General features: G+C 39.4%; 1 protein-coding gene across 1 annotated transcript; it reads right to left on the bottom strand.

Moving 5' to 3' along the window:
* Positions 1-22018: 22018 nt before the first annotated feature.
* COX15 (cytochrome c oxidase 15) lies at positions 22019-57338 on the bottom strand. The gene is made up of 8 exons (XM_088966006.1): positions 56744-57338; positions 53004-53299; positions 51067-51292; positions 50736-50981; positions 49170-49280; positions 22765-22896; positions 22363-22555; positions 22019-22284 (listed from the first exon to the last, which is right to left on the bottom strand). Exons 1-7 carry the CDS (start codon positions 56930-56932, stop codon positions 22385-22387), a joined length of 1371 nt encoding a protein of 456 aa, XP_088822132.1. The 5' UTR covers positions 56933-57338; the 3' UTR covers positions 22019-22284; positions 22363-22384.
* Between the last annotated feature and the right edge of the window lie 14751 nt (positions 57339-72089).

Below are 72089 nucleotides of genomic sequence, written 5' to 3'. Positions count from 1 at the left end.
TCTGTGATTTCAGCTCTAAAGACAAGACTATCTATTGCTTGCTTGTGATGGATTGATGTCTAAAGGCTGCCGCCCCCTCTTCCTTTTATAGACTTAAAGGGATCAGCTCCTAATCCTATTAGGAGTTGCTAACCCAAATCATATCTGAATTAGAAGTCCCTTTAAAGTAAGGGATAACCCTTATCTTATCTGTAGATCAAATCAGCCGTCTCCTAATCTAATTAGGAAGTTTCCAGATCTAAATCTTATTTAGATCTTGGACTCTCTAAGTGGATAGGGTGTGGGCCCAATCCTATCAGTTGATCCATCTCAAATTTGCCCCTTAAGTGGCTAATCAAATTAGCCCATTCAAAATGGGCTTAAGGCCCATTTAAGGTTATGTATTCATTTAGCCTTCCAAACTGTTGCCCAGTTGGGCTTCCTTGTATGGCGTGGGACCCAAACATTGATCTACACATCAGCCACATGGGTTCATCCCAGCCTTTGTTACAAGGCCTGGCCGAATACACTGTTATGGATAGTGCACCCCCTGAAACCCATCAGATGGGCTCTATGGGCCCAACACTTACCCTAAGTGATCCCTGGGCCAAGCCACCTTGTAACACCCAGGGATTGTGGGCAGATGCAAGATTAGCCCATCAGGTATTATCCTCAATGGTCTTACACTTAACCTCTCAACTCATAATGATCATACACTGCCCGACAAGAGAGGACCTCTCCCTCGGCTACAAGGAACAGTGTTGCACTCTCTTTTATATGGATCCCGGGAATTAAAACCTTTTGCAAACCATTTCGAAACCATAATTTATATACTTTTATATCTCATATAAAATATATTTTGCAAAACAAATCTCAACAATTGAAATCGGCTGCCGACAGTCTTGGTTTCCATCAGTGAGAGTGCATCCCCGATCATTACCTTTGTCCGACAAAGGGGCTGATCCTGTCACTGTGATCACCCACTCAGATGAATTCTCAAACTGTCCCAACATACCCAGGTTTTGACCCCCACTAAGAATCTCACTGATTGGTACATCAAAGACAGCCCAATTCGACACCTAGTGTAGTATCATAATCGAGTCTAGGGGTCGGGTGTAACTTTTCAGTTTTGCCCATCAATCTCCAAGGTCCAGGGCAATACTGGAAATCTGGTCCAGTTCAAAGATTCAATTAATCCTACACTGTATGTGCATAGGGTCTCACCCCCGTAGCTGAGACAAGCAACCCCAACCGAATTGGTAGCACCATAGTGTCAGCCTTGTCAGGATAGGTCTCCCCAAACCGACCCACTGGCTGTGAACATTCTAAACTAACACAAGTCTCATTAAGTGTCCAGTTTAAGGGTATTACACAGAAACATACCAAGGGAACATGAATCAAATATGCACTTTTATTCATTTACAATAAACTCATAAAGTACATCATTTTGATTGAAGCTAAGGGCAGACAAAACTGTCTAACAATTTGCCCATCAATAGACCCAATTATCTAATAATATTTATCTTGGTACATGATCCCAACTACAAAAGGTAGTTTGGCCCATATAAAGTTGTCCATGCTAACATGGGCTATTCTTGTTTTAATCTAACTCAAATTAGGTTTTATAAGCATGGGCCAAATTGGTCCATGTAATGGCCCATCAAATCCCTAGCCTAGATTCAAAATTGATCAATTAAATAGTGATCCAAGTGATTGTTAATAGTCCCGAAATAACCATAGGTTCGGCCCATGTAAGTTAGATCAAAACTAGGTCAAATCGGCATGAGGCTTGGTGCCCAACACATGCACCAATCCACATAGATTATGATCTGACAATTCTGAGTTATGATTCACAATCATATTAGAAAATATATAGCAATTAATCAAATCAAATAAGTAGGGTTAATAGTGTGATGGTCTGAATTCAATCTAGGCAAAAGAAGGACCCCAACGAACTACTCTCTCCAGATCGATATGCTTCTCCATCATTCTTTGCGATTTCCGGTGAGTCCTTCAATGTAAATAAAATAGAAAAACCCTAATTTCTAATGCTTACATAAAGAAAACTAATACATTCTTTCTAGAAAAAAATGAATTAATTACAAACTAAATAATCAAATAATCAAATGATGCGCATAAATCTTACCACCGTCAAAGATTTTGACCTCCATCACACTTTTAGCCCAAGAATTCAAGAATTCATAATAAAATAATTCTATAACATATCATAAAATATAAAGATTAATTTTTAGATCATTGGCCCCAAATCTAATAACCAAATTCTTAGTTTTTTATACTGACTAGGTCAAATCGGCTTAACTAGTTCTTGTTGATTTGATCTTTCTCTCAAATCTAATTCGGTTTTGTTCAAGAATGGAACCTTTGGATCTAATACCACTATTTGAAGGGTTAAAATCCATCTTATGGATTGTTGAACCATGCTAGATGGTTGGGCGAAATTTCAAATTTTTTTAACCCTTCTAGGAACTGATTTCCTAGTGTTTTGAAAAACTACATTTCTGGGTCGATCTTGCAATGAACCAGGCCAAATTCGAAACCAAATCAAAAAGGAAAATTGTACCAGATATGGATACCACAAGCATAGATCACAATGTGAAAGTTCATGCCCAAATCAATCATAAAACCATCCTCCATTGAAGATGGTGCAATGTCTAGGTGAAGTCGGTTCAACAACACTGTTTTCAACAAAACTGCTATCCAACTTGCTTGGATCGAATGGGGTGAATGAGCCTGATGTTCTTCAACGTTTTTCTTGCAAAAAGTAGAAGAAAAACTGATTAAAAATCAATTCTTGAAAGCCTATGTCGAATTAGAGTTTCTTGGGAGATAAAAGAGAACAAGAGAGAGAGAGAGAGGTGTACTAGTCTTGTTCTCCCTCTTCTTCTTTTATCTCTTAATGGTGCACTCTCCTATTCAAATTTGGAGATTATCCAAATTTGATTTGGATCAAGACTCTATTAATAGTTAATCCTTATCCTCTTAAGAGAATAAGTGTTTCATACCCATTTCCAAACCCGTATTCAACCTTAAGTTGTCATGTGACTACTTAATTAATCTTATTAATTATAGGCCTTTGGCCCATTTTCTTGAAAGGCTGACAACCATAAGTGCTGAATGGCCAATTTAGGCCTGATATTGTATAGCATGGAACTCCATAATGATCTCACAAAAGTCCATATGGGTTCGGCCCTACCCTTGAAAGAAACAAAATCGAATTCACTACTCAAGGCAGTGAACCCCTAACCCAATTAGCATTGGTTCAATTCGGAACCAACATTTACACCTAAATGATCTCTGGATTCAGCCACCCTTTGAATACCCAAGGATAATGAATTTATGTAAGACAAATCCCATTAGGTAATAGCCCTGTAATGGTCTCTTACACTTAACCTCCTGACCCATAATTATCAAAACACTGCCCAACAGGGAATGATCTCTCCCCTGCCTGCAAGGTGCAATGTTACACTCTCTGCTTAGATGAATACCGGGATCAAAACCTTTTGTAAACCTTTTTCATAAATAGTAGTATATAACATATAAATATATTTTGCAAAATCAGATTTTAAACACATGTGAAATCCACTGTCAGCAATTTAGGTTTCCATCAAAGAGAGTGTAAACCTCGATATTCACTTTGTCCAACAAAGGAGCCAATCCTATCATTGTGATCACCCACTCAAATGAATTCTTAGATTACCCCAACATATCTAAGTATTTGACCCTTGATGGATCTCACTGGATGGCATCAAAGACAGCCCAGTCCAACATGTAGTACAGTACCATAATCATGTTTGTGGTTATGTGTAACTTTTCAATTTTGCTCATCTATCTCCAAGGTCCAATGAATAAATGGAAATTTCTCTAGGTTTAGTACTTCTAATAAGCACCCACTAGCTATGCTTGGGGTCTAACCCTAGCAACTGAGACAAACTGCTCCAACTCCTTAGCATCACACTAGTGTTAGCCTTATCAAGATAAACTCCCTAAGTCTATCCAATGGCTGAGAACATTTTAAACTAACATGCGTCTCTTAAGTATTTAGTTTAAAGGGTAATACACAAAAAATACCAATATTAACATGAAACAACAATGTACTTTATTCATTTACCAATAAATGCTTATTTACATCAATATGATTGGATGCTAAGGGCATATATACATTGTCTAACATAATCAAGTCTGGGGTATAACTAGAAATTGGTTCCAGTTCAATGCTTCTAATAAACACCCACTAGTTGTGCTTGGGAGCTAACCCTAGCATCTCATACAAGCTGCTCCAACTCCTTGGCAATACACCAGTGGCAACCTTGTCAGGATAAACTCCTTAAGTCTATCGAATGGTTGAGAACATTCTAAACTAACATGAGTCTGTTAAGTATTCAGTTTAATGGATAATACACAGGAATATACCAATATTAACATGAAACAACAATGCAATTTATTCATCTATAAATAAGTGTTCATGTACATCAATATGATTGGAGCTAAGGGCATACACTGTTTATCATGGTGTAGTCGTTAATGTTATAAAGAATTAAAGAGTCCTATGATGATTGTAATTATGTTGAGTAGATTTCTTAATGCATGCCATTTGAAGGAAGTTGATCCTTCACCTGTTCTTTTTATCTCTCTTTTTCTTTTTTTCTTTTGAGAAAAAGTGACTTTTCATTGAAACAAAGAAATAAGGAAGCCAATCCTTCACCTATTCTTCACTCTTGTTGCTTCTTATAAGTCCTCTTCCAATTTGTTACCATGGGTCCAAAGAGGAATAACACCAAAGATTGAGGTCAAGTGGTTGTGATACTCCAACCAATATCCTTACTCCATAGTAGAACTTAGTTTGGTGGCATTCGTAACAGAGACTCCTTGGTGCACCTTGTTCAATCTTCACTTCTTCAGTCATGCTGCCCATAATAATGGAGGAGAGTTGGTGGATGGTCCCTTGCATTAAAGGTAAACCCACTCCTCTTCTTTAAGGTTTTGCCGAAAAGTTGTTCTTTTGAATGTTTTGTTCCTATAAATCATATGCTTGGAGTATTGTATAGAAGATGCTTTTTAACATTTCAAATTGTGTACCATAATACCTTAATGGTTTAAGGGTGTTTTAGTAACTCTAATGCACCTGTTACTGAAAACCAAGTAGAAGGGAGGTATTTGCACCTTTTCCAAAACATCAGGGAGATTTTTATTAGGGTCAAAATACAGGGGAGGCTTATAGGATTGTTAGAAAACCTACGGGTTTATATTTTACCCTTTCTTAAACTATTTACCCATTCCCACTCATTACATGACTAGCCATGTAATCATTGAAAACCATGATTAGTCCATACTCCTATATCCAACACAATTTGAAGCAAGGTTTTAAAAACCAACTCAGAAATAAAGCTACTTTGGCCTTTGATTTCTGCCTCAGCGGTTCAACTGTTTAGGTTAAACAATTATACATGTAATGACATAAATATAATAAAATATAAAATATTTAAAATATATCAATATTAAGATTAAGTATTAACAAAGTATTTGCACAATTCACCTATTTGGTTCCAGACTCCCAATTGCCGCTGAAGAGGACTGATTGGGTACAAAATCATACTTTAAAGGTGTAAGTACCATGGACTCTTGGTGGTTGGTCAAGTCTCTGAAGGTTTGGAAAGGATGACCGGGAAGAGAGAAGAAGGAAGAGAATGATGGTGGGAGAAGAGCAAAGAAGGGAGAGAGAAATCCCCTAAGAAACCCTAGAGTTAGGGTTATATGGTTGTCTGACATGAGGGATAGTTGTTCCTCTTTTTATAGAGAGGACCCCAAGGCTGTAAGGAGAATGATTTAAAAGGAGATCTTTCTCATTAGGAATGGGGATCTTTATCTTTATGTTGGCTATTAAGGAGGCACCAATGGGATTTTGCCATGTGTCCAGCGAGATCCTTCAAAGACAAAATTTCCTTTCTCTTTAGAATTTTCACGTGGCATGTGTAGGCTACGTCCCTTGGATGTTTGTTCGATCACCTTCAAGATGCTTCGTCATAGCTTGCTATGACCAGAAGGAACGTCGATCTCCCGTAGGGGGGTGTCACTGGCCTCGAGGTGTATCCACCATTCATTACAACATGGGCAGTCATTTCGTGTCCATCGCAAGGTGCTAGTAGTGTATTATTGGGTTTGTCTTAGATTGGCAATGTCATTTTATGTCCATCGCAAGTATCAAACAACACTCATTGCTCATCACAAGTTCCAAGATGTGTTTTATTTTTATCGCAGGTCTTAGATGGCCCTCTATGCTCATTGCAAATCCCATAAGGCATTTCATGCCCATCGTACGTCCCGGGTGCCTTTGTGTGCTCATTGCAAATGTGTGAGTTTTCCATTGTTTTGATAGTGTTTTTGTACCATTACGAGGGTATCCCATTCAGGATTCCTCCAATATGGCTTTTCCTTTGATGTCCTCATCATCTTCCCTGTGATGGTAAACTAAATGTACTTATAGAAGGCTAATTTCAAGATCAGATCTTCATGTGGATTTTGCATGCATGATTATATTGTTGTTTTTAAATAGGTATTTTTTTCTCATTTTGAGAGAAAAAAAAAAAAAAAAACGATGAAGAAAAGATGTGGAGTATTGAAAGTTTGAACTTACTTATTCTGGTCACCGTTACAAGAGGTAGTGTTGTGGTGGTTGCCGGTATCATTTGCCGTTGCTAGACGTGGATGCCGGCGCAAGAGATAGACCATGAGTTGTAGAGACAGAGATCAGACTCCACCTTTATAGAATACAAACTTTGGATCACGATTTGAGGAAGGAAAAAAAAAAAAAAAAAGTGGTTGACCTGGTAATCACAACAACTGCAAATCGTTGTCATCGTTGTACATGGTAGTGAATCATAGGTGGAGGAATTAATAAATAAAACTAAAAACCCAATAAAAATTCATAAAAATTCCTGAGGTGTATCAAATCATAAATTTCCCTAGATTTTTAATTTCTAATTCTAGGAAATGTCGAACGTTACAAATTGATGATGCAATTGTTAGCTATGACACCCGAATATTTATCTGCAGCCCTACACAGTTGTGCTATATTTTTTAAGTGCAATTTCTATATATGAAACCTTGTCCAGCCCTATACAGTTGTGCTATGTCGCATATTAAATCAATTTCATTTGTTTGAGGACGCCCGTCCTGTGTAGAACCTTCTAATTTCTGTATACGAAACCTTGTCCATCTGCTTCCTTGTTATGTCTAGGTAAAGATGCACTGTTAGTGCACTTTTTCTTTTATTTCCCCAGTTTTATTTGTCCAGAAAAAGCTAGAAATCCTAACCCTTATGAACTTTTTATACAAACTGGTCCCATGCTAAATATAAAAAGCCACCGTTGTGCAAATTGCAAAATAATAGCTTGTGATTGGTTTGCTTTTGGCCGGTACAGGAGTGGATATTAGCACGAATACACTTTTGAAGGCTGAATCTGACACTGAATTCACTCTTGACCAGTGATGGAGGGTGATTTGGCCCGACCTCGTAGCTTAGGTACACGTAGGTGTGACCTAGCTCAAACAGTGACTCAACATGATAGCACAACTTACGAGAGCACAATTCAGTGGGGAAATCCCACCGAGTTCAGCACGGCAACTCGGTAGGTAAACTACTCGTCGTAAGCCGCCTCGCCCGCACCTCCTCCTCGGGGTTAAGGCACTTCAGGGGGTCCCGAGTTCGGGACACCTTGACCCCTTTTGAGACCCGAGCTCCTCCCAATCGACCTCGGGCCACTCCCAGGCAAGAACGCACTGATTCTTCTTCGGACTCCCCGAGGCACAAAGACCTCGGGTCGGCTAGCTCGGCATAACTGGCTGTAGGCAGCCCGTCACTCAAGAGATGGCCCAACTTAGGGCAATTTGCAGGAGAACAGCTCGGTATATCATAGGAGGGTTTCCTGCTCGACCGCCGTATCCGACAAACCTGTGAATTGCAGGCATGTCCCCTCACCGCGCCTGCCACCTTTAGAAAGGCGTCCCACACCTGACAGACACGTACCCTGCATGAAGGCCCCACATGTGCCACCTCAGCCCTGCCTGTAACGGCTATGGCAGACTGACAGTGGCGGTTATACCTGCCCTGTCAGAAGTCAGAGGGCCGGGGGCAACGGAATTCAGCTATAAGGAACTTATCCTCGAGGAACAAGGTATCTTGAATGACTAGCATAACTTGCACTCTTAGTGTTCATTCTCTTTCAGCTTCTTGCACACAGTACTAACTTAAGCATCGGAGTGTTCCTGCCGGGAAACCCCATGGGAGTTCTTCCTCCTTCCTCTCGTTTCAGGTACACCTCAGGAGCCATGCGAGCGCCAGTTAGGAGTGACCGGATTGTGCTACAGTCGGAACGACGTTCACCGAACCTTCGGTCGTGCCCCTAACGGCCAGCCCGAACCAGCTGGAGGACCTAGTGCAGTGCATGAGGGCCATGCAGACTCAAATGCAACAATTCCAACAACTTCAACTCTATCAACAGCACGTACTGCACCAGGTCTCCCAGTATCAGTATCAGCAGCAGTTCCCCCAACTGCCCCAACCTCAGCTTTAGCAGCCTCAGCTCTCGCCTTAGCGCTTAGCTTCGCAGCAAGCCAAATCTTGCTGCCAGAGCGAGCACTCCAACCGAGGAGAGGCCCCCCAAAATCTCCCAAAAAACCAGGCCTCCCCCCATGGCAGACGGTAGAGACTAGCTACCCCGATCTCGCCATGAGCGGACAGGTCGGGAGGACCCCGGCTTGGCAGGTCTACGTCGCCTCGACAGTCAAAATTTGGGACCCCGATCCTTGAAAACCGGTTCAAGATCCTGGAAACAGACTCCAAGCAAGATCCTTTTGTCCGTAGTCATCACCAGCAGACTGGGCTACTCCCGACGCAAACCATTCTGGATAGCGCGGAGGTGAGCAGCACGAACGCCGAGCCCATCAAGAAGTAGAGATGTCGCTGCTGAGCTTGTCGATCTGTCGCCCGCGATTTGCCCGAGCTCATGGGCAAAGAAGAGGTAGGCTCGGCCGAAGCCAAAGCTCCCCTCCTCTCGGTTTCGTCCCCCCTGTCTTCTGAACTCTTGGCAGTCCCGATGCCCAAGGATTTCAAGCTCCCCTCTCTTGATAAGTATGACGGGTCGTTCGACCCGAATGATCATGTAAATGCCTTTCAGTCACAGATGCACCTGGCACGAGCCAGTGAGTCATGCATGTACGTGGCCTTCTCCACTACTTTCAGGGGAGCGGCCTGCATGTGATACCAGAACTTGGCACCCGGGTCAATAAGAAGTTGGGCGCAGTTCACACAAGCCTTCACGTCCCACTTTGTCACCAGCAAAAGGTGCCCGCGAACCGAAGAAAGTATCTTCAAAGTAGCACAAAGAGAGGGAGAGTACATCCGGAGCTATATCAAGCAGTTCAACAATGCTTGTATGCAGTTACTGCGCCTGGACCCCACCATACGCCTTGCTGCAGCCAAGAAGAGCGTGATGCACAAAGAGTTCAAGTGGCACATGGTCGTCAACCAACCCGCAACCATAACCGAGTTTTTAAAGCTTGCAAATAAGTTCATAGCCATTGAAGAGGAGATCAACTAGAAGGGCGAGGGCACACCCGAAAAAAGAAAGAGAGAAGGAGAGCCTTCCAGTCAATGGGACACCCGAAGAAAAAAGAAAACAGTTCGGGGTGCAAAGCTGGGTCAATTGTTCCGAGCTCCTGCACCAAACCGAGCTAATTACACCCCACTAAACGCGAAGCGGGCCTAAATCCTGATGGCAATCAAGGATACCCCATACGTGAAGTGGCCACCCCATCTGAGGGGGAATCCCAATGAAAGAAATAAGAGTCTGTATTGCAGTTTTCACAAAGACCATGGTCACAGTACCGAGAGTTGTAAAAACCTCCGCAACGAGATAGAGGAACTCATCCGTCATGGATATTTGAGAAACTTTGTACAAAATAATAATAATAACAATAGTAATAGAACAGGTTGGCAAGGGGAGCACGGTAAAGATGCTCCCGAGTCCAGCAGCAGGCCGGCCGAACAACCGCAGAGGCAGCCTCTAGAGGAGAGGCCAGTTCGGGGGACCATCCACATGATAGTGGGAGGTTCATTCGTTGCGGGTTGCACCTCAGCAGCATCTCGGATGTCGGTTCGTGAGGCTACCCGGGAAGAGCAGAACACCCCAAAGTGGCTGAAGACGGGAGATCCAATTTTCTTCACAGAAGACGATGCGCGAGGAGTCCACTACCCCCACGACGACGCGCTCGTAGTAAAGCTAAAAATCAACGACTTTGAGGTCAGGCATGTACTCATCGATTCAGGCAGCTCAGCCGACATTCTGTTCAAAGCTGTGTTTGACCAGCTCCAGTTGTAGAGAAGTGACCTAAAGCCCACAGACACTCCTTTGGTAGGCTTCAATGGAGAAGAAGTCCGTCCCCTTGGGAAAATAACAGTACCTATGGAAGTCGGCACTTGGCCTTGTGTGGTCAGGTTCAAGCACGACTTCTTGGTGGTCGCAACCCCCTCCCCCTACAAGGCCATAGTATGTCGACCGATCACCCATATCCTATGGGCGATGGTCTCAACTTACCACTTGGCTATGAAGTTCCCAATAGACTTCGATGTGGGAGTAGCACGGGGCGACCAGCTCGAGTCCTGCAAGTGCTACGTTCTGCCCTAAAGGGGAAAACCAAGGTGACCGATGACCTCGAACTGGAATGACCCACGGAGCAAGGTGAAGAGCGAGCCACACCCACAGAAGAAACAGTCGCGGTCCCAACCTCAACAGCAGACCCAGCTCAGACGCTTCAGATCGACGCTTCCATCCAGGAGCCCCTACGATTCAAACTAGTAAGCTTTTTACTTCAAAATTTAGATATTTTTGCATGGTCCGCGGTAGAAATGCCCGGTATAGACCCCAAACTCATAACTCACAAGCTGAACATTGATCCTATAGTTAAGCCTGTTAGACAGAAGAAACACAACCTAGCCCCAGAACGGTGGAAAGCGGTCGACGAGGAAGTCGAAAAGCTCCTCGCAGCGGACTTCATAAGAGAAGTCCACTACCCGAGCTGGGTAGCCAACCCTATCCTGGTAAAGACGGCCAATGGCAAGTGGCGCATGTGCGTCGACTACACCGACTTGAATCGGGCTTGCCTGAAAGATTGCTTCCCGCTCCCCAGAATTGACCGTTTGGTGGACACGACCTCAGGGCATGAGTTGCTAAGTTTCTTGGACGCCTATTCAGGCTATAACCAGATCAAGATGGACCTGACAGATGAAGAAAAGATTTTCTTCATCACGGAGATCGGCCTATACTATTACAAGGTTATGCCCTTCGGGTTGAAAAACGTAGGGGCAACCTTTCAAAGGCTTGTAAATAAATTGTTTGCGCTGTTAATCGGCAGAAAAGTAGAATGCTATGTAGATGACATGGTCGTCAAAACTCAATTCTCACATGAACTAATACAAGACTTGCATTCTGTTTTTGAAATTTTGCATAAGTTTAACATGAGATTGAATCCAAACAAGTGTGTGTTCGGTGTGACCTCAGGTAAATTCCTAGGATACATCGTTAACCGGCACGGAATTGAAGTCAACCCAGATAAGGTTAAGGCAATCTTAGACATGAGACCACCCCGTAAGTTGAAGCAGGTTCAGAGGTTGAATGGCCACATAGCCGCCCTAAGCCGCTTCATGTCCAAATCGGCAGACCGTTGTCTACTGTTCTTTAAGGCAATCAAGAGCAAAGGGTTCGAGTGGACCCAAGACTGTCATCTCGCATTTTACGAGCTCAAGAAATACCTCGCTAGTGTGTCGATCTTAACCCGGCCCGAGGAGGGCGACATTTTAGAACTGTACCTCTCGGCAAGCGACGAAGTGGTCAGTTCGGTACTAATAAAGGAAGTAGATCGGGTTCAACGACCCATCTATTATGTTAGTAAAGTATTGTAGGGAGTAGAGACGAGATACCCGGAGATAGAAAAGCTAGTGTACGCAGTGGTAATTGCAGCTCGGAAGCTCCGCCCGTACTTCCAGGCTCACACTGTTATCATTCTCACTGACAAACCTCTGAGGCAAGTCTTACTTAAGCCTGAGGTCTCTGGTCGGTTGACGAAGTGGGTCGTTGAGCTCAGCAAGTATGATCTCTAGTACAAGCCGCGAACTGCCATTAAGGCCCAAGCCTTGGCAAATTTCACCGCCGATTACACATTCAGCTTTGAAGACCCCAGGCCGGTTGAGCACAAGGCTCCCAATTCAGGTGAGCTTGAAGCTCCCAGGCCGGTCGAGTCCAAGCCCTGTGAGGTAGTAACCAGTGTGGCATCTCTCCTAGTTCGGCCAAGCTCGAGCTGGGATGAGGAGTCTTGGATCCTTCATGTAGATGGCTCCACAAACCAGCAAGGCAGCGGAGCCAGAATAGTTCCGCACGGCCCAAGTGGCAAGAAACTGGAGTACGCGCTACGCTTCGAGTTCGTGGCATCTAACAATGAAGCGAAGTATGAGGCATTGATAGCTGGACTAGCTCTAGCCAGAGAAGTAAAAGCCAAGCACATCGTTATCTGCAGCGACTCCCAGCTTGTGGTCAACTAGGTTACCAACGAGTATGAAGCTCACGAGCCAACCATGATCGCCTACTTAGCCAAAGTCAGAGAGGCCCTGCTCAACTTCCAGTCACACTTTATCAAACAAATCCCTAGGTCAGAGAATGTCGAAGCTGTCGCCCTATCCAGGTTAGCTAGCACCAGCGACATCACTATGAGAACCATGTACATAAAGGACCTACCTCGGCCTAGCATTCTCAGGGGCGCAGAGGAGGTCGCTCCCATCATTCAAGGAGAGCCGAGCTGGATTGACACACTCGCAAGCTTCTTGCTACACAGGACCCTCCCTGCAGACCGCAATGCAGCTAGAAGGGTGCAGTGCCAGGCAACCAAATATGTCATGATAGACGAACAACTATATCGGAGATCTTACACACTCCCCTACTTACATTGCTTGCGACCCACCGAAGCCAAGCTCATACTCCGCGACACCCATGAGGGTCTATGCGGTGGGCACTTGGGGGGCAGGGCCCTCGCCCAAAAGGCACTCCGACAAGGGTATTATTGGCCAATAATGAAGGCAGACGCTATTGAGCTCGTTAGAAAATGTGACAAATGCCAAAGACATGCCAATATTCACCACCAACCCGCTGCCGACCTCAAGTACCTCACCAGCCCGTGGCCCTTTGCGCAGTGGGGCATCGATCTACTCGGGCCATTCCCGCCAACAACGGGTGGAAGAAAGTTCTTAGTAGTGGCAGTGGACTATTTTACCAAGTGGGTAGAAGTCAAGCCCCTCATGACGATCACAGCCCGAAATGTCCAAAACTTCTTTTGAAAGAACATCGTGTGCCGCTTCGGATTACCTCAAGTGTTGATCTCCGACAACGGCAAGCAATTTGAGGACATCAAATTTCAAGACTGGTGCCGAAACATGGAGATCCAACAGAATTTTACTTCAGTCGCGCACCCTCAAGCAAACGGTCAGGCAGAAGTCACGAACAGAGCCATCCTCCGCGAACTAAAGGCACGGCTGGACCGAGCTAAAGGATTGTGGGCAGATGAACTACCCAGTGTCCTATGGGCCTACCGGACCACAAAGAAGACCACCACAGGAGAAACACCCTTCAATCTCACCTACGGCACCGAAGCAGTGATCCCCGTAGAGATCGAAGTACCTACGTTGCGCCTAGAAACATACAATGATCAAACAAACGAAGATGAGCTACGTACCAACCTCGACCTACTCGACGAAGTAAGAGACCGTAGCCTACCAGCAGAGAGTAGATCGATACTATAACGCCAGGGTCAAGAGGCAAAACCTCCGTGTTGGCGACCTGGCCCTTCGTAAAGTTATGGTGCATGAGCCTGATGCTGGCAAGCTTGGGTCCAACTGGGAAGGTCCTTACCGAGTGAAACGAGTGCTCGGGGAAGGAACATACGAGCTCGAGACCCTCGAAGGTAAACGAATACCTCGGGCATGGAATATTGTCAACCTAAGACAATATTATCTGTAAAGAATCGAGTAGGCCACGAGCCACTCCCTAAGCCTAAGGGCCAGAATACCGAGCTAACATGACCTTGGTACATAAGACCCAGTCGTCTCTTCGACACGAGCGAAAGTAAGGGTAAGAAGAGTGGACTACGAGTCGCTCCCAGAGCCTAAGGGCCATAAGAAGACCCCAATTGCCACCTCGGCCTGGGTAAAATCCAAGAGTGGACTACGGATCCCTCCCTAAGCCTAAGGGCCGGAAGAAGACCCCAGTCACCACTTTGGCCTGGGTGAAATCCAAGAACAGACTACGGGTCCCTTCTTAAGCCTAAGGGTCACAAGAAAGCCCCAGCTGCCACTTCGGCATGGCAAACTGACAAAAACCTGGTTATCTCTAACCCTTAAGGGAAAGATAGCTCGGGTATGAACCCTACGGTGCCTATACCCTTGTTGTTCTCACTTAGCTCGGTAACCCGATAGTCCAGGGTAACCCGCACGACCCGAAGTAACACAACTTCACTTAGTTACCCTTACCGCCAGCTCGGTGGCTTGACAGCTCAGGTAACATATACATTAAATTGACCAGCTTGAAGCCCACTCACACTTAGAAGTATTTTTGCACTCAGAGATACTCGAAAGAAATTATATTTCATTAAAAAGAGAGTTCAGGTACAAGAGTTTTTACCCAAGCTCAAAGGCTCAAGATAGTACATTCACAGTTCAAAAAGGGAAAAGATTAAGTTACAAATATAAAGAGCAAACTACTTCGGGGGCTCGTCGCCTCTATCAAGGACCCCCTCGGAAACAATGTCTGGACCGGCATCCTCTGCTCCATCTTCGGGACCTTCATCCTTGGAATCGGGGTCATCTTTTGACTGACGCACGATGTCGTCAATAATCCGTGAAGTAGTAATGGCACTTGTGTCCAGCTCGGGGTAGAGGTGCCTGATCAGCCATCGACTGAGCTTGAAGCACTTACGATAGGCCTCCATCATCACATCGTCGAATCTCGAAGAGTTGACATAGTCAATGACGGCCTAGGTCTTGGCCTCCTCAAGAGCACCTTCAAATATTGCAATCTTCTCCTTTATATCCTCCTGGAGGTACCCCACTTCGTGCTCTAGTTTCCCCTTCACTTCCTTCAGGCCTTGTACCTCGAGCCTCAAAGCATCCCGCTCAGCCTTGAGGCTGCTCACCTCGAGCCCTAAGGCCTCCTGACCGAACTTGAGACCGTTCACTTCGGCCCTCAACTTATCTTTATCTCGAGCCAGCTCTCCCTTCTCTGACAGTAACACCTCGATGAAACTCTTTTGAGCCAAGGCGTCGCTCTCCAAGCGGTGAACCTGACAACGAGCTGCCTTCAACTCAGTATGGGCTGCACGAGATGATTCCTCAGCCTTCAGAGCCTTCCTCAAATGTCGCTCTGATTGGAGGGTCAAGGCGCGAATGGTGGAGTTCACCTGCAAAAAGGAGAACCGGGTAAGAGGGAGACCACAGAAAAAAAAGAGAGAGAAGGGGGACTCACCACCATAGTATGAGTGGCAGCTCAGGTGTCGAGCTGACCAAGAGTGAGTTCGGCCCACTCGCAGACCTCCCCCGAGTATGAAGCCAGCTCACTCTTCTTCAGGCTGCATTGGGGGTTCAGGACAGTTTGGCTCCCCTGACCCTCTGAGCTGGAAGTTGTCATCTCCACATCATGAGTGGAACTCTCTGAAGTCTCGGCGGCAGTGTCGACAGGATGAGCCCCGGCAACAGCAGCGTTAGCCTCGGCAACGCTTTCTCTAGCAAGTCGGGTGGGCTCGGCAACGGGCTTGGCGGGCTTAACGGCAGGTTCCGCCATCACCTCAGGCCCCTTAGGCACAGCCCCCTCTTCCAAGTCGATGATAGGCACGGCTGCCACCTCGGGCCTCGAAGCAAAAGTCTGTGGAAGTCAAGGTTTGGCTGAAGCTTGCAGGGACCCAACGCACACCTTCTTTGCCACGCGCTTCTTCCTCTTCATCTGATGGAAGAGCTTCTGGTTGTCTATCTTTTCCACCTCCATGGGACCTGCGGTGAAATACAATATCAGTAACCTGAAGCAAATATATGAGCGGAAAAGCCGAAGTGGGAAAAACCTACCCGGACTCAAGCTCGCTCAGACGAGCTTCTCCTAAGAAGTGAAGTCTTTATAATGCAACCCGAGCTTAGCCAGTGACTGGAGCTCTCCTTCTTGGTCCTCCCGTCCAGGATGACACTAAGGTCTTGAACGGCTATCCTCCAATCGGTGGGGAAGGGCCACCCCATGCAGCTCCAGACTACGAAGTAGTCCCACTTCCAAGCTAGGACTTTGCTCGGGAGCTTGTGCATGAGTTTAAAACCCGAGTGGGGGGGACAGGTAGTAAGACCGCCTATACCCAGGGAGAGCGCCCAAAGCGCTCTTCTTTATAGCCAAGATCGTATTAAGAACATCTAAATCTATTGAAAGGGAACGGTCAAAACAAAGAGAAATGGACCCCACCACATTCCATATGGAGTTCGGGTGGAGTTGGTCTAGGGTAATGTTAAAGTGTACCAACACCTCAACAATTAAAGGGTGAAGTGGAAGTCTGAGCCCGGCTATCAGTTGCTCCCTGAAGATCACAATCTCGTTGGGACCGTGCTCCCATGGGAAGTTGTCGGTGGGAAGACTATATGAGTACTCGCTAGGGAGGTGAAACCTCTGTATGAGGTCTTGAAGCCTCTCCGAGGTCATTATTGAAGGCCCGAACTGATATGGTTCCCAACCTCGGTGGGAGGTAGATGCCAGATGACCCAAAGCCACCCGTACTTCAGATGGCTGAGTAGCAGAGGGGACATCCCGAGCTGAGGTACCTACCTCGGGCTCGTCGATGAGACTGTCTACACTAGACGATATACCGGACTAACAGAAAGAAGCGAACTAGAAGGAAAAAGGAAGCTCGGGAGGACTCACCAAAGAAATGCAACCGGACTGGAAGAACAAAACGAACTGAAGGACCCGAGATAAGAAACCTCTGGCACGAGCTCAAACGCTAACAATGAAAGCTTTGTGGCGAAGAAAATGGTCAAGGGACCCCCTATTTATAGTCGCAACCGTGGGTTCTTCGAGGCAAAAATGATTTAGTGTGTTTTTTACGTCCGCGAAGTCCAAGTCGCGTGAAGTCCGTGCATAACCCAGACGTGACTCGAATCTCTTTTCGGTCGAGCCAGGCGCTAGACCGGTACAGCTAGATGGAATGCGCGACAATGCAGCACAAACACCAATGCCAAATCCACCCAGCGCATCATGACCTCCCCGCACTGGGTCACCGTCGCCAACGTAGGGAGTGGGGGGAAATTGATGGAGGGTGAGTTGGCCCGACCTCGTTGATGAACTTACAATTTATCTATAATTTTTGAGGACTTTAGCATGGATTTTTATGCCAGTTTTATTAATTTTTGCCTTAATTTAGCTTAATGCTAAGAATAAGTTTCAAGGATAATTAATCCAAGAAAAGTAAGGAAAAGGACAAGAAAATAAGGTTCAAAAAGACCAATTTCAGCCCAGCCCGGTTGTGGAAGCAAGAGAGAGTACTTCGGCCCAAGAAGAGCAAGTGGGTTCCTTGAAAAAACCCAAGGAAAGAAAGTCTAGCTAAGAGTAGAATTCGGCCCAGCAAAGAAGGCCCATTCTCAGCCCCAAAAAAAAAGCTGCTCAAAACATAGCTTTCATGTGCTAAGAAAGAGCCTAAGTGCAGCCCAAATAGCAACCCTTAGGAGGCTTCCAAGAGAACTCTAGAAAGTTCAAGAAAGGGGTGTAATACACCCCATTCTAGAGGCTTCAAGAAGGGGCAAGAGCCCCTTGAAAAACTATATAAGGAGGCCTCTAGGAGGGGGGAGAGGTGTTCAATTGCTTGAGAGGAAGGCTCTCCCACTCTTAGAAGTTCGGCCACCTTGAGAGAAGAGAAGAGAAGAAGGCTAGGCGCAAGGAAGAAGAAGAAGAAGGGCTGAAGGAAGTTCAAGTCAAGCAAGCAAGAAGAAGAAGGTGAGTTCGAAATTGGTGGTTTGTGATTCAACTATCTTTTGTAATAACTCAATTGTAGTTTCATTCTCCTTTAATTTGAATTCAGTTTCTTTGTTATATTTTCTTTCCTCTTTCTCCTTCCATTCTTTCTTGATGTATTTCAGCTTGTAAAATTTCAGTTCAGCAATCAAATTCTTTTTTATTCATTCAAATTGTTATGAATTGTACTTGAAGTTTCTTGAATAGGGGTTAAATTGTGGATTAATTCGGCCAATTAACCTTCAAAACTCTTGCTTGAAAGAGAATTCAGATCTACAAATTTCAGATTGGCCGAATGGATTTAAAGCTTGGAATTGAATTGAGTACAAGGTTAGAGATAACTTGCACAATTCAGTTAGTGATCAATTCAGATTTGAATTGTTGCCTTAGAAGTGTTTGAAGAAATGCATGCATGGGGATTAGATTCTTGCTAGAGATAAAAGAACCGTCACTCATGCATAGGATGAACATGCGCTTGAGATAGGTTGTTCATGACCATGGGGTTTCACCAAACCAAGGCTCAATCATGATTTATTCAAATGATCCAAATTGATAGATTGTTGAATTATGTGATTGTCATTTACTGCTTACCCTTCTAACCTGATTTGAAGGCAATTGGGCCAATGATTTAGATAGATTTTAGTTTAGGATTTTTAACTTTCATTAAAGTTTTGATTTATTTGTTAATCAGATAAGAAGTACCCAATTTAGTATTGGTAATTGTTTCCTAAATCCTCGTGGGAACGATACTTCACTCACTACTTTATTACTTGAACGGATAGTGCACTTGCTAGTGTCACAATGAGCCACAGATCACTCGTAGCTCAGGTACACGTAGGCGTGACATAGCTCAAACAGTGACTCAACATGAAAGCACAACAGACGAGAGGACAACTCAGTGGGGAAGTCCCACCGAGTTCAGCACGGCAAATCGGTAGGTAAACTACTCGCCGAAAGCCGCCTCGCCCTCACCTCCTCCCCGGGGTTAAGGCACTTCGGGGGATACCGAGTTCGGGGCACCCTGACCCCTTTTGAGACCCGAGCTCCGCCCAATGGACCTCGGGCCACTCCCAGGCAAGAATGCATCGATTCTTCTTCGGACGCCCCGAGGCACAAAGACCTCGGGTCGGCTAGCTCGGCATAACCGGCCGCAAGCAGCCCGTCGCTCAAGGGACGGCCCAGCTCAGGGCAATTCGCAGGAGAACAGCTTGGTATACCATAGGAGAGCTTCCTGCCCGACCACCGTACCCAACAAACCTGTGATTTGCAGGCATGTCCGCTCACCGTGCCTGCCACTTTTAGAAAGGCGTCCCACACCTGACAGACATGCACCCTGCATGACGGCCCCGTGCATGCCACTTCAGCCTTGCCTGTAACGATTGTGGCAGACTGACAGTGGCAGTTATACCTGCCCTGTCAGATTTCAAAGGGTCGGGGGCAACGGAATTCAGCTATAAGGAACTTATCCTTGAGGAACAAGGTATCTTGAATGACTAGCGCAACATGCACTCTTAGTGTTCATTCTCTTTCAGCTTCTTGCACATAGTACTAACTTAAGCATCGGAGTGTTCCCGCCGGGAAACCCCGTGGGAGTTCTTCCTCCTTCCTCTCGTTTCAGGTACACCTCAGGAGCCATGCGAGCGCCAAGTAGGAGTGACCGGATTGTGCTACATCAACCACCTTAGAGTTAGGGGTAACAACATCCGCTATTATATCCTTCCTAATAGCTTGAACCTTGAGACTTTACTGGTGGAAGAGACGCCCAGGTGAGCCCAAGAAGCCAACTGCTGGTATTTTGCCTTATGCTCTGAGCCTTTGATCTTTATTCTTTTTACTGTTTTCTATTACCTTGTTCTCTTTCTTTGTCCAATCTATTGATATTCTCCCACCATAAAAAAAATAAAATAAAATAAAAAATAAATTGTCTATGAAGGCATTTGGGTAGTGGCCGGGGCTGTTAGTTCTGTTTCACTTGACAATTTTTGCAACATCTGCTTGTGTACAAATAGTGTTGCGTGCATAGTGAACTTGGTCAAGATGTTCATCAGGAACATATAAAAAACGCGGTTGTTGGTAACCAGTAACCATTGTTCTGCCTGTTTCTTTGTACCTTAGGCTTAGTTTGGAAGGAGTACAAATACAAATATGTAGAGTGCAAAATCTTGTCTTTTGTATTATTTTGTATGTATTTGCACAATACATATTTGCATTTGTACTTCTCCCAAACTGAGCCTTAGTGTTCTTACAGCAAATTAAACAGATTCTTACTTTGCTCACCACTTTGTAAGGTCTTCATGGAAAAGGCTTCAAAATTCAGTACATGGAATGTATCATATTTGTATCCAAATGGTTGGGGATAGGGGTGGCCACAAGTCGAGTTCTTCACGAGCTACTCGAGCTCGGCTCCTGGAAAGCTCAGCTCGGCTCGGTTTCATCCAAACTTCGAGCTGAATTCGAGCCCAATTTATAGGCTCGATTAATAAACATGCCAAGCTCAAGCCTAATAAAGCTCAACTCGTGAGGCTCGCGAGCCGAGCTCGAATATATATATATATATATATATATATATATATATATAGAGAGAGAGAGAGAGAGAGAGAGAAAATAATACATATAATAAAAATATTATAATTCTAAATTATTATAATTTTTTACTTTTTTAAATATCAAATAAAAAATATTTTTATATATAATTATTATTTTTATAAAATATTTTTTCTTAAATAGAACTCGAACTTACGAGTTCTTAACTCGAGTCGAGCCTTATACTATTTGGCTCGGCTCGGCTCAAATCCACCCCTAGATGGGGACATGACACACATGGAAAGTATAAAGGCTCCTATGTTGGAGACCAGATGGGCTCCCCAGAGTGCGCCCCAAAGTCCATTTCCCCTATGCATTGGCAGTGGAATAACTATAAGATTGTTAAAAAAAAAAAATTTTTTTTAAATAATGTATTTTATGATTTTAAATGATTTTCATGGCATGGAATAACTATAAGATAAATCAAATTTATTCATCCAACAACATTTTAAATTTTTAATGTGTCATAGTGAACTTTTAGTAGATTAGAAAATTCAATTGTTTGAATTATGATTATCAAAATTATTGTATGATATCCACATGTTTGAGATTCTTGGTTTTTTTTATCATAATACATCGCTTCCTATAAACTATTAAAATGCACATTTATTGCGTTTATACTTTGTCAGAGTTTATTCAAATTTAGGTTTAGGCAAAATCTATACTGCATTCTACAAAAATTGTTGAACATAATTTAAATGTGAATGAAGAAGTGATAAAGTGACACATCATCGTTATTCAAGCTGACCAATGAAACATGATAACCGATATTTCGAGACTAGTTCGGTTCTTGGCAAATATCATTTTGTACACCTCAAAGAAAAAGTTGGATAACAGCAATCAGAATCCTGTAGAAATATAAAATTAAACTCAAAGTTGGATAACTAAGTATTAGATATTTTGCTCGGCTTCAAGATAAGATGTTGGCAACAATAGATGTAATTATGCAAACGGACCATGTATAACAGCAAAATAAACCAATTAAAATATCATCGAGAAACTCAAATTGTGGATAAGTTCAATATAAACACTTCAAACCAGGTTAAAAGCATCGCCCCTGTATTGCGGAGGCGTATCAGTATAAAAAAGCATGTATTTTTATATAAATATTTTTAGTTAGCTTTCAAAAATTGGTTTCTGAGAGGTTTTTATGCCTACTTTTTATTAAAAAAAAAAAAGGGCTTCTGAAACACCTGTAAACAGGTGTATCTAAACAACACGCCTCAAATTTTGATGCTTGCTTCCAACCAAGAATACCACTCAACTTCAAACATAAGGTCACAAAGAAATACTGACTTTAAGTTTAATATACAATTACTTGGTGCAAAGCAAAAATGAATAAGCTTCTTTTGACAAATGATCTCTTGATATGAAAGTTCTAAATAATTATTGAAACCTTTTGGTTTTGGAGTAAACTCAATGCATTATTGCAAAATGAAATTCAGCTGGGTAAAATTAAACCTTTCAGTTCCATTGCATTCAGTCTAATCAATTGAAGAATTACAAAATCAAAAATATTCTTTTGTGCCGGTGGATGGGCTCATGGGCAGTAGTCTGTATTCTCCTTAGCAAGAGAACTTTATTCTGATCTTTCATGATACAGTTTGAAGTTCCCAGGCTATCCTCTTTCCTGTAAATGGCAATAAGGAATTCCCGATTGAGTAATTAGGTTAGCTAATCGACAATAGTAATAAAGATGCTCAACTACCATTAAAACAGAGCCGATGGTATCAGGGTGCCCTTGGGATTGAACCCAGGGATTTTAGGAGCATTGGTGAAGGCCTCCTCACTGTATGGGTTAAGAGAATAATAAACGTCAACAGAGTTAATGCTCCAGCTTGATGTGCAGTGCCAAGCGAAACTGGAACATATGAGAGAAGTGTTGTTATCCCCAAGGTGACCTGCAATATGTTAAAGAATTAATCTGAGGACTTCAACATTTTTTTTTCTTTTATCAGCAAGGATAACAACTTCAATATGTTAAAGAACAATTCTGAGGACTTCCAACATTTTTTTTTCTTTTATCGGCAAGGATAACAACTTCACAGTTACAAAACAATTTGAATTAAGGATGTGTATTCCATCTAAGCAGGATAAAAATAACATGTACCTGAAGAACTGTCATGCCCATAGTACTCCCAATTAAAGATCGTACTGCAGGATGCATGTCCAATTTTCTTGTGGTCCACCACAAGCCGCTGATTGAAAGCAAAGTTGCAGTTGCAAGAATTCGGTGATCAAGCTGTGAAGAATAGGAAAAATGGTTGGGATCAAAAGATTAGACTTCTCCACCGGCATAACATTAGGCAGACAAAAAGGTATTTGTTAAGCTACTCAACAGAGTTCACAGCCTAGGAAAATAAAATCTTTCCCCTATTTTTAGCATCTCCCTTGGATTATTACTATAGAAAATTTGAATATTAAAATGGATTTTCCAAGTTGTCTTATCAAATTTCTGGAAAAGAAACTCGGTAGTTCTAGGAAGAGAAAGTTGGGTTATTCTGGTAAATGTGCCCATATCTAATCTTTATATATAAAGATTCAGTATCCAAATTATTAACATATGCTAGTTGCTTAAGTGACCTATACTAATTTACAGTTTTTACTTGTTTTGTAGTTACTAAAGGACAGGAAGATAGTGATTCTGATCTCAATGCTTTGAACCATTGAAATAGAGGTGCACTTCACGTAATAATGTTATAGTTAGAGCTTCTTGGATTGTCTTGTTCCGGGTGCATTCTTCCAGATACAAGTTTTCTTTCTTATCCCTCCTTTTTTTTCTGGCAAGGTGTCTAAGTCTTTTAGTCTCCCCGGTGTAGGGAGTCTCTTCTCTGATCGGGTATCAGTTTATTTCACTAGCAGAAATGGAAGGCACTGATGCAGAAGAAATAGAAGTTCTAAATAGCAATGAAGAGCTGGAGTTAGCTCAGAGGACGATTGTCTGCCATGTCCATGCAGACAAGAGGCCAAACCATAGTGGTGTCAAGCAAGCCCTAGCCCAACTCTGGAGGGGAAAGAAAGAGGCTCACATAGGTGACTTGATTGGAGAAAACTTTCTAGTGACCTTCCCAAACAAGGGAGAAAGGAAAGTGATGGAGATGAAAAATCTCCTGCTAATTAAACCATGGGAACCAGGTATCAACATAGGGGAAGTAAAGATGAACTCATGCCAGTTTTGGCTCCAAATCCATCGAGTTCCAATGGAGACTATCAGTGAGAAGACTGCTCGGAGCATAGTAAACCACACATCAGTGTTGATATGAGAAACCTGGAAGAGAACTTCATCAACAGCTATATGAGAATCTTGGTCGCCATTGACGTTGGAAAACCTCTGAAGACAGGGAAGTGGAGTTGGCATAAAAGGCAGCCAAACCAGAAGATGGGTGGAGTTCAGATATGAACGGCTCCCAAATTTTTGCTACCAGTGCAGGAGACTGGGACATTTGTTGAGTGCCTGCGGGAAAGCAGTGGAGGATGAAGACACAGATGAGGAAAGCCCCAATAAAATGGAGTCTAGTCAAATGTCCAAGAGGTAAGGACCTTGGCTTGGGCATCCTCGGCGAGAGGATAACTGGAGAAGATACAAGAACCCAATGGACTAGGAAGGTGAAGCAGGGTAACCACCATGGACCCAGGAACGAAGCTCCAACTCTCTCAGGGCAATCAAAGGTGGCCATGTGGAAAGGGAATCAATCACCACACCGTACAGAGAATCAAGGAAAAGGTGAGGCTGCTGGGAAAGCTTCCTATAATGGACAAAAAGGTACCATCATCAATGAGTGTGCTACAGAGGATAGTAATAATGGTAGAGAAAAAGAAGCAGGCGTGCTGGGGAAAAAGACAAAAGCGGTTACAATGGGTCATATTCTTTACTTGACAGCTGAGAAGTCCTCGGTACAGAAGATAGAGGGAAGGACAAACAACAAGCACCAACAGAAGGGCAGGGAACATCCGAAGGTAACAGAGCTTCATTAAAGAGGAAGGGGAATGGACGCTGAACTGGAGAAGCTCAATATTGAAGAAGCCAAACCACCTAAACAACAGAAGATCACTTCAGATGGAGACAGAGTAGGGTCCTTGCTGGGCCTGACACACCAAAATGCAAAGCTGTTCAATTCAACAGAGAGATCAGCGGAGGCTGCTCAACAGCCCCACTGGACACCATGTGTTGCTATCTTGGAATTGCAGGGGAATGGGGCAACTCCCAGCAGTTCAATACCTTTCAGAGATTGCCGCTCCTATCATCCTAGCCTAATCTTCCTGATGGAGACAAAAAGCCCAACCAGTACCACACAGAGGATCAGCAGACGTTTAGGGTACCATTCCAGTTCTTTAGTAGCACCCAGAGGATTTTCAGGAGGCCTAACGGTAATGAGGAAGGAAGACGTATCCATCAATATTACATCATCTTCCCACAATCTGATTACAGCGGAGGTGGAATTACACTCAGGGCAAAAGTTCACAGCATCATTAATCTACAGGCCCCGGAGCAAAGCAACAGGCACATCACCTGGCAAGAACTAGCAAATGTTGGGTCACACATTAGTAGAGCTTAGCTAGTCATTGGAGATTTCAATGAAATCTTAAGTTGGAAAGAAAAGAAAGGAGGAAGGACTTGCAACCAAATTCAGATAAGAAACTTAAAGGTAGCTCTGAAGGCGTGTGGCTTGGCAGATATGGGCTAGGGCTGTTCATAAGAAGGCCCAACCCGACCAAACCGACAGACCCGGACCGACCCAACCCGAGTCGGCCGGGTTTTCATCAGCACCGGTCAGTTTCGGGTTGGGCAAATTCATAAACCGAAACCGACCCGAATCGAACCAAACCAATTAGTCTTCTAGCTAGTTCCTACTTAACTAGTCTTCTAGAGTTCTAGTTCCAACCTAACTAAATTGTATCTATCCTAGTTTCTATAGTCTTTTACACCAAATAGGCAACTAATTAGGCAATTACAATTAGAATTAGGTGTCATTTTTTACTTAGATTAGAATTTAGAAAGTTCTTGAAATATAAATATTTCAGCCTTCTTTCTATAAAACAGTTTGACTTTCTATTTTATTGATAACTTTTGTCTTACTTGACACTTGTTTTTACATGAAGAATTTATTGATTTTATTCTTTACCTGAATTGAATTCAGATTTATCTTGGACTCTTGAACAACAAATAATTCAGATTTACATGAAGATTTATCTTGGACTCTGAATTGAATTCAGATGGCTGAAATGATGGTCAAATAAATTTTCTTCTAGTTCTAGGCTTCTCTGTCCTTTTTGTACAAGAGCAAAACCGAAACCAACCCGACTCAAACCGACCAGGTTGGTTTTGCCTATCAGTGGATCGGTTTCGGTTTCCACCTCAAGTAACCCGACTAGGTCGGGTCGGTTGGGAAAACCCCAGTAAACCGACCCAACCCGACCCGTGAACAGCCCTAATATGGGCTACTGGGGTTCAGACTTTACATGGAGTAATAACAGGCAGGGGGACCAAAATGTGGTGAAACGGATAGACAAAGCAGTCTGCAATTTGAGATAGAGAGCCTTGTTCCCAGAGGCCGAAGCTACAAGCCAAGAGATGGAGTTCAGACAATATCGAGCTAATCCAGAAAAGAAAGGAGCTTCAGGAGGTTATGAAAAATGAGGGAACCTTATGGTTCAAGAAATCCAGAATAAACTGGTTGCAATTGCGAGATCAAAACACAAAATATTTTCATCAAACTAAAGGGATCGAACACAAAATATTTTCAAAAATTTCTCTCTCCCATGTGGGAATCGCATTCCCTATTTTAGAAAACTGCATTTTCAATGATCAATCTTGAAACCAAACTGAACCAGATCTAAAACCAAAAGGTAGGAGAGGGATATACCTGATACGGAGTAACAGTAACTCCCAACGAAGGTGTTCACGCCCAAGGAGAAAACCAAAGACTGCTCCCACTGAAGATGACACAGTGTAAGGTGGAGAAGAATCAACAGGGTGGCTCTTCAGCAAGAACCAAATTCTTCAGCAAGAATGTGATAGAGGGCTAGTGAGCACGACTTCAAATTACCTTTTCTACCAAATGGTAATATCAAGAACCTTTCTTAATCACTCCTACAGGTGGAGATCGAACTGATAGGGGCGGCAAGAGCAGGAAAGAGCAGAAAACAGGAGCAGTCAAACTATAGATTCTTCTCTCTTTGTAATCTGCAAACTGAGTATTATGTTTTTGGAGGTTCGCCCTGCTCCTCTATTTATAGCCTTTAAAGAGAGCATCTCCTAATCCCATTAGGAGTTTCCTAATCCAAATCTTATATTTGGATCTAGACTCTCTTTAAGAGATAAGGATAATCCCTTATCTTATCTACAAATAAAGATCAGCCTTCCTAATCAAATTAGGAGTTTTCTCATCCAATTCTTTATTTGGATCTGGACTCTGAGTGGATAGGAATAATCCCTTATCCTATCTACTGATCTAAATCCCAGAACCACCCCTATTTAATTAATCTTATTAAGCCAGTTTGAATTGGGTTTTAGGCCCATTAAGTCTATGTGCTCACTTAACCTCCAAACTATTGTCCAATTGGCTATCCTTGTATGGCATGGGACCCAAACATTGATCTATACATTAGCCACATGGGTTTAACTCATCCACTGTTACAAGGCCTGGCCGAATTCACTGTAGGAGATAGTGAACCCCCGAGTCCATCACCATGGGCTCTTAATGGGCCCAACATTTACACTAAATGGTCATTGGGTCAAACCACCTTATAAAAACCCAAGGACTGTGGGCAGATGCAAGATTAGCCCATCAGGTATTACCCTGAATGGAAGAACACTTAACCTCTTAGTCCATAATGATCAAACACTACCCGACAACATTTTGAAACCATAATATATATATATATATGTATAAATATATTTCGCAAAATAAATTTCAATGGCTGAAATCAACTGTCGGCAGTTTAGGTTTCCATCAAAGAGAGTGCATCCCCGATCATTCACTTTATCCGACAAAGGGGCTAATCCTGTCACTATGATCACCCACTCAGATGAATTCTCGGATTGTCCCAACATACCCAGGTTTTGACTCCCTCTAAGGATCTCACTAATTGGCATATCAAAGACAGCCCAATCCGACACCTAGTGCAGTATCATAATCGAGTCTGGGAGTCAGGTGTAACATTCCAATTTTGCCCATCTATCTCCAAGGTTCAGGGCAATACTAGAATTCTGGTCCGATTCAGGGTTTCAAGAAAACCCACACTGCATGTACCTCAGGTCTCACCCTAGCAACTGAGACAACCCACCCTAACCAACTTGGCGGCACATAAGTGTCAGCCTTGGCAAGATAAATCTCCCCAGATCTATCCAACGGCTGTGAAGATTCAAAACTAACACGAGTCTCATATTTGTCCAATTTAAGGGTATTACACAAAAACACACCTTAATAACATGAATCAAATATGTACTTTATTCATTTACATTAAATGTCATAATGTACATCATTCTGATTAGAGCTAAGGGCATACACTATCTAACACAAACAACTCTGCAACGGAGGTGGGTGAATAGTATTGCGAGATTGATGGATGCAGAAGGTGGATTGAAGAAAAAGAGGTGTTAGACCAACTAATCGTGCAAAATTTTCAAAATCTTTTCAGCAAGCCAAACTCATGGGATCAGCTAATAGACCTAGTTGAAAAACAGTTCTAGAAGTAGGGACTGTGCTAGAAAACCAGAAAAAAACTAACAAGAGAGGATTAGAGAAGATTAGAGAAGATTAGAGAAGAAGAGAGAGAGAACTTCGGCAAGGAGAGTTAGAGGATGAGGAGTTCGAACTTAAACCTCCCTCTAACACTCTAATACCTTTTATTTAAGTTAATCTTTGATAAATTACAGAGAAGCCCTTGAGTGGGTAGAAAAAATACAAAAAAATAACACTATAGAGTATGGGCCTAGAATAAGGCCCATAACAAAGAGAAATATAACATAACATGAAGTGACAGTCTATGGGCCATTCGGCCCATCTCCTCTACACTCCCCCTCAAGCTGAGCATAGATGTTAATCATGCCTAGCTTGCCAGTGTCATGATGAAGCCTTGCCTTGGAAATGCCCTTGGTGAGAAAGTCTATCAATTGTCCTTCAAAAGTAATGAATGGAAGATACACTTCTCCAGAGGAGACTCTTTCTCGAATAAAGTGTCGATCAACTTCAATATGTTTGGTTCGATCATGTTGCATCAGGTTGTGAGCAATGTTGATGGCAACCTGATTATCATAGTACAACATCATGGGTTTGTCATGATCAATCCCAAGTTCTTCCATTAAGGACCTTAGCCACAACAATTCCAAGACTCCATGTGCCATGGCTCTATACTCTGCTTCTGCGGAGAATCGGGCCACAACAGATTGTTTCTTACTCCTCCAAGAGACAACATTACCAGCCACCAGACTGCAATACCCTGAAGTAGATCTTCTATCGTCAATATTTCCAGCCCAATCAGCATCAGTATAGGCTTCAAGTTTCAAATGACCATGCTTGGTAAATAGAATTCCTTTCCCTGGAGAGCCTTTCAGATAGCACAAAATCCGTTCTGTTGCTATCATATGAGTATCTCTAAGAGCATGCATGAACTGGCTAATGCAACTGACAGCATACGCAATATCTGGTCTAGTCATGCACAGGTACAGAAGCTTCCCAAGAAGTCTCTGAAAAACCCCTTTGTCTTCCAACAAAGTTCCATCCGAAGCTGAAAGTTTGTCTCATATCAATGGGAGTTGCAGCTAGTCTTGCACCCAGTTTTCCAGTTTCAGACAACAAATCAAGAACATATTTCCTTTGGGAAATAAGAATCCCATCCTTGGATCTGGCAACTTCTATGCCAAGGAAGTATCTCAATTCCCCCAGATCCTTAATCTCAAATTATGTACGGAGGAAAGACTTAAGGGCCAGAATGCCTGAGGCATCATCACCAGTCACTATAATGTCATCAACATACACAATGAGATACACTGCTAGAGATCTACTTTTCTTCACAAACAGAGTATGATCTGACTGTGTTTGAACATAGCCGAATTTAACAAGTGCAGCTCTAAATCTCTCAAACCAGGCTCTAGGAGATTGTTTGAGACCATAAAGAGATCTCTTCAATTTACATACCTTTCCTTGCATATCTTTCCCATACATCCCTAGAGGAAGACACATGTAGACCTCCTCATGTAAGTCACCATTCAGAAATGCATTCTTTACATCTAACTGATAGAGAGGCCAATCAAAGTGAACTGCCAGAGATAAAAGAACCCTCACAGATGTCATCTTGGCAACAGGGGCAAAAGTCTCCAGGTAGTCAATCCCATATGTCTGTGTGTAGCCTTTTGCAACAAGTCTGGCATTGTACCTCTCAATAGTTCCATCAGCCTTGTATTTAATGGTAAAAACCCACTTGCACCCAACTGGATCCTTCCCTTCAGGCAAATCCACCACCTCCCAAGTACCATTTGCATGTAGAGCATCCATTTCGGTCTCCATGGCATCTCTCCATTCTGGAATCCCAAGAACTTCTGAGACAGACCTAGGAATAGTGTTAGAAGCAACAGAAGAGAGATAGGCAAAGTATGAAGGAGAAAGCAGGTCATAAGAAAGGTGTTTGAAAATGCAGTGTGCAGTACACTTCCGCTTCCCTTTCCTAACAGCAATGGGGACATCAAGGTCTGGGAAGGATGATTCCAAAAGAGCTGAAGCAGTACCTATTATCTCATCTGTGATTGGGAATGTATGAGCCTCACCTGTTGTAAAGGAAACTACTTGCTCATTCCTGGATCTCTGCCTTTGATACACTTTGGGATTATGGATAGGACGAAGAGGTAAAGAAATAGGTGCACTAGGACAAGAGGTATGAAGTGATTGATCCTCCTTTGATTCATTTGGTGAGGATACAGGTTTGTCAAGAGACTCAACTGGGACAGGAAGAGGAAGGGTAAAAACTTGTGACAGACTCTCCCCCTGTGGACAATGTCCTTCCTGAGAGGAACCATAAAAAGGAGAAAGTTCATCAAAGGTAACATCCATAGAGATATGTCGGGTGCCAGTCTTTGGATCAAAACAACAATAACCCTTTTGTGTGAGGGAGTAACCAAGGAAGATGCATTTGTGGGCTTTCGGTTCAAACTTATGTCTCTGCACACTTGGAATGTGAACATAGCAGGTACAGTCAAACACACGAAGAGGAATTGGGAAGAGATCCTTGTCTCAATGAAGAAGACAGAAGGGGGATTTAAACCCTAACACCCTGGATGGCATACGGTTTATGAGATAGGTAGTAATAAATACAGCATCACCCCAAAATCTTGTGGGGACATGTGAGGCAAACAAAAGGCTCCTTGCAACTTCAACAATATGTCTATTTTTTCTCCCAGCAACTCCATTTTGTTCAGGGGTTCTAACACAGGAGCTTTGATGAATAACCCCCATGTCAGAGAGATACAAGGATAAACTCTTCTCAAAATACTCTTTTGCATTATCAGATCTGAAAACCTTAATTCTGGTATCAAATTGAGTTAAAACAAGCTCATGAAATTGTCTCACAAGTCTTGGGACTTCATCCCGGGATTTCATTAAGTATATCCAAGTGAATCTATAAAAGTCATCAATAAACAAGATAAAGTATCTGTAACCCCCCATAGATGATAAATGGTAAGGCCCCCACACACCAGAGTGCACAATATGAAAAGGAAAAGAGGATCTTTTATTGCTCAAAGGGTAATTTTTTCTACAATGCTTTGACAACTGACAGGACTCACAATTGAGACTGGACACACTGACTCCCTTAAACAGTTTTGGAAACAAATGGCTTAAAGCAGAAAAAGGTAAATGACCCAACCGACAATGAATCAACATAATTTGACTAACAGACTCTGAAAAAGTAAAACCAAAAGCAACATTCTTGGGATGATCAAAGCATTGGCTAGGGGTGTCGAGCAAGTATATTCCATTCGCTTCATGGCCACTCCCAATCACCTTCTGAGACTTCAGGTCCTGAAACACACAGTGAGAAGGGAAAAAGGTTACACAACAATTCGATGACTTGGTCAGGCTACTTACAGATAATAAGTTGGTATTTAATTTAGGCACATGAAGAGTGGAAGATAAGAGTAAGGAGTCTGTAGCCTTGACAGTTCCCTTGCCAGAAATAGGGGCAAGAGAACCATCAGCTAAGGTGATTTTGTCACGGCCAGGAAGTAAACCATATAAAACAAACAAAGTGGAAAGGTTGGTCATGTGATCAGAAGCACCTGAGTCAATGATCCAAGGGGTTTTGTGATTACCTGAGGTGGATGCATGATTAGCGGAAGCCCTTATACCTGAGTGAGCAAATGCAATGGTGGCTGGACTTCTAGAAGGGTTGGATGATGAAGATACACCTTCAAGCTGACTGATCATCTTTCCAAACTTCTCATATTCAGCTTTCATGGCTGCCAACTGTGCACTGGTAGACTCAACCTCTGTATCTGTGCTTGTGGCTACATGTGCACTTCCTGTCTTTCTACTATCATTCTTCTTCTGGAATCTGATAGGTACAAGATTGGGATGCAATTTCCAGCACTTGTCCTTTGTGTGTTTCGGCTTATTACAATATTCACACACCACCTCCTTCCTTCCTGTGCCACTGTGAGCTCCTATAACCCCTTTGGGTTTAATTCCCATATTTGCAAAATGTCATTGATACCGACTTCTTGAACCTGCACTTGCCTCCTACTTTCTTCACTGCTGACCAAAGTATATGCTTGTGACAATGAAACATCTTCCTTGGACAAGATGTTTTGCTTTGTAATGTCATATTCAGAGTTCAGCCCTATCAAGAACTCAAAGACCATATTCCTTTCAACCAATTTCCTGTAGGTTTCAACATCCTTGGGGGTATCCCACGTCACAGCCTCTATCAAATCAATCTCTTGCCATAGAGATTTCAGGGTTGAGAAGTATGCTGCAAGTGACTTCTCCCCCTGCCTTAGATTCTTCACATCACTTCTCAATTTGTAGGCTCTGGCAACATTCAACTTCTGGGAGTAAGTTTTTGCAACACTATCCCAGATTTCTTTAGCCGAGTTCATCCACAAGTAATGTTGGCTAATTTGTGGCTGCATTGAGTTCACAAGCCACCCAATCACTGTATAATTCTCCTGCACCCATTTCTCATAGGAGGGATCCTCCTCTGGGGGAGCTTTCTTGCTCCCAGAGATAAACCCCCACTTTCCTCTACTGCAAATATGAATTTTTACGGATTGTGACCAGGCCAAATAATTGGTTCCATCCAATTTAACTGTAGTTACAGCCAACAAGGAATCAGTTGTAGTTCCCGAATTATGTCCACATTCAGCAGTGCTCTTGTTCTCAATTTCTGAGTAGTCCATTATGTAACAGTTTCAATTAGGGTTTCGGCAAGCCTTTAAAAGTGATCTGACTTCAAAGAACTCAGATTGAGTTGAAGTAATAGCAAACACAGCAACACGCAAACTCAGTTCAGAACTAACAGCCATGAGAACCAAGTTCGGTGGCAGCACTTTCAAAGAGAAGAAACCCTGGTTCAGCCTTCAAGGAACAATCAGCAAGCCTCCAAACAATATGTATTCTTGGTTCCCAACAATAATTTCCCAAGGAGAACAAAGAAAACAGTCCATAGTACCTAAGAGGACCTTTTACAAACACTATGCATGCAACAGTCAACACTTCACTGTTAACAAGCAGAAATCACTTCAAGAACACTTTGTCTAGGTCCAAGAAACAGCTGAACTAAAGTAGAGGCTTGTACCACTTAATTTAAATCAGTTTTCAGCAGTTTGGAAGCCCAAAAAACAGCCGAACAATACTTCTAGAATAACCCAGAAATCAGTCCAGCAACCATGGGCCGAATGGAGGTGTGCTTTGAATGCTTTAACAGTCCTCCCAAATAACAAAAATAACTCAGCAAAGAACTTGAGAAAACAACTTACAGTATCTCTGGTTTGAACTTCAAACCAGGCCGAACTCTTTGCTCTCTGAGCTAGCTTCGAAAACCCTTTTCTCTGATTTCAAATCAGGCTGGAAAAAAATAAAAAACTTGCTCTCTGATTCCTCCTGGTCACCGAACCCTTCTCCAAGTGTATAGAAACTTGGGCACCCTCCAATGACCTCCAAGAACCAGGCGAATGACTGTAAACATTCAGCCCTAGAACCTCCTCATGCAGTTGGTTGAACTAGAACCACATGAGGGACACGCCAAGTAACGACCCGCTCTGATACCAAGTTGAAAAACAGTCCTAGAAGTAGGGACTGTGCTAGAAAACCAGAAAAAAACTAACAAGTGTAGAGAAGAAGAGAGAGAGAGAGAGAGAGAGAATTGCGGCAAGGAGAGTTAGAGGATGAGGAGTTCGAACTTAAACCTCCTTCTAACACTCTAATACCTTTTATTTAAGTTAATCTTTGATAAATTACAGAGAAGCCCTTGAGTGGGCAGAAAAAATACAAAAAAATAACACTACAGAGTATGGGCCCAGAATAAGGCCCATAACAGAGAGAAACATAACATAACATAACATGAAGTGACAGTCTATGGGCCATTCGGCCCATCTCCTCTACAGACCTCAAGGATCTCAATTTCTCCCAAATCACTGATAGCTAGAATGAGGCCCTTCTAAGGCCTATCTAAGATGAAATCCAACTGCTTTATTCCAAATGGAAGCATACAAATCCCCAAGTCCAGATGGTATCCAGGCAAGAGTGTACCAACATTTCTTGGGTGATATTGGGCCAGACATCAACCAACTAATAAAACAGCTCTTCCTATCAGAGGTAATTCCAGCTGACTTAAACCATACCTTGCTCTATCTTGTTCCTAAAGTAAAAAACCCAAGTAAAACAACTGATTTCAGACCTATATCTTTATGTAACGTCATATATAAAATTTTCTCCAAGGTCTTGGTCAACCGCATGAAGGCACTCATGCAAGACATAATTGATCTAGAGTAGAACACTTTTGTGCCAAATAGGATGATTTCGAAGTATAGCGGTGCATGAACTGTTCCACTATCTCCAAAAAGGAGAAAAGGGAGGCTAATGAAATGGGATTAAAGCTGGACCTGCAGCAAGCATATAACAATGTTAACTGGTACTACCTGGAAGCAATCATGGTAAGAATGGGTTTTGATGAAAGATGGATAAATCAGATTTCCAAATGCACTCATTCTGTTTCCTATAGTGTTCCTGATCAATGGGACACCCACTGGATGAATCCAACCCACCAGAGGTCTCCAACAGGGGGACCCACTTTCCCCCTATTTATTCCTAGTAAGTATGCAGAGCTTCTCATCATTGTGCAAACAAGCTTCTGAAAATGGAGAGTTCCGGGGGGTGAAAATATCCAGGTCGGGCCTGAGCATATCACATCTCTTATTTGCAGATGACTGCATGGTGTTCTCTAGAGTGGATGTGGGAAACTGCAGAGGTGTTCATCAGATGTTACAAAAATTCTGCAAAATTCCAGGTCAGGAACTTAACTATAAGAAGTCGAGCATAACACTCCAATCAGGATAGAGGATGATAATCCAGGTGACTTCAAATTCCAATATCATGCTCAAGGAAATACCTTGGATTACCCACAGAAATGGCTAGGAGCAAGAAAGAGCTTTTCCTAGAGATTTGTGAAAAACTGGAAAAGAAGACATTTGTGTGGAAAAGAAAGCTTCTCTCGCAGACAGGGAAAGAAGTTTTACTGAAATCAGTGGCCTTAGCTATGCCAATTTATGCAATGTCCCACTTTAAATTTCTGGTCAGCATATGCAAAATGATTTATAAGAGAGAAGCCAATTTCTTTTGGGGGCACCATCAACAGGAACGCAGAGTTCATTGGGTAAGCTGGAAAAAGTTGTGTAATCCTAAACGGTTGGGCCGTCTGTGGTACAGGCATATTATCAAGCTTTGTTGGCCAGAATGGCTTGGAGGTTAGTAAGAAATCCAGACTCATTATGGAGAATATTGCTTAAAGGGAAATACTTCCCTCAATCCAATTTCTGGGAGCCTCAGTAGGAAACAAAGCTTTGTGGGCCTGGTGAAGCCTCCTATGGGGGAGAGACGTCCTTCATATGGGATGTATGAAAGTGGTTTTTCTCAAGGTGAGCGTATAGGGAAGAGAAGGTGGGAGGCGGAAAACTGGTATAATAGGGGAAATTTAGATGCTAGAACGAGAACCAACTTTTCATGCCAGAGTTTGGAAACTCAGAGGTGAAGGAAAACGGCAATCTGGTGGTCATCACGGATCTCTAGGGGGTGGAGGTGAGAAGAGTTTCTTTGTAACTGTTAGGTGGGAAGGTTCAGATGGGGTGTCAGAGTTAGAGAAGTGGAGGTTTGGACAAGTCGTTCTTTGAGAAAAATAGGAGGTGTTACAGTAAAAAAATGGGGCTAATGAACTTTTTCTCTTCATTTTTCCATCGAGGGCGGAAGTAGAGTGGTTGTTCAATAATGGTCCTTGGCAGATGGGGAGAAATCCTCTTCAGTTGGATTGGTGGGGAGCTAGTGCAGGGTGTTTCTACCCAAAATCCGATACTGACCTGGGTAGCACTGAGTGGACCCAGATCAGAGTCCACAGTCTCCCTTTGCTTCTCTGGTGCCCAAGCATTATGAAAGCCACTGGAGATCTCTGTGGAGGTTTTTTAGAGATGGACAACTCGACGATAGAGCTTGCTCCATGCAAGTGGGTTAGTATGAGGGTGAAAGGGGGAAACTTAATTCCTAAGAAGGTGGAGATTGTTGCAGGTGATGTTTAGTTCTCTGTCTGAATCTGGCCGGAGGTGCTTCCCTCAACTAGCAGGTGGAAACAAGGAGATCTGGAGTTAGGGGATAGTTCCAGAAAGGTAGGGTGTGGTTCGGAGGTTTCAAGAACATCGGTTTTAGAGGAGGAAGGGGAGAGTCTCCTCTCAAAAGAGAACTAGAGGAGCTGCCTGGATAATTTTCTGACATTACAGATGTCACAAGCTCAGGAGCCTCCTATTCTGGTCGTCAGAGGGGTGGAGGACGAGGGAGGGAGAGGCAGTGTTTGGAGCCATTCGATTCTAAAAGATTTTGACAGCCAGGATGGAAAAGGAGGGCACAATCCGAGGTGGAATTTCAAATTTTAAACGAAGTAAAGTTCAGGGGCTAACTTTCGAAGAGCTGAAAGAGTTAATTAAAGACTGTCACAAGGAACTGAAGGGATGGGAGATCCATCATATGGATGGCCGAACCATAAAGGGTGGCTGGGCAAAATTTCAAAAATTTCTTTCTCCCATCCGGGAATCCTATTCCCTGATTTAGAAAAACTGCATCTTTCAAGGTTCGTTCTTGAAACAAACCAGACCATCTGAAACCAAGATTAGGGAGAGGAATACCTGATATGGAATCCATGCAAAAACCTCCTCCCAACGTAGGTGTTCACACCCAAAGAGAGTACCAAATCGGCCTCCAACTGAAGATGACACGACGTATGTTGAGGCAAGATAAACAAGAACTTGTGATTCTTCAGCAAGAATCTAGTAGGGCGGTGTGAGCACGACTTCAGATTGTTTCTTCACCAAGAAACAATATCAAGAACAGTTCTTGATCACTCCAGGAGGTGGAGATCGAACTGGGATGGCGCCAAGAATTGAGGGAGAGAAAAGACTGTAGAAAAGAATATGTTCTTTCTATGGAATTCGCCCCCTATTTATAATCCTTTCAGGATCAGCTTCCTAATCTGATTAGGAATGAGATTTCCTAATCTAAATCTTGTATTTAGATCTGGACTCTCAAGTTGATAAGACCTATCCTATCCAACTGCTAATCTCAGTCAGATTACAAACCTAAAATGGCCCATTTTAATTAAATCATTTAGCCCAATTCGAAATGGGCCTTAGGCCCATTAAGTCATATTGCTCACTTAACCCATTATATGATGGCTAGTTTGGTTCTCTTTGTATGGTGTGGGACCCTAGCATTGATCTACACATTAGCCACATGGGTTCAGCCCAGCCTTTGTTACAAGGCCTGGCCAAATTCACTATAGGTCACAGTAAACCCCCAAGTCCATCACCATGGGCTCTTAATGAGCCCAACATTTACACTAAATGGTCATTGGGTCGAGCCATCTTGTAAAGGCTCAAGAACTGTGGGCAGATGCAAGATTAGCCCATCAGGTATTACCCTCAATGGTCTTACACTTAACCTCTCAGCTCATAATGATCAAACACTGCCCGACAAGAGAGGACCTCTCCCTCGGCTGCAAGGTAAAGTGTTGCACTCTCAAAGAGGAGACGGGAGAACCTCAGTTGGTTGGGGCAAGTCAGGGGTCGGATGCCCAAATCCAGCTCAAAGAACCGATTACCCGCCTAGGTCCAATTGGTACTAAATCTAAGGCCAGGCAGACACCTAAGGCTGCAAGTGAACCCCGAGACCTTGTTCGTTAGTCGACTAGCATAGTTGTCAAGGCGACACCTAGGCGAGTGCCTAGATGTCTAGTTGCTTTTTGGGGCTCACCTCACCCAAACACCAAGTGGTTTATATACCACTTATACAAAGTTCAGTAATGCTTTCATGTTTTTATATTTGTCTATAATATTAATATAAGCATGATATCACTGTATCATTCTATTATTTCTTTCACAAAATATAATCTTTTATTTTTAGTTGTTTATTTTATTAGGGTCCTAAGATATTCAAAAGTTAAAGAACTGAAAAAGACTAACCGAGTTCGAGTGATACAAAGTTTGAAGTCTTAGAACACCAACTAATCCCAGAAGGTATGTTCTTCATCCCCTGTTTGGAACGAAAAATAGGGGCTCCACCCCTTCTTCTTCCTTTTTAACAAGGTCCTCGCCCCTTCTCTTTCTTCTGGAACAAGAACAAGGGCTATGCTCCTCCTCTTTCTTCTGGAACAAAAACAAGGTCTCCACCTCTTCTTCTTCCTAGTTTTGGAACTAAAATAGGGGTGGATATCCACCATTTTTTATTCTTCTTTTGTGTTTTCATGTTCGAAAGGAAAGAGTAGGGGCTCCACCCCATATTTTCCATGCTATGGTCAATTTACTTTCTTCCCTACAATAGAAACAGGGGATCGACCCCTTGTTTTTCTATCATTTTTTTAGACACTGACACCTAGGCGGGCGCCTAGTCGACTAGGTGACTGAGCACTCCCTTGTCACCTAGGTTCGCCTTGGTGCCTTGAAAACTATGTCGACTAGTTGTAGTATGGTCCTCTCAGGCTTGGGTTAACCGAGTCTTCCCCCAAAACAAAACATGGGTCCTCACCGCCCTGTCTTAGGCAAACAATAGGACCTAAGAACATCAAGTGCAATGGCAAGAAACTTCAGAGGTGGTGCCAAGAGTAGCTACCAAACCGACTCGCCCTTATCGCCCCCTCTGACTGGAATGAGTGTGTGAATGAAGCTAGGGCAAACAAGCAGCTCCCAATGGTTTGACTGGATGATGAATGTCTAGAAGTGACACCTATTGCTATGGTAAACATCGAGGAGGAAGTTCCTTCTCAAGAAAACTTGAACATGTAGAGATAGTGAGAAGATCTAGTCGCAATGCTATTTTTGTACTTTTACTCTTCATTGTTGTACATTTAATTTATGTATTCTCTATCTTTTGTACACTAAGGGCAGATTTTCCCTTTTACCTTCCTTTAATATAAATATATCTTTTAGGGTGTGACGGTCACAAGGTGACACACCCACCAATCTTTTGTTTCTTTCTTCCACTCTCTCCGAACTTTCGACTTGACTCTGACATGGTACCAAAGCAGGTCATGACCTGATCTACACATAATATCTCTTCGATTATCTCTGTTACTACTGGTTCAAGAACTCTCTAACAGTATTTGGGAGGTTCTTGAGTGTCCTTTAATCCTCTTCCTAGATCGACTACAAATCTGAACTTTACAGATCATCTTCCTAGACTGTTGCGCCATCAGATTCATCTTTCTTCTTAGATCTCCTTGTAGAGACATCGGATCAGCCTGAAATCTTAGATCTGGTGTCTCCCAAAGCAGATCTATCGAATCCTTTTGGTTTGGTTTGGTTTGGATCAGTTTTGATTTTGAGGGGTTTCGATCCACTCTTCAGTTCAGCAAAGCATTACAGTTACCTTTTTTGGACATCAGCTGAAAGGTACTTTCTTCATCCTCTGGTTCGAATTTCTTTGGTTTTCTGAAAGTGTGTTGTTGCCTTTTGTCTCCCAATGGCATAAAAAAGGATGGAGATTCTTCCCATTAAATTCAACGGCACAAACTATGCATTATGGAAGTTTAACTTTCAATTCCATGTCGAAGCAAAGGGTCTTTGGGGATATCTGGATGGCTCTGTATCTAAACCTGATGATTCCGATATTAAGGGCCTTAATCAATGGAAGATTGACAATGCAAAAATTGCATCATGGATCCTAGGTTCAGTCAAAACTGATATTGCTATCCCTATGAGAGGGTACAAGACAGCCTATGAGATGTACCAATATCTCGAGAAGGTCTCTCAGCAATCGAACACCTCTAGACAGTATCAAATAGAGGTCAACACCACCTCGTACTATCAACGAGATAGCAAGGTTCATCAACCTTTGGACAGAATGAGTTAGTTCACATGGGAGAGGATCCGTCAGGCTGTTGTATGAAGTACATGAAGGAACACTTTGACAAAAGGAAGATTATGCATTTCCTAATGCATCTAAGGCCTAAATTTGAAGTTGTCAAATCTAATATCCTATGCCGAGGAACACTTCCTGACTTAGAAACCAGATACTATCCTTGGGGAAATTTTAAGAGTAGAAACCAGATTTGCTACACAGACTACACTGGATGGGAGAAAAGATCCCAACATTGATGTTGTCTTTCTAGCAACTAAACCAAAAAGGAAGGACTTCTCTAAGGTACAGTGTTATGAATGTAAGGAGTTTGGGCACGTTGTCTCCCATTGTAAGAAAAAGAATACATGCACTTACTACAAGCAGTTCGGCCAAATTATTACTGAATGTCCTACCCGGCCTCAGAGAGGTAGTGGATCAAATCGGAAGAAAGGAAGATACAAGGCCTATCAGACTGTTGTAGATGGTTCAGATGCCTCCTCTATTACTTCTGTAGCTGGCCAAAACGACACCTCCGGTGGCATGTCTGAGGAACGGATTCGACAGCTCATGACCTCAGTCATCTCCTCAACCTTCTCTGCTATTGATTTGTCTGGTAAGTCACCGACCTATTGTCCTTCACCATACCACCTCTGGTATATTGACTCAAGAGCCTCTAACCATATGACAAGGGCCACAATCAATCAGTATCCCAAACACCATCCTCCAAATAAACATATTATCAACTCCAAATGGTGAAAAAATTGGATATTTTTGGCTGTGATGATTTGTCCACAATCAATCAGTATCCCAAACACCATCCTCCAAATAAACATATTATCAACTCCAAATGGTGAAAAAATTGGATATTCTTGGTTGTGATGATTTGTCCATATCTACTTCTAAATCATCTCCATTTCATTTATCCAAAACTTTATTTGCATCTAAGCTCACCACCCTATTGGCCAACTTGTAGAGGAAGGTAACACCGTCTCATTCACTTCTAATGGTTGTTTGATATAGGACCGACAAACTGGGGAGGTGAAGGGGAAGAGGCATAGACTGGGAAGGCTATTTGCTTTGGAGTTTGAGAAGAATAAGACTACACCCGTTTCTACTTCATGTTTGCTTTCTACCACTTTTGGCTTTGAATCTTTTAATTGTAATAATGATTGGCATTTGCACCTTGGCCATCCGTTTCCTAAGAAACTTGATCAATTATTTGCTTCTAGTAGTTTACCTGTTTCTACTATTTTCTTTAAGAATGTGAATAAATATTGAATTACTTGTGATTTATGTAAGAGTCATATTTTACCTTTTCCTTCTCACTCTGAGCATGCTACAGTTCCTTTTTATTAAATACATAGTGATGTCTAGTCGTCTCCAATTGTCTCACGGTTGGGATATAAGTACTTTGTAACTTTTATTGATGACTACACCCGCTTCACTTGGATTTATTTTCTTCGTAAGATATCTAAAGTGTATATTGTATTTAAACACTTGCATACCTATGTTACTACCCAATTTGATGCTCGGATATGTTTGCTACGATCGAATTCAATGGGAGAATACTTTGATGGGGACTTCCAAGTTTAGTTAAAACAACATGGAACTCAGTCCCAACACCCCACAACAAAACGGGGTAGCAGAAAAGAAGAATGGCCATATCTTGAGTGTAGTTAGAACACTTCTACAAGATTCCCATGTACCCTCTTTGTTTTGGGTGGAGGCGGCCAGCACTGCTGTGTATCTCATAAATTTTCTCCCGTCATCCGTTTTGAATAATTCTTCTCCTTTTCAATCTTTCTTTCACAAACCCCTAGACCTATCTATGCTCAGGGTTTTTGGTTGTGCTTGTTTCGTTCACCTTCCACCTCATGAACACACAAAATTAACTACACAAGCAGCTTTGTGTGCATTTATGGGGCACAATTCTGAACATAAAGGAATCCTTTGCTATGATCCTTTGGTCTGTCGTATTAGAATCTCTCGTAATGTAGTCTTTCTTGAGAGTGTGTCCTTTTTTGAACATATTGTAAAATCCCCAGCTCCTTCCATTTCCTTGTTGCACAGTTTTGACTCTATAGGTACCTCAGATATACCATTGCCACCTCCGCAACAACTTCAAACCTTCTTCAAAAAGCAACGGCCTTCTTCAGTATCAATGCCCCCCTCTACTCCACCACCAGTTGCTGATCCAGTCACCCCAACTGCCTTAGTAAGTGCACCTGATCTTCCCCTTGAACCCACTACACCTACTTTACACCGTTCCTCTAGAATTTCTCACCCACCTAACCGTTATAGTTTTTCACCAGACCATAGCTCCTTTTCTGCTGTTTTATCTACCACAAACATTCCCAAATCTTACCAGCAGGCTATAGAAGAACCACACTGGAAAGATGCCATGGATTTTGAGATTCAAGCCCTTCTTGAGAATGACACCTAGTACTTGGTCAAAGCTCCACCAGATACATCTCTCATAGGAAGTCGATGGGTCTATTCTATGAAACTAGAATCTAATGGAAGCCTAGACAAATACAAGGCTAGGTTGGTTACACATGACTTTAAACAGGAATATGGGATAGACTATGAGGAGACCTTTGCTCTGGTAGCTAAAATGACCGTTGTACGACTTCTAATGGTTGTATCTGCAACCAAATAGTGGGCAATCCATTAGATGGATGTCAAGATCTCCATGGGGAGTTAAAGGAGACAGTCTATATGAAGCCCCCTCCTGGATATTGTACAGACCCACAACTTGTTTGTCGTCTAAAGAAGTCACTTTATCCAAAGTTCTTCTGAATATTCTTTATTCACCTTAAGGTGAAAGCAAGGAGTAACGATGTTACTTCTTTATGTCAATAATATACTCATTATAGGGGATGATATAGAAGGAATTGATAAGCTACAATAGTTACTCAGTGAGTCCTTTAAGATGAAAAACTTGGGGCCTCTAACATATTTCCTAGGGCTTGAAGTGAGTAGAAACTCTCGGGGCTATTTTGTTAACCAACAAAAGTATGCGGTTGATCTCATTAAACTAGCAAATCTTAGTGATTCCATGATTGTGGACACCACACTAGAACTGAATTTGAAACTCAACAAAGATGATGGTTCTCTTCTTGAAGACCCTACCCTTTATCTTCAACTAGTGGGCAGTTTAATCTATCTCACCATGACTCGACCAGAAATATCGTATGCAGTTTAGCTAGTGAGCCAGTTTGTGTCTTTTCTAAGACAACCTAATTTACCTGCAGTTCGTCGGATCATTAGATATGTGCGAGGCACCCTGTCACACAGGATATTTTTCTCCTCCCCATCCCCTAGTTACCCTTATAGCTTATGCGGATGTTGATTGGACAAGGTTCAAACTATCGATATGCTATTACGTATCGGCAATATCGTATCAGTACTTAGAAACACACGAAACACTTTGTTTTTAGTTTTTTTTCAAATCTTGGTTTTTTGGGAAGCTAAAAATAGGGCTTTTTTATTAAAAAAAGGTGGGGTTCCCGAAACACCTGGTGTACCTTTTTCAAAAGATACGATATGATACACCTGATACGGGGCGTATCGTATCGATACTTTGAACCTTGGGGTTGGATGCCCCAACACCCGACGATCCACTACTGGCTGGTGTGTATTCTTAGGCAACTCTCTTATCTCGTGGAAGTGCAAGAAACAACCTGTTGTATCCAAATCTTCCACTGAAGCTAAATACAGGGCTGTCTTCCATGTGTAGTGAGATCATATGGCTTTGGGCTCTTCTACTTGAAATACTTAATGAACTATCACCGTCTATAGAGGTGTAAATCAAGTCGTGCCGCCCGCGGCCTGACACGACGGCATGCGTGTCCTACCAGGCCCGACACAATTGTGTGGGCCGTGTTGGACCTGGAGTTTTAGGTCTGCGGGCCGGGCCGGCACAACACAACCGAGCAGGCCATGCCGCAACTGCCGCCTGCGGCCCTGCATGCCGGCACGGCCCATATATATTATTTATATATATAATGTATAATATATTATATAAATTATAATTATATAATAATATAGTATATAATATATTAATAAAATAAACAATTGTTTTCAATTTTATTATACTAATTTATTTAATTATTGTATATATAAGCAATTGTATACATCAAAATTCATATAAATTTAAAATTTTAAGTTTTTTTTCAATTTTTATAAGTAAATAGCTTTAGCTCGATCCATGGCCTCACTTGGCCCACGGGCCAGCCCGGCCCATGGCATAGCATGGGTCGCATGGGCTTGGGTCGTGGACCGTGCCGCGCCCCCCCCAGTTACCCCAAGGGAGGGCGGCACAGCCCAAAACAGCCTGTGGGCCAACATGACACGGCCCACACTACACGAGCCGCCTGCACAGCCCGTTTTACACCTCTAACCGTATGTTCCTCTCTATTTAATTGATGCTGATCCTGATCCATTAGAGGTGTGTTACTTGGAGTTCTTTGTTGGTTTGAAGTGGTCTCAAGCCTAAAGGTGAACTTGGGCAAGAGCGTGATCGTTTCAGCAGTTGAATGGTCACAAATGCTGAATGTAATATCATATCGGATCGGATTCGGATGGCAGAAGTAGAATCCGATTAAAAATCGAATCGAACTCGAAATCACCCCCATCCGATCCGATAAAAATCCGAGTTCGATATATTTATAAATATAAATATATTTTATATATTTTATATTATATACTTTTATACATTAATAGAATAGATAAAATTTCTTAGAGGTAAATGAGGAAATCTGTTCCTCGAACCCCCAGTCGGCCAGCCCTAAAATCCTAAACCCTCACTCGACACTTCAACAGTCGACATTTTGTTCTCACTTCTCCTCTCTTGTTGTCACCTAACTCACCTTGCCATTTGCCAAGTTGTTGTCGTTCTCTCCTCTCTCAACTCTCACTCTCTACAACAACCAAGTCATCGTCGCCGTTCTTTTCTCACCGTCGTCATTCTTTTCTCGCCTAGGTTTTCTTCTTGACCATAGAGATCTCATGTACCGTTTTCTTCTTTACCATAGGCTTTCATTTGTTCTGAATAAATTATAGATTATTTCAGAATTTTTGAAATAAAAACTTAAATTTTACAGATTACAAAATTGTTTCAAAACTTTTGAGTAAAAATTACTGATTATAGATTTTGTTTTAATGATATTACATTCAGCAATTATGACCATTCAACTGCTGAAATAGGTAGCTTCAGTTGGAGTCGGATTAAAATCCGAAATCCAAAAAATCTGATCGGATTCGAACTCAGATTCCCTGCACATAATCCAATTGGATTTCGGATCAGAGTCGGATGCAGCCAACAGCATGTCAAATCGAACTCAGATTTAGATGAATCCAACCCAATGACAGGCCTAGTGCTGAGTCTTGGCTTGCAGAGTGGATATCCTCCCTGTAAAGTATTTGGGTCTCCCTCTGGGGGCAAAGTGTACATCTGCTGCTTTGTGGGACCCTGTGATTGAAAGGTTGGAGTGGAAACTCTCTTCTTGGAAGGTTAAATATTTCATTATTTCTCAGTGGGAGGTAGGGTGACACTTGTAAAGAGCACTCTGTCTAACCTTCCCACTTATTTCCTTTCCCTCTTCCCGATTCCAACTAAAATTGCCAAAAAGCTAGAGCGCCTACAAAGAGGTGAGAAGAAGAAAAGAAAGTCCGTCTCATTAAGTGGGAGCAAGTCTGTCTAAGTTTGGGGTATTTAGGGGGGTTTGGTGCTCTCAAGATTCCCTTCCAAATTGGGGCTGTTCTATTTGGAAAGGAATCATAAAATGCTTCCCTTATTTTCTGAAGGGGTGGGGTTTAAATTAGGCAAAGGTGACAGGTTAAAGCTCTGGAGAGATCCTTGGTGTATGGACAGTACCCTGGCTGAGGTCCTTCCTCTCCCTCTTCCAGTGTGCTTCTTACCAAGATGTCTCAGTCGCTGACTCTTATCTGTTCTGAAAATTCAGTAGGTTCAGAAGAAATTTTTTTGATTGGGAGATTGCTGAAGTGTTGGAGTTGCTGAACCTGTTACAGAGGATGAGTGGTGTTGGAAGTAGAATGGTGATGGGTGTTTCTCAGTGAGATCTTTGGCTTCAAAACCGAACAGTTCAGGTCTGTCAGATTTTCCTAGCAAGCAAATTTGGAATCCTACCCCTCCCTCAAAAGTGAACTTTCTGATTTGGGCTATGTCTCTGGATAAGTGCCTCACTAGAACAAATCTGGAGAGAAGGGGACTGCATTTCTTGGATCTGTCTTGTGGCCTTTGTGGCCTGGTGCCTAAAACAACTGACCTCCTGAGCTTACACTGTTCTATCACCTCTAAGGTGTGGGATCATTTTCTCAATGCAGTTGGGATCAGTTGGGTTATGCTAAGCTCAGTCAAAGACTTAATGTGCTGCTGTAATGTCCAAGGCCTAAAGAAAAAAGGAAAGATTATCTGGAAGTCTGTGCCTGCAGATGTACTTCTGGACTTAAAGGAACAATAAAATCTTCTGTAACAAAGTGAAGAGTTAAAATTTAATCCTTTCTGCTATTAGCAGACTGATATCTTGGGGTTCTGTAAAATCTGAGTTCAAAAACCAGAATGTATCTGAGTTGTTAAGAACCCTTAAGATCTTGTAATCTGTTCTGCTCTCCTGGCCAATCTCAGTGAGGCTAGGGAGTTGTACTATTTGCCTGTTGGCTTCTAATAAAATTCATCTTACCTTTCAAAAAAACAAAAATCTGGGAAGACAAGTGGGTTTCAGGCTTGGGAAATTTCCAAATATCCAATCAAAATCAGGGGAATTGTCCTCTATCCAGAATGCAAGATCTGATATCCCAACATCCTCGGGGGTGTATTGATAAAAAAATCCTCGGAGGTGGAACATGGAGGTCATTCAGGTATGGTTTAGTAACCAAGAAGCAAAAGCCATACAAGGTATCCCCATTAGTTGGGGAGATCATCAGGGCACCATATTCTGGAATTTTCATAACTCAGAAGAATGTACAGTGAAGACGGCCTACCCTGTTGCAAAGGAAATGCTAGATGAGGAAAATCAAAACTCCAGTCACATGCCTCTGTTCTCAAAGACCCACTGGAAGGGTATATGGAGTCCAAGTATCCCACCTAAAGTTAAGAATCTGCTTTGGAGAATCAGCCATGGGACGACGCCAGTGAGAACAGAATTGAAGAGGAAGAAAATCCTATCAGATGATCTCTGCCCCAGATGCAGAAAGGAAGAAGAAACCATCAAACTCTTATTCCTCCATTTTGATTTCAGCAGGGCAGTGTGATTCGGGTCAACTCTAAGTGCAATACCAAATCAGTGAGACTCCCTCACATCATGGCTAGAACAATGGATCGCGTCAGATGGCAATGAAATTCGGAAGCAGGCAGAGGATTGTTACTGCGACTTGTTGGAACATTTGGACATCCCAAAACAAGTTAGCCTTCTCCACTGAACCAGTCCCTGCAACAAGTCCTATGCAAAATCAGGAGGGAGCTCAATTGGTGGAATCAAGTCTCAGAAGCTCAACCAATCAATTTGACTGTCCATAGACCTCCCCAGAGATGAATCCGTCCACCACAGGAATGGTTAAAGCTAAACACCGATGCAGCCTTCCTATCTCTCTTAAAGCTGGTTAGGAGCCATCATAAGGTCATCTACAGGGGAAGCAGTGGGGGCCTACAGGGTTCAGACCTGGTGTTTGTCAGCTCGCATAGCAGAGACCCTTGCTGTTAGAATGGGTATGCAACTCGCCATGCAACTGGGCATCCAAAAGGTAATAGCTGATGCGATGAATGTAGTCCAAGACATTCAGCATGCAGAGTCTCTCCCAGTGTCTCCGCAAGGTCATCTCATTAAAGACATTACTTCTTTGGCATCAAGTTTCGTGGACATTAGCTACTGTCACTGCTCAAGAACAGCAAATTCAGCAGCTCATAGTGTTGCTAAAAGGGCTTTGCACATGCCCCTGGGTTTCCTTCCATATGTAGAATCTCAAAGCTGGTTCTCTGCTCTCATCAGCGTGACTTGTCTGTATCAGATCAAGTTTGATGCTTTGAATGAAAATCATTTACTTTCACCCAAAAAAAAAAGTTAGAGTTAGAGTTTAAAGCCAACCTAGGAGCAGAATCACTGTTAGATTGCATTTTTAGGAAGCATGAGTCACAGTTCTACAAATGCTCCAATCCTTGGAGCTTTTCAAACTAGATATAAACCAATACTTTCCTGTTCCCACACCAACTCCACAAAGCTGGACACTTGATTGTTAAATTACACTTGAGGCCTATCACCTTGGTTACTATTTTCAATAGCATACATATACCGAAAGGTCTAGCCCCAATACAAAAGTCAAATTGTGGTTCAAAGTGTTGGGGTAATCTCCAAAGTAACTTCAAGTTCCTAGACAAACTTAAGACAACTCCAGAGAAATTGTGTGCAATAAAAAGGTGCTGAATATGAATAATAGGAAGGGACTTCTTCAAAGAACCATCATGCTTCCACAATTTAAACACATTAAAAGTAATCAGTACCTATAAAGGTTGATTAGAAGAAAGTTGCAAGGTCTCGGAACAGTAGCAAGATTCTGACAAGGGAACCGAACATTGAAAAGGAAGGTTCTTGCAGCTGGTTCTTCAATTTGAAAAGCATGTGCAACCAAAAAGAGAGGCTGGTACCTCACTATACCATGAGGACCCACCTAAGGATTGAAAAACTCTTCCGGGCCAGCAGGCTGTTGCTATGTAATTTTAATGGTAGAGGTTGATTCCCAAAACACACTGATTTAACATATCATTCAAACTAAAACTAAGGCAGCTTGTGATTCAGTAATCATAAAAGAAAATATTGATATAATTATATTTTTACAACACATGAAAATCAATTAGAAGAATCTAGTTTGACATGAAAATATCAACAAACTGGTAATTTAGCATGGGAAAGATTACCTGTACAGTTGATGTATTCTCAAAGAAGTTGCAGAATAGTGGCTCCATGCTGAAGATATCATCTGGAATCCATTTATCACCCATTTTTGGAAATGTATTATAAGCATGGCCCTGGTAATTGGTCATTAGATCAACTGTTACACCAGATGCTTCCAAGTACTTTTGAGAATAACCTAAATATCTATACTATATATAAAAGTGTGGATGCAGAATGAAAGTTTTTCTGGACTAAAATTATCCTCTATTTCTTTGTCTAAGAAAGGGTATAAAAGTCATTTCATTATAGTTTTAATGCCAGCTTTAATGGCTACTAAAATGCTCATATTTATGTATTTAGTCCATCTCTAAATGTAAGGGTTGAAAATGTAACTTCAATTATTACTTTCCACCTCATTTAATCCCCTCTCATTAACTCTTATACTTAAGGCATTAACTCCCATTTTCTCTTATTAAATCATATATTTAAGTTATTTTTTACTAATAAATGCTACTAATTAGATCTATGTCAATATTTTTAACAATGTAAACCTATATATTTTAAAGTTGACTCAAAAACAAAACCATTCTCTATCCAAGAGGTGGCTAAGCAATTCAACTATCCAAATCAAATTGATTAACCTATGAAATCATAGTTAGATAATCAAAATTTTAAAATAGAAATAAATATAGAAAATTGCAAAAATGGAGAAAAACTTAGACACATTTATGATATTTTTATTAATCAAATTAAAAAAGTGTAATAAACAAGAATTATTTTTATTGATGATGAAAAATGATATACATAATTTAGAACTGACCAATAATGAAATCATTTTATTGTTTGGCAAAGATCAATTGTTCAACTTTTGGGTCAAATGTGTTATCCTTTAATGTCATATATAAATAATTAAAATTAACAAAATATAAAAATACATAAATTTTGCAAAAAAGAAAAACATTCAAACACATGTATAATATCATATATTTATCATATTAAAAAAAATGTGGCATATCAGAATTATACTTTACACACAGAAATACGAAAAAAAATATAAAAAAGTTGAACACATTTATAATTCTATATTTACACTGCTATTAAAAATATAAATAAGATTGTGGAACTTTCTTTTGATTAAAATACTCATTTTTTAATTTAGTCCATATTTAATTGTGAGGTTTAAATTGTAAATTGAACTACTACTTTTCACCCCCATTCAATTCCCTCTATTTAAATCTTACATTTTTTGATAAATGAACAAAAAAATACACCAAAAAATAAACCATTACAAAAAAAGAGTCTACCCAAGCAATTATGCCTATCAATGATGCTTAAAACTTCACAACTCGATCCAATTATCACATATTTGGATAAGGTGTTTATGTAATTGGATTTGGATTTGGCAATCTACATCCGGTTAATAATTAAAAATAAAAAATGCATAAAGTTTATAGAAAATTTTGTATACATTATTACTATCATTATCATCATCTAGAATTGCCACCCACGTGCAAAGCACGTGCACACTTACTAGACCACTAGAAATGAGCAGAAGATGAGAAGGAAAGTAAGAATAAAAGCTTTCATACCGCATCATTGCCTGCAACAAATGCTCCTGAAATGGCAGTAATACCAACAAGGACACTTAGAGGAAGAGCCAACTTCCGAATTTTGGCTGCTCCATGAACCCAAGCTAGGGAACCAGTAGGTGGATCAGGCATGACAACAGAAAGACCGGTCCACAAAAGGCCACAATATATGGCAAATGCCGATGTCAAATGAGCTGCAAGACGGTAAGGACTTACTCTAGGCTGAACATATTCAGATACAGGCTCCTACAACAAAAGAGAAAATTATTTGCACAATTTTAAAACTAACAGACTACAACAAATCTACACAGAATGGTTAAGTTTTTCCTACCTCTAAACCACTTTTTACCATCCACCAGCCAACAAAACCTTGTCCAGCACCAAGTGTAAAAAGTGCAGAGAGTCTCAATCCAAGTCTGAATGTAATCCATCCCTTACGAAGAAAATAAGTTAATGGAAGGGCAAACATGACACCCAGTCCCCTTCCCCACATCCGGTGAACATATTCCATCCAATAAATGAATTTGAAATCATCAACACTCATCCCTTTGTTAACACTGCAAATTATCAAAAGATAAGAAAAATGAGAATACGAGATTAGTAGAGGTTTTACACATTACTCCAACAATAATAGAAAGGGTTAATTACTTAAGTATACTCTGTGGTTTCACCAAACTACTTAAATATACCCTGTGGTTTCCAAAACTACTTCAGTATGGGGCGGCCCCACTTGACACAAATAAGCTCTCCATTTGTGAAATGTTGTGAGCCGTTTGCACTGAGTCTAATATTTTACTAATGTTCCAATTTTGTTCCCATTATCTTGTTTCTTTGAGCCATTTGGTAGAGGTTACTGTGAATCGTAACCTCAGTGATCCCAGTCGCCTGAGAGCTCATATACAAGAAGATCCAGACCAACCCCAAGTCCCAAACATCAGCCCAGGCAATTAAAATCTTCCTCCACCATGTTTTTTTGCAGACCTTCTTGGACCCAATATACCGGTAGTAATAGTGGTGGATCTTTTGACCACTTGCACGGATTTTTCTCACAACAGCTGATCCATATCTTACCCCTATCACAAAGAAAGCTAATCTCCTCCATGAGTCCACCATTAATGAACCAGTTCATGGGTATGTCAGACAACATGCAACAATATCACATCAAAACCAAATGGCCTACCTTCAAATTAAACCCAAATACATGGAAATAACCCATACACGATAGAAGGTGAGCCAAAATAACCATAAACAATAACAGGAGAAATTACCACTCACTGTTAGCTAGTTTCAGGGAAAGCAAAGTCCACCATCAATGCTGCTCAGACTGCCAATAACATCCAAATCAGAAACTAATAACATCCAAAAATAACTAACCATAAAAAGAACTCTGAGTCTGAAATTGGGGGAAAAAAAAAGAAAAACAGAGAAAAATGCCCGCCACCAAGATCGCCACAAACACTATTTTATCTACCCAGAACACTATTGTCTTCTGGTGGAGAGCAAGCAATAGAAGACTGGATTTATGATCAGAGATCAAGCAAGAGAAGAAAGGTAGGAAGAGGAAGCAAAAAAGACTGGATTCAATAGCACTGCGAAAGCAGAATCTGAGTGAGGGATGAGAAGAATATGGTTGGAGAGACATATCCTGTGTCTCCTTATTCCTGAACCCTGGGAGGGCTCATGGAGGAACCCCATAAGGAGAACCGAAGCTAGAGTAGGGGTTAAACATCAGAAATTTCAGGGACTATGACTGAGGTCATATTTTGAAATTTTAATGAACAATCAAGGGCATTTTTGTCCTTTTATTTCTTTTCTGTCAATCTTAATGTTAAATTCTTTAACATGGCATATTTAAGTAGTTTTGAAAACCACGAAGTATATTTAAGTAGTTTAGTGAAACCACAGGGCATATTTAAGTAACTAACCCTAATAGAAATTTAATTTTCATGTATACACAAATGCAGATAAACCATTAGCATATGGGAGATGGAAAACATTAATGAGGCACCTGAGAATCAAATACAAACTATCAACAAATAATTGCCACTGCCAAGAAAGAATACAAACTAAATATGCTCCGAAAAAATAATCATAGTTTGATATGCTTAAAATAGTATATACTCTTACTAACCACTGCCAAGAAAGACATAGAGACCAAATAATTGCCAGTTTAGAGCAAGGAGAAATATCAAACCACAAAAGTCAAGAGGCTTTGACAATACAATTGTCATTTGCACTAAAAAATGACATACTGTGGGTTGCACTAACCGCTTGTATTCAGGAGACTGCTTGTATTTCTCAAATTCAACCAACCATTCTTCCTCTGATAGAGGAGGAAGTCTCCCAGTAAATTTCCAGTCGGTCATGGATAGACCAGATCTTGTAAGTCGTGTAATACCACCAAGTAACACCATACTGAAAACCCATGCAGCAGAACCGAAAAGCCATATTCCGACCATTTTTTGAGCACGAGGTCCTGCAGTAACTAGCATTTTCAACCCCTCATTTGATGGTCCAATAGATACAGTAGTGCACATATTCCTTGAAGATGGACAAGAAAACCCCTGAAATATCAATAACAGATTGTGTTTTTCAGTTTTTCCTCATTTTCCCAGAACAACACTAAAATGTTAAAATCATAGAAACCCATTGAAGATGGCACCAAAACTCAATACAAAAGCATAAAGACTAAGCGGTTCAAGCAAGTAAATAAAATTTAAGAACTTTAAAATGAGGGAAAAAGAAGAGGACTGTACAGTCACTCACTGTATTGGGAATTTTTCCCATTTTTACTTCAGCAATATAATATGCTTTACCATTTCTCAAAAAAACATAAAACAAAAAACAGAGTTATAGGCCATTATTCTTCACTTTCCCTTTTCTTTTAAGCTCTTTCTTGGGAGGGATGGTCTTGATCATATCAAAGGGTTGGGCATATGGTATGCATGGACAAAGATACAGTGTACACGGACCTATGCCGGTGATCTTCAACTCATGACTGTTGCTAAAAGCTGTAGCAGTGTTCAATACTGTTGCTAAAAGTTCAATACTGTTGGCATAGGTCAAAAACCATTATTTTTAGTGGTCATAGGTTGTCCTGATAGCTTGAACTGCCAACACATATCCAATGACACCAGTAGTCCAAACTTGTTAGAACTATGGATGTTTCCCAAAAAATTGGAAAACCTTGAAAATTATATAAGTTTTTTATTGTCTTAAATGATTCTCATTGTATTGTAGGAAAGAACTATAAGATGGATCCATCAATGCTCTATTAAACTCATTGGTCTAAAAATAATCTATGTTAACAAGTGATATTTTCTTAATTTTTTATAAAAAAATTGAAAATTGAAAATTAAAAAATAATTTATTTTATATATTCTAAATGATTTTCATGGTATGGAATGATTACCAATGATATATCAAATTCATTGATCCAACAACAATTTAATATGTCTTGTAGTGAATTTTTCGTATATTGTAAAGCTCAAACCTTGTTTGATGTACTATTAGTAAAGTTATTGTATGATAGCTACATGTTCCAGATTCTCGGTATTGTTGGTTGTAATGTATCTCTTCAATCTTCATTAAACTATAAGTGTGCATTTCTTATGTGTTTATGCTTTATTCATAGTTATTTCAAATTTAGATTTATTGTTATTAATGTATTTTTGGATTTGTAAGAGTTTCCCCACTGTATCCAAGTGTATCCATGTCTTTCCACCGTATCCATGAATATCCAGTGTACCACAATACATATCTGTATCCAATCTTACCAATATGATACTTGATACAGATAGTTCGAATTTTGGTCTTGCTCCTCTATGGACAATTAATGCTGAAGAACAACAAATAATGACAAGAATGGAGGAAAAAAGGAGGAAGATAAATAAAACTAGAGGAATAATTTGAAAAAGGTAGAAGTGAAGCTTGATGGTGATAGCCAATGTCTAGAAAACTGGACTAGACCAGCCAATTGGATCAGTTAAACGTGACCCAATCCCCAGGTAGGTTCGGTCATACCCCTAAGCTATCACCAAAAACAGGGGTGGAGGCAAGCATATTGGTGGGGGGACATTGTCCCCCCCCCCCCAAACTTTTGTTAAAGCTATCATTTATACAGCTAGTAAGTGGAGACTGTAAAAAAGGTAGTAAAGTGGGTCCTTCCCCCCCCCCCAAAAAAAAAATTAAAAATTAAAAAAAAAATTAACCTGAAATGTTAAGGATCACTCTCTAATGCTCCTCCAACTCCACAAAAATTAAAAAAATAAATAAATAAATAAAATTGGTTACTTTTTCTTTTAAAAAATCTGTAATAGACCTAAACCTTCCCATCCCATCTTCTTGAAACCCTACCTCCTCTACTCCCTATTTCATGTTCTTGTTTAACTTGACCCCCCCTCCAAAAGAAAATTCCTGGCTCTGCCACTGCCAAAAAAACAGCTAAAACCATCCACCCATCCAGTCCAACCTGGGAACCAGTTAACCAATCCTATTTTTGTGCAACCATCCATTTTTCCCCTCAATGTTTTTAAAATTTAAATGCAAACTTCAAGAAGCCAAAATTTTGTGCTCACTCATCTGATTGGGGTGAACTTTATATTATTTTGAGTAACTTTTCAAGATCCACATGTTCCCAAGGGGCCAAAGGAACCTTTCCTCGTTATTTTTTTCCAAGAAATGCCTTTTTTGGCCTCAAATCTTATTTTTTAATATAAAAATTGAAACTAAAATAAAAAATACAGGTTACAGCAGAGCATAATTATGTATTTTGAATATATGTACATAATTAATATTATTATTTATACATTATATAATTGTGCATATTATATTAAAGATTATATACATTACATAATCATGGTTCGACCTCGTTTGAACCTCTGACCCACGAACCTCTCCCTTTTTTGGCTCGATGCCAAAAGCTCCAATTTGAGAATTTATTTTGATGATTCAATATGTGCCCCGTGGCACCCACCATGGCCCAAGATGTGACTTCATGTATTAACAGGTTGAGTGGAGTGGGTTTAGGTTGTGTTCCACCTATATAATTCCTATTTAGTCATTAACGGATTGGCAGACTAGATAGATGGGTTGAAGGTCAAGCTGCCTAATTGCCACCGGGCCCACCCCATTGGTGATTAAATCTGTTCACCATGCATGGCCACTGAACTTTATCAAAAAAAAAAAAAATGCATGATCACTGAACGGACATCTTTTTCAGATGGGGAAGAAACCAAAGAATGTAGACATAAAAAGACTATAAATATTATTGGTCACTCAGCAAAAAGACGTCAGGAAAAGTATGAAGCAAAAAGTATGAGGTGCTTAATTGGAACTACATCCTACACAAATTGCAGTACCACGAAAGGAGCCATAAGTATCAAGAGAAGCATGAAATTAGAAATTATTCAAACGCTGAATAATTTAAGTTTAACACCACTGACATATTGTGAAAGTTTTGTAAAGAAATAGAAAATAATTCATCAACATCAAGTAAGAACGATAAGAACAAGACGACTCCCAACAATTCCTTTACGAGAGCCATTGGCTAAAGACTGCCCAACTCTTTAGCCTCTATATTTGACATTTAGGTTCAACTTGTTTCATCATAAGGTAGGCATAAAAATTTTCAACCTGTAAACTTGCAATTAATTTTCTGCCTCTTTTGTGGCTGGAAGTGTTATTCCACCTATTCTACGTAGAAACAAGCGCGAACTTAGAAAAGGAACAGAGAAACTAAGATTACTATTATCTGCCGTGAATTGGATGAAGCTCTGAAAATTTTTCCTTTTCTAACTTAAGAGAGTGTAAAATTTCAACAAAATATAGATATAAAAAAAAAAAAAAGCACTATACCGAATTTATGCAAAATTTTGTGACTAAATAGTGGATATTAAAATAGTACGAAGTCAGAAGAGTTTTTCCTTTCTTTTAATACACGACTACACGAGAGATGGATGGATTAAAAGGAGTAAAAACGCAATGTGGTAGAGAAACGAAATCCATACCTTTGTTACGGATCTGAAGACATGGAAGTAGCTCCTCCCGCTAAACGAATAGCCGGAAGATTTGGAGAAGAATTTGGAGGAGACATGGGAGGATTCATTTGAAACTCTAGATGCGTCCTTAACGTGAGAGAAGAAATTTAGGGCTTTGTTTCTTCGGAGAATCGTAGTAACCAATCTGCCCTGAAACATCTCCTCCAACAATTGAATTCTCTCTCTCTCTCTTTCCAACTGAATTTTTAGTTTAGACAAAAGAGAGAACTGTTAAAGATGGGGGTTTGAAGTGCGCCGATCAGGCAAGAGAAGGGTTTTAGCCGGGTTTTGAGTATTTTGACCTGTGTTGTGAGTGATACACCCACCATTCACTATTATCGATACGTCCGCACATAGTAACAGAGAAAATGGTGGGCAATATCAATATACATCCGGATCGGGTAATACATATCCTAATTCCTTCCCGACCTGAAGGCTCAAGCATTAAGGATGGTGTGATCCTCATGAGAGAGAGAGAGATGACCTCCTGATTCCGAATCCCCAATGCGAACCTGGAAAACAGACGAACCAGACCAACCCATTCCTGGCAAGTTCCTGATTTGATGGTGTAACCATTTCGGTGGGAACGGTTTGATTGGGAAAACAGACGGTTTGATTGATAATCATGTTTTGAATTCCTAAATCCTGATTTTCATTAAAATGCACAATTATAAAACCGAAAAACGATACCGGGTTAGGGTCGAAATTCGTAAACCCGACTCTATAACTACATTTGTTATATTTATAACTAAAGGAGGACTGGAATGAAATTACAACATTGCTATTTGTTACATTAAGGAAGACAATAATTTCTTAATAAGAAATTTGCAATTATAAGTATTCAAGTCTTGAATACAATGATAGTTTAAAAGAGATTACCGTGTGCTCATTTTTTAAATATTGTTTCAACAAAGCATCTCATATAAAAGAATATGATCATACAATGATAGTTTTTAAGTTATATTTCATAGTTGTCCTTTGTTTCACATCGAGAACTCCCGGTTGACCCAGACAATAGGATCGTTTGGCCTGAGAACCATCCAAGCAACCAGTTTCATTTTACCCCAATCCCAGCCCCTGGACAAAAATTGTTGGATCGACCAATGACCCATTGACCCGAGCGGTCGACCTGTCGACACGTAGACTCGTTCAATGGTTTTTGACCTTTTTTTTTATTGGGAACCGTCTAGGCAACTGGTTCCATTTTATCCCAATCCCGGTCCCTGGCCAAAAACCGTTGAATTAATCAATGACCCATTGACCTAGGCGGTCGAACCTTCAACCGTTGAACCATTCAATCGTTTTGGTCATTTTTATTTTATTTTTTTTTTGTTGTCAAAATGGGGCCGTCTGTTCGAACTGGGCGATTGAACCATCGACCCAAAAACTGATGGTCATAACAGTTCCATTTTCGAGTCGTATGAGTCACACGCACAAATGACATAACACGTATGATATTACTTAATAGACGTCACACACTTAATTTTTGTTGTCAAAACGAGTTGTCCATTCAAACCGAATGGTCGAACCGCCATTTTTTTAATCAGGAACTGTTCAGGCAACCGGTTCCATTTTACCCTAATCCTTGTCCTTGGCCAAAAAACTGTTGAATCAGTCAATGACCCATTGACCCAAGCGGTCGAACCGTCAACCCAAAAACTAGTGGCCAAAACAGTTCCCTTTTTGTGTTGTATGAGTCAAACACTTGAATGGCGTAACACGTATGATGCTGCTTAATGGACCTCACGCACTCAATTTTTTCCTTGTAATCTTTGTTGTCAAAATAAATTGTTCGTTCAAACCAGACAGTTGAACCGTCGACCCGAAACCAGTGGCCAGAACGGTTTCATAATTTTTTACTTGTAATTTCTGTTGTCAGAACAGGTCATTCATTCGAACTGGAAAGTCGAACCATCAACCCAAAACCAGAGGTTATATATATATATATATTAAAGGGTTGCCATTTGGCGAAAGCGGAGACCACCCCTATCCCTTTAATAGATATATATAAGATGGCACGTCATGGCCTTGAGTTTCTCTATATCCCAACGAAAACTCTCAGCCCATCTTATTTTAGCCTTCATGAATCCATCTCATCACTCCCTAGTCCCTTCTTACTCTTTCATAATGACACCTCATCATACCTAGCCACCCCTCTTTCCTCAATGTTTATCCCTTTGGATATCTCTTCCTAAAATTATTCCTAAAATCCCTGTACCAAAATCGAATCTAATCTAACCAAGTGGCACAACTATCCCCTACTTTCTCTTAAATTACCTATAATTCCTATTTATCTCCTAAATTATCTCTAATTTAGTAAAGTTTCTCTCCTAAATTATCTTTAATTCCTATTTATCCTCTCCCCCACTTTTCATCTATATCTCATGGTTTTCAAAACTGGATCAGACCAGAAAAATTGAAAACCGTTCAGCCCCCGGGTCCGATTATATTATAAACCATTAATTCCTATAAAACCATTGAAAATGTATAAAACAGCTGACCTGGGCAGTCAAACCGCTAAACCGTTCGACCCAGGCAGTGGTTCACGGGTTACAAAATTTATTTTCAAGAATTAAAAAAAAATAAAAACAAAAAATACACTCATATCCCCAACTCCTAGCTCTTATGAGTTAGGGTTAGAACGAATGTTCATTTTCATTCTAACCCTTCCTTCCTCTCAGACCTCATACCCCAACAGCTCGACTGATGACCTATAGCAACCGATGGTGATTCATGGCGATTGACGATGATGGTGAGCTTCATCTACGACAGTTTTCATTTTGTAATCAACAATAAGAAGACAAGAACTTGCAACGACGACCGAGGGATTCTAATATGTTGTGGCAATAGTAATTGGCAGTTGATAGCAACAAGGAGACAATGACTCTACGGCAGTTTGTGCTCCTAGAGTTGCAGTGACAATCACCGGTGACCAAACTAAAGTCCATAGGCAGCGATTTTTGTGAACTTAACACCATCACACCATCATTACCGGCAGTGAAACTTTAAAGGTATAAAATGCTTTGCTTAATTGGTTCTTTGAAATTTCTGCTTAATTCACTACTTAATTAATCTTGCTTTTTTTTTTTGAATTTTTTGCTTAATTAGTTACAGAGAGTCACATATTCACATTTGCTTAATCAATTTTGCTTTTTTTTTTCAATTAATTGCTTATTTGTTATGTCAAAGAATGATGATGATGGTGTAAAAAGAATTATAAAATCCCTTATTCATTTTTAATTAATTAATCAAATGATGGTTATTTGCTTAAATTAATTACTTCTTGATTCTTGATTTTTGCATTATTAATTTTTGCTTCTTGATTCATGCATGGATATATTGAAGCAAGATTACATTGCATATATTTTGTGCAAATGAATGTGCTTGTATGGTGTGAATTGATATTTTGGTTGGTTTTTAGTCAATGAATGTGTTATTCTAAAATTTAAATTTTATATTTTGTATTTGTATGAAGGGATTTGTTTTCGAGTTGGGTTTCATTGATTGACTTAAGATGGTGGAATCCCAAAGTCCAAATACTAATACATTTGATCCAACACCATCACAAGAATCAACTTCATCATATGCTAGAGAAAAAATTGATTATGCTTGGGAGCATGTTTACCTTAAAGTTGACCCTCTTAATGGATCAAAGTCAATGACATGTCTTTATTGTCACAAGACTTTTAAAGGTGATAGATTAATAGGATGAAACAACATCTTTCTCAAAGGAAATGTGATATTGCAATTTGTCGTAAAGTACCCTAAGATGTAAAATACAAAATGGAGCAATCGTTGAATGAAATCAATGAAAGAAAAAGAAGTGAACAAAAACCAATGAATTTTGTTGACATTAGAACACAATGTGGAAGGAATGATAATGATGATGGTGTTGATATTAGGAAAATAGATCCACATAGTACATATAATATTTATCAAGGGAAAAAACCAACTACATCATTGGGAAAGGGGAAAGCATCTTCAGGGATAATAACTAGCCATTTTTCTCCATAGACCACTCTAGGTGCACAACCTGGTATTAAGAGTGTATTGGCATCTAAGGGAGCAATTAGTCATGTAGATCATGCTGTTATGAAGTGGTTGTGTGATGCTTGTATTGCCTTCAATGCTTTGCGTTCAAGACATTTTCAACTTATGTTGGATGCACTTTCTACTATTGGTTCAGAGTACAAAGCTCCTTCATATCATAATTGTAGGACCAATTTGTTGAAGGATTTAGTTCAGGAGGTTCAAATGTTAATTGATAAACTCCGTAAAGATTGGGCTACATATGGTTGCACTATAATGGTTGATAGTTGGACAAATACACATAGCCAAACATTAATTAATTTTTTAGTGTATTATCCTACAGGAACTACATTTGTGAAGTCCATAGATGCTTCCAAAATAATCAAGAGTGCAAAGAATTTATTTCTTTTATTTAAAGAAGTTATTATTGAGTAAAATAAAAAAATGTTGTTCAAGTGGTCACTGACAATGCTGCAAATTATGTAGCTGCAGGAAGATTGTTGGAAGCAAAATTTCCACAGATATATCAGTCACCTTGTGCAGTGCATTGTCTAAACTTGATGTTAAAGGAAATTGGGGAAAATGATTATGTTGCAAACGTGGTTCAACGTGCATTTAAAATTACAAAGTTCGTCTACAATCATATTTTTATACTCTCAATGCTAAGGAAGAGACCTGGTTGGACTGGGATAGTACGTCCTAGAGCCACTCACTTTGCAACTAATTTTATTGCATTGGATAGCATTTTGAAGCACATGCATGATTTGCAAAATTTGGTGACAGATCGGAGTTTTAATGATGCTAAATATGTCAAATATGCAAAGGAGAAGTAAGTAAAAAAAATAGTATTGGATTTTGAATTTTGGGCACAATGCAAAATAATTATGGGTTTCACATCACCTCTTATTAGGGCATTGAGACTTGCAGATTCCAAGTTTAGGCCTGCAATGGGGTATATGTATCATGCTATATTAAAGGCAAATGAATCATTGAAAAGGTATTTTAATTATAAGAAATCTGAATATGGCCCAATCATGGAGATTATTGATAGAAGATGGAATAGACAAATGGGTTAGAGGCTTCTTCTTGTAGGGTATTATTTTAACCCAACATTCCAATATGATCCAAAATCAAAAGTTAAATCCCTGATCGTTATGTTTGCAGATTTTGATGTCATTAAAAACCTTGTAATCAAATCAGATGATGTGGAGATAAAGCTGAACAAAGAGATTACTATTTTTGAAAGTTGTCATGGTAATTTTGGAAAACCTTTCTCAATGAAGACTTTAAGCCAATGCTTCCAAGTAATAAATATTTTTTTTATAACATGTTTATTATTTCAATTTTATTTTATAAATTAAATCAACTCTATTTCATTACATATAGGTGAATGGTTGTCGAGATTTGGTTGTGACACTCCAAATTTGAAAGAATTATTGTACGAATCCTTAGCCAAACGTGTAGTTCATCTGGATACGAACGCAATTGAAGTGTTTTGAATGTATACAAATGAAGAGAAAGAGTGGGTTGGAGCACCAAAGGCTCAATGACCTGATATATGTTCATTGCAACCTGTATGTGATGGATGGGTACGTTTTTTATATTTCATAATTGTCTATTTTTTTATGCATTGATTGCATTTAATGTATCATTTATTGCTTTGTATGAGAAAAATTAAAAGTTTTGACTCAATTGGGTATGAACATGTTAATGTTGTGAAATATTGGATAGTGCACGATGATGAGGATCCTCCATATGGTTATGAGAATGATGATATGTTTAAAGTTGATGAGACAACATTTCCAATAACGGAATCACCATAAAAAAAAGAGCTAGGACTGATGGTAACTATTATTGATATTATCACAAATGACATTTTCATATTTGATTCTTTTGGATATTTTTTGAATTTTAATTTTTTGTTTTCATTATTTAGATGGTGATGATGATTTTTTCATTGAGTAATTGAGAATTATAGTGGAAAATGCAACCAACACCCAACTTGGAGATGCAGATGAAGCACAACCTCCTGAAAAAGAAGATAATGGTGAAATACCACCCGGCTTTGGTTGGTAGTTGATACCATTGAGAAATGATGCCAACATATTTTGAGAATTTGGATGATTAGATTAGTGAACTCTATGTTGAACTTGAAGTTTTGATTTGTATTTAATACTTGTTGAACTTGGTTTGTGATATTTTTATTTTTGAGTATCTAAGTATTATGCTTGATGAATTAGGAATGCATGATGTTATGGCAATATATATGGAATCTTTTGCAAATTTTCTTCTCCTGTCTTCTTAGTGTTTTTGAACAAGAAATCTCGAGAAAACTCTGAGAGACTTGACCATCTAAAGGGGTTCCTTTCCATTTGTATAGGTAAAGGCATTTCTAAAGCAAATCTTGTTTTTATTTAGTTTTCCTTCTTGTTATGTACAGATTCATTGAGTTGCAATTTATGGTGTACAACTGATTGCATTTGCTATGAATAAAAGCGACTTGGTTAGAGTAGAGAAGTTTGATCTTCAAAAGCCTCAAAGGTAATTGAGTTTTTCCTTCATTTTCTAAAGTATGACAAATTATAATGGCATGAATGTTTAGGAAAACACTGCTTGAAGTTTGGTCAACTCTATATTTATATGAATTAGATAAGCAAATTGTTTGAACTTTAGGAAAATGTTATAAGTTTAGTGAACTCTATGTTTATATGAACTAGATAAGCAAAGTGTTTGAACTTTAGAAAAACATTGTAAGTTTAGTGAACTCTATGTTTATATGAACTCAATTTTTTTGTGTTTTTTCAGATTTTTTTTTTGTAATTTTCTGTGTTTTTTGGTAGTTTACAATTATATATATATATATATATATATATATATATATATATATATTGTATTTTCTGCAAACATATGACTAAACACATATCACTAAAACATCCTGCTTTTTTTTTCTTTTTTTTTGTATTTTTCTGTATTTGTTTGCAAATTTTTGTGTTTTATATATATATATATATATATATATATATATATATATATATATTGTATTTTCTGCAAACATATGACTAAACACATATCACTAAAACATCCTGCTTTTTTTTTCTTTTTTTTTTGTATTTTTCTGTATTTGTTTGCAAATTTTTGTGTTTTTTTCTGTTATTCTACAATTTTGGTGCCTTTTCTGTAGTTTTTTGAATATTTTTTTATTATTTACACATGTATGAGTTTGAATAAACACATCCTAATTTACATTAATTTTTCTGTATTCTTTTGAATTTTTTGTGTATTTTTTAGAGTGTTTTTGTACTTTTTTTCTATTTTCTGTGTTATGCACTTTGTTAAATTTGTATTTATATAGTTTTATTTTTCTACTTTTCTTTTTTTTTTCTGTATTTATTTAATTTTCTGTGTTTTTTCTATTTTTTACAATTTTTTGTGTTTTTTCTGCAGTTTATTGATTTTTTTTTTGTATTTTCTGCACATGTATGAGTATAACTAAAAGCATCCTAAATTATGTTTATTTTTTCTGTATTTTCTGTATTTTCTGTATTTTTTTGTGTTTTTTTGTGTATTTTTTAGAATGTTTCTGTATTTTTTTTTTGTTTTTTCTATGTGTTATGTACTTTGTTATTTTCATATTTGGATAGTTTTGTTTTTTCTGTTTTTTTTTTCTGTATTTGTTTCAATTTTCTGTGTTTTGTCTATTTTTTACAATTTTCTGTTTTTTTATGTAATTTTTTTTATTTTTTTTTGTATTTTCTTCACATGTATGAGTATCACTAAACACATCATAATTTATCTTTATTTTTCTGTATATTTTTTTATTTTTTTGTGTTTATTCTGTATTTTTTAGAATGTTCCTGTACTTTATTTGTATTTTCTATTTGTTATGTAATTTGTTATTTTTGTATATAGATAGTTTTATTTTTTTGTATTTTTTTAATTTTTTGTATTTTGTTTTTATATTTTCTATGTGTTCTATACTGTATTGTTTTTTATATTTAAATAGTTTAATTTTCTGTATATTATTTAATTTTATGCTATTTTTATTATTTATAAAAATATTTTTTATTTTTAATTCATTTATGATGTCACGGGTCAAACCATTCAACTCGAATGGTTGAATCACTTAATCGAAAAATGGTCCCTTGAACGGTACTGTTTCTGGGTCATTTTTAAAAGCCTTGCTATATCTATCAAAAAAAAAGTTTGCTTTAAAAAATTTTTAATTTATTAATATAATATAATTATGTAATAACTTCAAAATATTTATTAAAAACAAAAAAGTATAATAAATTTAATAATATTCATATTATTAATAAGTTTGTACTTTTATGAATTATTCAATTTAAATATTATTCAAATAATAAAAATTAAATCTTAAAAAAATATTATTTATACTTTTCAATAACTAAATATTATAAATAACAAGATATTAAAAATATTATATAGAAAGATATTTAATATTATGTAAGAACTTTAAAATAAATAAAAATTTAAATAATGAAAATTTTTAAATAACTAAATTATGTAATAAATTTTAAATAAATAAAATTGAAATAACTAAATTTTAAATAGTTAAAATAACTAAATCTTAAATAGTTAAAATAACAAAATTATGTATTAAACTTAGAAAATTTGAATTAAAAGTACTTTTATATTTGAATTAAAAATAATTTTATATTTTACAAAATTATTTAATAACAGTATAACTTATAATTTTTTGGATTATGAAATTCAATAAATAAGTAGTATTGAAATAACTAAATAGTGATATTATTTAAATAGATGAATAATATTGTAAATAACTAATTTTAAATATTTTAGATATTAAAAAATAATAACTAAATCATATTTTAAATATTATTTAAAAACAAATAAAATATATTAAATAAAGAAATTACATAATAACCTTAAAAATCTTATCAATAACACAAAAATAATTATAATATATTTAATAATATTTGATAATAACAATATAAAATACAAATAATTTAAATTTTTTAAATATTATTGATATAATGAAAAATATATTAAATAATCTAGAGGTATTGAAGCTTTCAAATAACAAAAATAGGTAATAACTTTCAAAAAAAGTTTTTAATAGATATTAAAAATAGAATAATAATTGCAATTAATGTACTAATAATAAAAACATTATTTAACTTTTATCAATTAATAATTCTAGAAACTAACTTTCAGAAAATTGATATTTATTAATAATAATTTTAAAATCTTAATCTATATTTATTATATATTTATATATACTAAAATTTATATTTATTGTACTTTTAGTAATTATTTATTGTATTTTTTTGATAAATAAATTTTCAGTATTTATGTATAAATCTTTTTTTGTTATTTAATAGAATATTTTCAATCAATCTATATATATATATATATATATATATATATATATATATATATACACTAAAGTAGAAACATGCGACGTCATGGCTTGAGCTTTCTCCCTTACCCCAACCGAGAACTCTCAGACATTTTTTGTTTTAGCCTTTTGCTCCCTCATGAAGCCACCTCATCACTCACTTCTCCCTCTCTCATAATGAATTCTTTAATTAATTTAATTAATTATTAGTATTAATTAACATTATTTTATGATATTTATTTAATTAATTAACAATATTAGCAATACATTATTTAATAGTATTTATTAATTAATTATGTTATTTATTTAATTATATACCATAATTAATAAAAACTACTATTACAAAAAAAGTACATCTAATATTGTTAAATAATTAAATAAATACCATAATTAATAAACATATTGTTAATTAATGAATTACTAATTAATTATATCAAAATACCATTAATTAATTAATAGTATTTTCATAAATACTTTTTATTAATAAAGTAAATTAAATAATTAAATAAATACCATAATTAATTATTGTATTTATTTATTTATTTTAGGTATTTTGGTAATTTTGAAAAGCTTAGGGGATATTTTAGTCAATTCGAGTCTAAGGAGGACAAAACAAAATTTTAATATAATGGTGGGTATTTTGGGTTAAAAATGAAGGGTGGAGATGGATTTAAGTATATATAATGTTTTTTTATGTACGGGCCAATGAGATTAGCCAAAATCGAATCTTTTATATAGAAAGCAAACAAGGGTATTTTTAATTGAAATTTTACAAAGTGGGGTTTTTAGGCATTTTAAATTGATTGGTGGGGTTAGATTGGCCTAAATAGGCTCGGATTAGACAAATTTAGAGGGGTAGTGATTCAGTTAATTTATTAACTTTAAAACAAAATCTTGGTGTGATGGAAGGGGAAATAAGGGGATTTTTTTTTTTTGTTGAAATTTGACAGGGTGGTGTATTTATGCATTATGGGTTAAATGGTAAGTCATATTGGCCCAATTATGTTGAGATCATGCAGATTCGAAAAGGACTTGACAGTCAATGCAAAGCTTTAAAATGGAATCTTGGTATAATGGAGGGGCAAATAAAGGTATTTTGGGCTGAATTTTTGTGGGTAAGATTTTTAGGGTGTCTACGATCTTTTGGAAACATCTTATTGATTTTGGAGGGCCAAATTTATAGAAATTTAGGTTAACGAAAGCATCCAAAATGGAATATTTGTTCGATGATGGGCAAATTGGGGAAATTTTAGGTTGAAAATTTATGGGTAGATGTTTTTGGTGTGTCTAGGCTTCAATTATGTGGTCTAATTGATTCATAGGTGTTAGATCAAGGATATTTGGGTTGTGGGTGCCTCATGCTAATGAGAGGGTTTGAAAGGGAATCATGGTTTGATAAAAGAATAAACAGAGAGGAATCTTGGGTTGAAATTTCAGGGGCAAATATTTTAGGAGGTCCTAGGTCTGATGATGGTGTTTGGGGATTTTTAGGTACTTCGGAAGGATCTGAACGGTTTGATTGGGTGTTTGGGGTAAATTGGGGTTTTGACGACAAATTGAGCAAAAAATCAAGTGCTAACAATGGGGTTTCTAAAGGTATTGGTATTTTGGATCATTTGGTGGGTTTTGATTGGTCTATAAATGGTATGATCAAGGGCATTTAAGAAAGGAATATCTTGGGCAATGAGATAGCCCAAATTAAAATCTTAGTGTGATGAAGGGTTAAATGGAAGCTATCTGTGATAAAATTTTCTGGTAAGGTGTTTATAAGTATTTAGGGCTCTATAAAAAGCCCATTAACTCCAATTTGCAATTTGGTTAAAAAATCCTGTGCATCGCACAGGTTCTAGCTAGTTTTGTACTAAAATATTCAATAAAACATCAACAAACAAATATCAATAAAACATATGCTTAATATATTTAGTGAAAGTTGAGAAGTTCTACGAGATTTTAAGGAATGAAAAGAAGGTTGGGTTGGGCCCAACCTGATCCCATTCCAACCCAAAGTCTTTGGGTTGGGGTTGAAGGAATCTAGTTAGAGTTAGGGTTAGGTTTAGGGATTTAGAACTTAAGATTGGAATAGAGTTGGCATCAACTTCTACATTTGATTATGATGTTAGATTTTAGATGGGATTCAGATTTAATAAGCAAAAACCTTATTGTGTTTACAATAGCCAAAAAATTATCAAATGATTAGCAATATGCATACCCATCCCAAAGTCTTCCCACACCATGTTATTCTGTGTAGATAGGGGTAGCCACGAGCTGAGTTTTTCACAAGCTATTCGAGCTTGGCTTGTGAAAAGCTCGATTCGATTCGGTTTAAACTGAGCTTCTTGCCGATCTCAAGCCCAATAGATAGGCTCATCTGTTAATCGAGCCGAGCTCGAGCCTAATAAAGCTCGACTTTTGAGGCTTGTGAGCCTAATCGAACTTTTACATATATATATATATATTAATAAATATAAAAATAATATACATATAAAAACAATATATATATATATATAAATTAAAAATAATATACATATATATATATATAATATTTATATATAATAATAATAACTAGTTTGTATAATTCTTAGTTTTTTATATGTCAAATAAAAAAAATTATATGTATGACTTTTTATTTTTATAAAATGTTTGACTCGCGGTCAAGTTCAAGCTGAGCTTAACTTGAATTTACGAGCTTTTGACTTGAGCCGAATTTGAACTCAGTCTCTAATTCGAATCGAACTCAAGCTCGAACTTAAGCCTTATAGTTTATTGATGAATCGAGCTTGAATAACCAAATATTTAGCTTGAATCGACCCCTACGTGTAGAGACAAAACATACAATAACATGAAATGCAACATTTCTTTCCTAACTTCAGCAACACAAAAAGTGCAACGATAGTAAAAGTAAATAATAGATCCAACCACTCATTTAAATTGGATAAACACAAAAAATATAGATCAGACCTAACATGTAAAAGTGTATTGCACAAATAGTAGAAGATATCAAAGATCAAATGCAATAGGAAAAAGTAGGAATTTGGTTGAGATTTAGTAGAAAAAAGCAGTAGTTCAAAGTGTATTGCACAAATAGTAGAAGATATCAAAGTGTATATTTAGGGGGTGTTCAGTAATGTGTTCATCTCATGGATGGATCGTTTCGGTCCATTCCATGGGCTGAACACAGAGTTCAGTTTGGTGTGGATGCGACCAATCCACAATATATCATGGACCGGCCCTATCCAGGACCCAATAACTCATAAACGCATTCTTATCATGGTTGAATTCGGTCCCTAGCCATTATGCAATTTTTTATTGATAATATGCATCATATGCCTCTTTTCTTACCCTACAACATTTTACCGTTTCTATTCTCCCCCACCTGTGTTGATGTGCTCCTAGTCAAAGCTCTTTGCCACTGTGCTCTGCCGTAAGGAAGAAGACGATTATCCACCGATTTGCTCCATCAACCGGTATGTCATCTCCCTCTTTCTCCTTTGTCCCTCTCATGTTGTTACCTTCACCATTCCAAATTAAACATTCTTCGTCTCTCTCATGTTTCTTCTTCTTCTTCTTTGCTTTACCTTCTTTGTTTTTTTTTTTTTCATTTGAATGTTGAAACGAACAAACTCGTAGTCATACCTATTTGCAGATGCTATAATAGATCGTATTTGTTTTTCATTCATTTTTACCTTCTTTTCCTTTTGTTTATGCTATCTATGTGTATGATATTTGTGGATGCTATGTCTATGTATGCTATCACTCAAAAGCAATATCTTCTCCATTTTTTTGAAGGGATGAGAGATCCATCATATGGATGGCCGAGCCTTGCAGGAAGGTTGGGCGAAATTTCAAAAATTTATCTCTTCCATGTGGGAATCACATTCCCTATTTTAGAAAACTGCATTTTCAATGATCAATCTTGAACCTAAACAAGACCAAATCTGAAACCAAAAGGGAGTGGAGGGATATACCCGATACGAAGTAGTAATAACCTCCAATGAAGGTGTTCACGCCCAAGAAAAGATCCAAAGACTGCTTCCACCGAAGATGACATGGTGCAGGATGAAGTAGAATGGTTCTTCAATAAGAACTGAATTCTTCAACAAGAATCTGATGAAGGGCTAATGAGCACGACTTCAGATTACCTTTTATGCCATAAAGTAATATCAAGAACTCTTCTTCATCGCTCCCACAGGTGGAGGTCATACTGGTATAACGGCAAGAGAAGGAGATAGTGCAGTCAAACTGTGTTGTCTCTCTCTAGAATTCAGCAGTCACTCAGATGATTTCTGTTGTCCTTTGAGGGTTTGCCCTGTTCTCCTATTTATAGCCTTAAAGAAAGGTTCTCTTAATCTCATTAGGAGTTTCCTAATCCAAATCTTTTATTTGGATCTGGACACTCTTCAAGAGATAAGGATAATCCCTTATCTTATCTGCAGATAAAAATCAACCCTCCAAATGAAATTAAGAGTTTCCTGATCCAAATCTTTATTTGGATCTAGACTCTCTGAGTAGATTGGGATAATCCCTTATCCTATCTGCTGATCTAAATCCCAGATCCACCATCTTTTAATTAATCTCATTAAGCCAATTCGAATTGGGCTTTAGGCCCATTAAGTCCATCTGCCCACTTAGCCTCCTAACTGCTGTCTAGTTGGTTATCCTTGTATGGCGTGGGACCCAAACATTGATCTACACATCAGCCACATGAGTTCAACCCAGCCTCTATTACAAGGCCTGGCCGAATTCACTGTAGGAGACAGTGAACCCCTGAGTCCATCACCATGGGCTCTTAATGGGCCCAACATTTACACTAAATGATCCTTGGGTCAAGCCACCTTATAAAAACCCAAGGACTGTGGGCAAATGCAAGATTAGCCTATCAGGTATTACCCTCAATGGTCTTAAACTTAACCTCTCAGCCCATAATAATCAAACACTGCCCGACAAGAGAGGACCTCTTCCTCGACTGCAAGGTACAATGCTGCACTCTCTACTCACATGGATCCTGTGAATTAAAACCTTTTGCAAACATTTTGAAATCATAATGAACTTTAAGTAAGATAAATCCCATCAGGTATCCAAACCTAGATTTGTCCCAGAGCACAATTTACTTAATCTTATTAATTATGGGACTTATGCCCATTTCCTTCAAAGGTTCGCAACCCAAGATGTTGCATGGCCAACTTAGGCCTGATTTGTATAGCGTGAGCTCCTACAATGACCTCACATAAGTCTACAAGGGTTCGACCTAGCCTTCGTGAAAAGGCTTGGCCAATTTCACTACTAAATGTTGTGAACCCCAGAGCACATCATTATGGGTTCAATATGGGCCCAACACTTATACTTAAATGATCATTAAATTCAGCCATCCTATGAAGACCCAAGGATAATGGACTTTAAGTAAGATAAATCCCATCAGGTAATCACCCCTTAATGGTATCTTACATAACCTTTCGGCCCATAATGATTAAGCACTGCTCAAAAGTGAATGACCTCTCCCTTGGCTACAAGGTACAGTGTCACACTCTTTACTTAGATGGATCCCGGGAATTAAAACCTTTTGCAAACATTTTTCATAAAATGTAAGCCCTATCATTGAAATCCACTACCGACAGGGTCCAGGTCATAATTGAAATCCAGTACCAACAGCTTAGGTTTCCATTAGAGAGACTGTAAGCCCTATCATTCACTTTTTCTGACAAAGGGGCCAATCCTATCACTTTGATCACTCACTTGGGATAATTCTCAAATTGCCCCAACATACCTAGGTTTTGGCATATAAAAAATAGCCTAGTTCAACACCTAGTGTAGTACCATAATAAAGTCTAGGGGTTATGTATAAATTTCTAATTTTTCCCATCAATCTACAAGGTCCAGGTCATAACTGGAAAATGGTTCAGGTTTAGTATA

This window comes from Nelumbo lutea, chromosome 1, assembly GCF_056320005.1.
Source record: "Nelumbo lutea isolate HS-2025 chromosome 1, American lotus-T2T, whole genome shotgun sequence".
Classification (NCBI taxonomy): Eukaryota; Viridiplantae; Streptophyta; class Magnoliopsida; order Proteales; family Nelumbonaceae; genus Nelumbo; species Nelumbo lutea.
The sequence above is the reverse complement of the archived record's forward strand: the minus strand, read 5'-3'. Positions and strand labels throughout refer to the sequence as shown.

Bases quoted from the DNA above. Each gene is read 5' to 3' on its own strand.
- COX15 (XM_088966006.1), bottom strand. From the start codon at position 56,932: ATGTTTCAGGGCAGATTGGTTACTACGATTCTCCGAAGAAACAAAGCC. The intron at 53,300-56,743 runs GTATGGATTTCG...TTGATATTTCAG, and splicing joins TCTTCAGATCCGTAACAAAG to GGGTTTTCTTGTCCATCTTC. The intron at 49,281-50,735 runs GTATGAAAGCTT...ACCAATTACCAG, and splicing joins TTGTTGCAGGCAATGATGCG to GGCCATGCTTATAATACATT.